The 72089-nt window shown below is 43.5% G+C and overlaps 1 long non-coding RNA gene across 3 annotated transcripts; it reads right to left on the bottom strand.

The window, feature by feature from the left end:
- Positions 1-34241: 34241 nt before the first annotated feature.
- On the bottom strand, positions 34242-37522 carry LOC123331311. 3 transcript variants are annotated; one of them, XR_006547866.2, is made up of 3 exons: positions 37038-37522; positions 36436-36500; positions 34242-35980 (listed from the first exon to the last, which is right to left on the bottom strand). It is a non-coding gene; the product is annotated as an uncharacterized LOC123331311 (long non-coding RNA). The 3 variants fall into 3 exon arrangements; XR_006547865.2 differs by having other exon boundaries at positions 36699-37522; XR_006547864.2 differs by having other exon boundaries at positions 36436-37522.
- Between the last annotated feature and the right edge of the window lie 34567 nt (positions 37523-72089).

Raw genomic sequence — 72089 nt, forward strand, 5'->3', positions numbered from 1 at the left:
AGGAAAGTAAGGAGGTTTTCAAGACCTAATTTTTGCTGTTGAGAGCTTTTTCCAAATATCTCAGCAAAAAAACCAGGTGAACTTTTAAAAAATGTGGACAAAACCACAGGACGATTTTGCCTCAACAAGTAATTTTATTTGAAGTTTTAAAAAGTCAAAAAGAAAATTAAAAGCAATAAAACTGACCAATGTAGGAATTTAAAATGCCTGAAAGAATGGAAAATTACTGAAAGATTGCAAAAGTGTTGAAAGCATTTCACTTCCGTATATGGGGTGCTATCCTGTGAGATGCACAGAAGCAATGTTCCTGCCTGTGGTCCCTGCCACTGACCCTAAATTCAGCAAAGTTGCACACACAGGGCCAGCAGCTGCACTTCCAGGTGTGTTTTCAATGCATTTCAGTACAGCGGGCACCTGATTTTATGTTTCATCAGGGCTATGTGAGGACTTGGAGGGATGGTGAGGGGTTCATGTTGGTGAGATCTCTTCCCTCCTCCCTCAGAAAGGGGGATGGAGCTGGGGATTTATTGGCTTGTGTGTGTGAAAAGACCCAAGGGAAAGAATGAGGCATGGCTAGAAGTAGAGCTGCCGCTGACTGAGTCATTCATGTTATAGCATCGCTCAGCTCTACTCTCTGATATCGTGATGGTTCATTTTATGTGCCATGAGGGGCTCAGATATTGGGTCAAACCTAGTCTTAGTGTGCTGTGAGAGTGTTTTGGGATGAGATGAACATTTGAATTGATAAACTGAGTAAAGCAGATTGCTCACTTTCGTGAAGGGGAGCCTCATCCAATCCACTGAAAGCCTGAGTAGAACAAAAAGGCTGATCCTCCCAAGAGAAGGAGGGAACCACTCCTGCCTGATCCCTTGAGCTGGGACATTGATTTTTCCAGCCTTCAGACTCAGAATGAAACATAAGTTCTTCCTGGGTTCTCCAGCCTGCCAGGGTTTGAACTGGAACTTATATCTTTGGCTCTCCTGGTTCTCAGGCCTGCAGACTCAGACTCAGAATGGAGCTCTACATCAGTTCTCTTGAGTCTCTAGCCTGCCAACCCAGATGTTGGGACTTCTTCACATCTGTAATTGCTTAAGCCAAATCCTTATAATATATATAAGGGTCATGTGCCCATCCCTGGACCAATCCCTGTGTCTGAGGTTCTAGCAGGTGCTTCTTGATTGGCTGAACTTGAAAAAGAGGCCATCCCTGGAGTCAGCAGTGAGAATGAGCCATATGAACTGAGTGTGAGAGATGAGTGATCTCCAAGGGAGAGCTTGGGTGCATGCGTGCTAAGTCACTTTAGTCGTGTTCAACTCTGCGCAACCCTGTGGACTGTAGCCCACCAGTCCTCTATCCATGGGATTCTCCAGGCAAGAATGCTGGAGTGGGTTGCCATGCTCTCCTCCAGGGGATCTTCCTGACCCAGGGATCAAACCCACATCTCTCATGTCTCATGCATTGCAGGTGGGTTGTTAACCCCTAGTGCCACCTGGGAAGCCCAGGTGCTGCCACCCTAAGATAGCAAGAGATGGTGGCAGGCGATCACAGATGTCCATTACAGGGCTTTGCCCCAGTTGTTCAAATTGATAGTGATCTTTTTTATTGAGCTTCGGAGGCCAAAAAGCTAGGATGCAAATCACAGCAGTCCCACTAATAGGTTGTCTTGGACAATATGCTTCACCAAGCCTCTAACTCATCTATGTACGTAAGTACATAGCAAAGTAGCTAATACATACACACACTCAGTAACTGGTACCTAATCTTATCCTAAAGGACAAGAGAGTTAAGTTACAGTGGCCTAGTTCTTTAACTGCAAAATTCATTCAAGTTAGTAATTCTCAACCCATTTATATCCCCAAGATAGCTAAAGAATATTATTCTATCAATTATTGAAAGTGGTTTGTGCTAGCAAGGAGTAGGGGGGAATGAATGGTCTCCTTTCAGCTAGATGCCAGAATCTCCAGGAGGACATTGACATTGAGAAGTTACCCCCCCGCCCTGGGTCTGATATGCAGCTTACCCTCCTGCCCAATTTAGGAACCAGTGATACACCATTAAACTGGCTTCTTAGAGCATTTCACAGCAAAACATATATATCTTCAAACTATGCCTCCAGCCAAAAAATAATTTTAAAAAGGAAAAAATATTTGGAATCGTTATGTACTCTTCCCCTTCCCCTCAAACAGCAGAAGGAGGATAATTCACAGTTACACTTAAGGCTCTAATCATAACCCATCTCCATTATAACCATGGTGGTTAAAGAATGTGCTGCTATTTTAAGTCCATAATTATATTTTAATAGTACTATCATTTCTTTTCATTAAGTCGGTGTCAGTGAACTAGAGCTGGGCCAAAAAGAGTGAAAATACATGTAGTCAAAAGTTGACTGATAGTAGAAGTATGCCTTTTTTCTTAATCTCTGATACCGAAATGAAAGGGATAGGAGAAACCAGGAAACACAACGAATGACAACTATTAATTTAGAGGCAGCGCGATTTGCATAGTAATGCAGGAAATGTGCCGCTGATTATCGCATTTGCTCTATCATTAGAACCCCGAGAAATGCTTCGAACTTGACTGCATTCTCCAGTTAACACTTTTTTGATAACTAAACCATCTTTAGGATATGAATTATTCCATCTGTCCAATTCAGTGATTCTCATTCAGGATATTTCCCTTTTTAAGAAACATCTTTTTCCCCTGTTAATACACATTTCAAAAAAATATATATAGAAATCACATTAAATCATATCACATTCACTTTGATTTTGCCTCATAGATTTTGAAGCACTTTCTTTATCTTTCTGTGCCCCTTTTCACAGAGATAATGGACTCAGTTCACCACCTCAGTCACCCAGAATTTTGATTTCAGGAATTATACTACCTGAGTCCCTCTTCAACCCTTACCCAGGAATAATAAGCCAATAGGCTCCTAATCCATGAGAACTTAAAAGAAGAGAAGCCTTATAGATAATTGAAAAGTCAGAGAGGGTCAGTGGGGGGAAAAAAAGCAGAAATATCAAAGAAAGGGACCAAAAGTCTTAGAAATATAAGATTTTACTTCAATTTAGTTCAACTTTTTGGTTAATTATATACTTTTTCCACTTATGCTCTACTAACATTTTAGTTAACTGGTCCACTCAGAATTCTAGGACCTCATTTCATTGTTTCCTACCCTTATTTGTTCAGCCTTAGTCTCTTTCACATGGTCTTCCCTAGTGGCTCAGCAGTAAAGAATCTGCCTGCAGTGCAGGAGACTGGGGTTCTATCCCTGGGTAGGAAAGATCCCCTGAAGAAGGAAATGGCAGCCCACTCCAGTACTCTTGCCTGGGAAATCCTATGGACAGAGGAGCCTGGTGGACTACAGTCCATGGGACTGCAAAGAGTCCTACACAACTGAGCATCAGATGGACCGATGGACTGTATGGACTGGTTCAAACCTTGGCAGGCTGGAGACCCAGGAAGAGGCTGATGTTTCAGTCTGAGTCTGAAGGCTGGAAAGATCAATGGCCCAGTTCAGTGGACTAATGGCTACATTGAAAGATGAATGTCAAAGTACATCATTCTTCAACACATCACCTCCCTTAGAAACTTCCAGGGGTGAGGTTAAACACAGGAGATTTTTGTCTTAGGGGCCTTGGTTCCCGAACCTATCATCTAAGTATGATGTTCCTCTAGGGGAAGTTCCCTGAGGGAATGGTTTGGGTCATTCCTTCTCTCAAGGCTTAGGCCTGTGAGAGTGTCTCACAGTGGTCATTGCCTAGTAATATCCAGACTCACAGCAGCTTGAAGACAGAGGGGTCAGACCAACAGTTAAGACAAATCTGGAAGGTCTTGAGAATCTACAAGGAGAAGAGTTGGGATCCCAGGGGTCTCTGGATACTTGAACTTGGGGGATCGTTTTGCAAGACAAGGGGAACAGAATCACTGGGCATTTGGCCACTTCCAAGCTCCAAGTTCCCCCCCTTTCTTCCCCCTTGTTCCATAAACAGTGTCTTTCAATAAGAGGAATTCTCACAATCTAACTTTTCTGGAAAACTTTCTTCATGTGATGTAAGTCCATGGCATTTCTCCCAAGGACCCCTGGTCCTGTCAGAGGTGGCACAGACTTGGTGAAAAGAGAGTTGGGTTTAGCGGTAAGACACTCATTTTATAACATGTTTTCCATTTGACTGGCCAGCATCTTATCTTCTCCTTAACTGCATTTTGCTCCAGCATTGGCAAAGGAAGAACAGAAAGTGTGAGCTGCATGCAAATTTCACAGAAGCCTAGCATTCTGAACCTAGATTAAGATCCTCCAAGACCTATTTTTGTGTTTGGGGTAAATTGCCCATCGTATGGCCGTTACCGTATCAGAGAGCCACTGAGTTTATGATCCTGACCCTGGGGGTCCTACTCTGGAGCCAGTGAGGGGAAGACACCTGGAAAATACTTCGGAGATGGAATCCCTGAGAAAACCTTCCAAAAGCACCATCTAATTTAACACTTAATCCATAAAAAGGAAATTCTGAGAACAGTTCTGCTACTTGCAGAAATAAGAGTCAAAATGGATCTATTCTTATGTTACAAAAAAAAATCTTTCAAACAAGATCCCAAAGGCAAAACTCAGCCTTGACCAGAAATCAAGACTTAAACATGAGCTCAGCAAAACAGCATGGCAATAAATCAATCATCTATGCTATGTGTTTCAATAAATATGCCAACAATAATAAAATTTTAGATGTGGTCTTCAAAAGTCAATGCTTTTTATGTTCAATTCTCTGTAGCACTTCTGAATTGAGTGGAATATCAAAATAAAGCAGTTTGTATATTTATGGGATTCTTTTCTTCAGAAACTTTTTAACTCAAGAAAAATGCATCCCATATGTGTGATAACTAAACTGCATTTCCATCAGACATATATTTTTCTTTCACACCATTTTTCAGTTAATGAAAACTGTTTTAAGGGACATTTTTCCAAGTTCTCCTCCCACTTTCCTCAGACAAGATGTTTTAAGGGAAAAAACTAAGAGAAAATATTTCATTGCTATGTATAAACAAGTATAGTTCAGAAGGAAAGTGGGAAGCCCATTCATTTTCTTCCACCACCTCCAATCCGAGTAAATCATTCCAGTGCTTTTCTTTGTCTGATGTTCCAGGGTGATATTCAGAGATCAAGAGGGATCCTTTGTAAAATCAGACCCTGAAGGATATTAAAAAAAAAAACTAAACAGAAATTCTTAAATGATACCACTTTCAGAAAGAATTCTTTTAAAAGGAAACAAAACAAAGAGCTCTCAACTATTTTTTTTTTTTTCTGTCCCTTAGTCCTACCTTTGGAAAGATTGCAAACTATCTTAGATTTATTCAACAAATATCTATTGGGCATTGACCACATGTGGGCCCATTCTGGGCTCCAAGGATGCAGTCCACAGATAGGTTCTTACAGGAGCGTTCAGTTCAGGGAGGGAGTTGGATGAGCTCTGGCCCAGGTTTTCTGGAGGGGAGTGTAGGGAGATCACCAGAGGAGCTGGTATCTGAGTTTAAAGTGGGAGGGTAAGAAGAAGAGAGGGCAGCAAAGGTGCAAGGTGGGATGAGGGTGCTCACCAGAGGAAAGGAGAGGAAATAGCCAGGTAGCTTCTCCATCTGCAGCCCCCAGTGGGAGAGGACATGACAAAGATGAGGCTGAAGAGCCACAGGCCCAGAATGCCAGGGCCTTGTGAGGCATGCACAGGAATTTGGGTTTCATCCTAGAGGAGGTAGGGGAGCCACTGAAAGGCTGTAACTATGCAGTGACAGGTGACATTTGGGATTTCATCAGGGGAGTGACAGAGTCAAGGTTATGTTTCTCCAGAATCAGCTGAGCTGTGGTTCCGAGACAGAATCAAGGGGAGCAGGCCCAGAGGCTGAAAGGGACTTTAGCAAGGCATCTTTGCTTAGAGCTCTTGGTGTGAAAACACATAGCCACCGCGCAGTGCCCCCTTCCTTGTCACCTGGCTTCACTAGCTTTTCGGGGAGTGAGTGGGTCATGTGATAGGGTATCCCCACAAATGGCACAGTCCTCAGACAGAAACCATAAGGGGATTCAGCTGACATCAGAGGATCACCAGCCTCTGCAGGCAACAGTCAACCTGAAAGGCTTTCGAGTCATCAGATATCAGGCAACTTGCATTGGGTTGTCTTAAATCTTTGAGATCCCAATTTCCATATCTCTTAAAAATGCTATTTAACTTCTAAATAAAACCGACTACAAAGGACTAGTTGGAAAACTGTGAGAATTTCACTGTATGCAGTGAGATAGCCTCATTTGTACCTCCTCCTAAGCTTAAGACTCTTTGACACAGATGCCTATTAAAATAATAATTAGTCATTGTTGTTTTTTTCCTTGGCCTCTAGGACAAAAGATAATGTGTCAGTGGGATGTTCTGGAAATATCCCAGAAACATGGGTTAGACAGTTAAGAGCCAAAAGAAAAATCTCTGAAGTTCTCAGACCTGTTCTTAATCCTGAAAGTATTAAACTGAACACTAGCCTCCATACATCAAACTGGGATGAGAGATCTGTGAAACTCCTCAGATGTGGAATTTTATTTAATTTTTCACTTCTAAAGGTTAGATGTGAGAATACCATGATGATAACCTCTTTATCTACCAGGACAGCACAATCCAGACTAAGGATGGAACGATGCTTACACTGATTAAGAGAAACTAACCAGTCTGTGTATTTGCCTTAAAAGTTCCCAGATAACCTGAGAAGTGACAAGAAACAGAGATCATAAATAAAGTTAAGTGTCCCAAAGAAAGAATACACCCCAACTGACTCTGCTCTGTCCTGCAGAATAATTCTTTTTTCGTGCTGTGTAGCAAAGGAGCTCAATCAATTCTTTCTAGTTTCGTCTGGTTTACTCTAAACAAATTCCAGATAGGGGTCTCAGACCCTTTCACCTGGATATTCTCTAAAGATTTAAAGCTTCTCAGAAAGAAGCTGTGCTAGTAGAGTCTCTTATTTTTCAAAACTCAGGGATAATAGGAAGGAATAAACTGAGCCAACAGGAGACATATGTAGCCTTCACTGCAACTTTTTTTTCTTTTAAGAATACATATATATTTTTAAATGGATGTATGATCTTAATGACCACAAGAAATACTTTTAATTTTATTTTTATAAAATGTGAACACTTATTTTACCTTAAAGAAGCCTGAATGGCAGTTGGGGCCTAGGACCATCCAATACTAGATAATCTTGTATCTGATTATCTGCTTGGGAGATTCACGTGGATTCTTCTAGGATGCTTTCTGTAGGTCTTAAGACATACCCTGAAGGTCAAGTGATAAGCAGAAAAATTAATGGCATTCAGGACCTTTGATTTTTATAGTAATACTTGGAACTAACCAACACACTACTCTGAGGTAAAGAATTGTCTGTTGCGCTATGGCCTTCCAGAGTCTGAGAACCTGTCACCCTATACATCATATATTAATGTAGCAAATTCCCTTTTGTGTCTGTTGGGCCCCACAAGAAACAGAAAGTCTGAAATTTTTTAGAAACCATAACCTTAAGATAAGATGTTCAACCCACAAAGTGAGATAAAAATGGAGGTTCAGACCATGAGGACAGTAACAATTTATTATGGGATTAATAGTACACAATAGCTACTATTTAAAATCAAATATGGTGTTTCAATTCCAATCATGTTGAAGAAGCTAATGTTTAACTAACTCTGAACAGGATATAAACCCCCAACAATTTAAAGATGTTTGAGGACAAACAAAATCAGGCAGAACTGGAAGAGATTCAAGCCTTGGAAGATGGAGATCATTGAGGTGAGATCCTTATTTATATGACTTTTTCCTTGAGGGCATTTTCCAGTCTACAGAGTGCTGGGTAGGTAAAGATCAAGCAGAAAAGTATAAAGTTATTGGCCTGAGATGTTAGAAGATGGAATTTAGGGCTACCACAGCATCTGAAAACAAGAGCTTGGGTAGAGAGCCCCCAAATATGCATATGTATTTCCCCAAATCTTTGGCTGACTCCTAAATTGCTCATGGATAGAGACACTCTAAAGATTGGCAAGAAGAAAGAGCTAGAAGCCTGAAAAAGCTGAGCCTTGATTTCAGCTGTTGGCTGGATCATGGGAGACACTGTTGAATTTAAATCCTGCCAAGTTATAGTGTCTTGGTTAATAACTCAGGCTTTTTCACTGAAATACCAGAAGGATTATCCTTAGGGATAAACACTATGTTCTAGAAATAAGGATTAACCTTGAGACAAAAACCAAAACCAAAATGGACACATCTTAAAAATGTATAAAACTAAACCTCCACAAGTTCAAGATGATTAGCTAGTAATTTAACTCCTCACTAAAATGAAAATCCACACTCTTCAGAGGAAGATAACTGTATCCAGGGGCCCTAAAGATATCTGCTGCAATGTTCAGGCTGTAATAAAGACAAAAGAAAGAAAAGTAGATCGAAAGAAATAGGAAGATGTGACCCATACTCAGGAGTCACGGGGTAGTCACTGAAACTGATCCCAAGATGATACAAATATTAGGGTCAGTGGACAAAGACTTAAAAATACCTAGAAAAATGTGTCTGCAAAGTTTTAAAAAATACTGTCATAGTGAAAAGGTGGGGACTCTCAGTAGAGAAATGGAACCAAATGAAAATTGTGTAATAAAAATGTAATATAGTAAATGAAAAATGTATTGGCTGTGCTTAACAACAGATTAAAGATAGCCAAAGGAAGGATCCGTAAATTAAAGACAAAGTAATAGAAATTATTTACTATGAATAAAATTTAAAAATTGGGAAAATTAATCAGTACCCAGTGACCTGTTGGATGATATCTAGTAGTCTAAAGTGTATTTGTGATTGTGGTCCCAAAAGGAAAGTAGAGGGCGAGTAGGGCAGGAAAGCATATTTGAGGAAGTCAAGGTCAAAAACTCCAAATATTTGGTGAAAAACATTATTTTATAGATCCAAGAAGTTTAGCAAAACTGGAGGGTAAATATAATAGAAAAAAAATCAAATCAAGGTGCATCATATTAAATTACTAAATCAAAAATAAAGAGAAAATCTTGAAAGCAGCCAAAGGAGAAAAAAAAAATACACATTATATTCAGAGGAACAATTATTTGAATGGCTGCTGACCCCTTTCCAAGAATAATAAAGGCCAGATTGACACTGAAACATCACCATTAAATTGCTGAAAGGGGAGAAAAACCTATCAATCCAGAATTCTATTAAATCTTCAGAGTTACTACCTTTCAAAAATTAAGACAAGAATGAATACACTTTCAGATAAATATATGCTGGGAAATTTTCTTTCCCGCAGACATGTTCTATTAGAAATGCTAAAAAGAAATGACAATAAAAGGAAATTTGTAACTACAAGATGGAATGAAGGGCACTAGAAATGGTAAATATGAAGTAAAATATAAGTTTGTATAACTGATATCAAGATTTGAAATAATCCATCTAAATACAGAGTTTTAAAAAATTCACAGAGATAAGAAAGCAATGAAAAAAAGCTAATAAAGATAGAAATCAGAAAAAGTGATCCAACATAAAAATAATTGGTAGCTTATAATAGAGGCTACAACTGAAAATACAGATACATTTAGATATAAAGTATATGAAGAAATGAAGAAAGACCCAAATCTATCAACTGAAAGAAACATACAGCATTCCAGGAAAATGTGAAGGAGCATGCAAAACACTGACATACAGTTTTTAGATTATTAAGCTTAAAGGATAAAGAAATAATTTGTCATGCAAAAAAGCAAGTTAAAAAGTATCTATAAGTAGAGCGGGATGGGGTGAGACTCAAGTTGCCCTCTGAATTTTCCTTAGTAAAACATAAAGCCGGAAGACATCAGCATGATGACAAATGCCCAAAGTAAAGAAAATGTGTCCTGGGAGAATTTTACCTAAGACATATTTCAAATATAAAAGCAACATAGAAATAATCTGAAGCTAAAAGAAAGAACATTGGGCATACACTAATAATGAACAATTTTGAAAAAGCTGCTCGACAACAAAATCCAACCAATTACGATAAGTCAAAGTAGAGAATAGAGAACCACATTAAAATGAGTAGTAATGAGCCCTGACTTCATTTTTATGTTAGACCAACACTAAGCAAAACTGCAGGAATCTGGATGATGTAAAGAGAGCAATCATGAAAACCTGGCATCTAGTAGGCAGAGATAAGGAAATATGATGATGTTCCTGTTCCTATCTTTGAGACTAGAAAGTTGATGAATTGAAGCATGTGGTTCATCACAGAAGATGCAACTACTCCAATCTCTTGGCAATTCAGCATCTATATTTTAGGATAATGTAAGTATGGAGTTGACCATAGCAAGGTTTGCCAACACACGTGCATGAACCAAACCAGAAGAAAACAGAGCAAGACACATGGGGGAAGGGAGAGCTATATAGATACTTGATAATCTTGTTGCCATTTTTAGATCCAGCTGCATCTAGAATTAACACCTTCTCCTTGGACTTCCTAGTGACATGAGCCAATAATTTCTTTTTTTCATAAACTAAAACATTAATTTTTTACCCTTAGAGACTTCTTTTAGAAAATAATCTTTCATAACATACAAAAATTTTGTGGCCTAACAAAACCTATTTCAATTCAGATTTTTTTAAAATTCAGAGTTAAATTTAAATCCTTAATAAGAGAATAAGTACAGATTAAATCCATCTTTATCAACTATTTATACCCATCAACTTAAAATGTCTGTCAATATTTTTGCATGTATATGTGGAAGAAACAATATTCCCTTTATTCTAAGAAATTTTGTTTCTGGAGGATGGGATTTCATGTTTGTTATTTTAACTTTCATCTTTGTACTTTTCTGCATTGAGTGTGTAAATTCTCATTTAAAATGAGCAAATATCAAATATCTAATAGTATGATTTTTAAAAGAGGGCAAGAGTAGAGAAAGAGACCTAGATGCATCTATGTCAACTTATTAATTTGAGGTGATATAAAGAAAGTGATTATTGATTTCTTTTTTTATTTTGTTTAAAAGTGGGGGGAAAACCATGAGTAAACCAATAAGGAATAAACAAAGAGCAGCATGAAGCTGGAATTCAGATGCATGATAGATGGAAGGGCTCCACCCCTCCCCCAATCTAAATATCTAATCTAACGTCCTGGGATGTAGATGAGGGAACAGGACCCAGAAGGGCAGCAGCCAGTGCAGTGAGACAGGGGCATCTACAGCCACAGAGCCCTGACCTCTTTGCCACCAGCCTCTTAACCTGTACATTCTCCTAACAAGTTCAGTTCTGTTCAGTCGCTCAGTTGTGTCCGACTCTTTGCGACCCCATGGACTGCAGCACGCCAGGCCTCCCTGTCCATCACCAACTCCCGGAGTTTACCCAAACTCATGTCCATTGAGTTAGTGATACCATCCAACCATCTCATCCTCTGTCGTCCCCTTCTCCTCCTGCCCTCAATCTTTCCCAGCATCAGGGTCTTTTCAAATGAGTCAGCTCTTCGCATCAGGTGGCCAAAGTATTGGAGTTTCAGCTTCAACGTCAGTCCTTCCAAAGCAAGAGTTAATTATATTTTTCTCCAGATTTCTTATGGGTGAGGCCAACTGAAGTGTCCACATTGCACTTGGTCTGCGTGTGTGTGTTATTTTTTGAAGGTGCTTGAAACATGATTGAAATTTCTGTGACAGAGCCCTGATTGTTTAGGGGAAGGCAGAGCTGGCAAAATTAGAAGAATGTGTAACATAGACCCTTCCCAGGTGGCTCAGTGGTAAAGAATCCACCTGCCAATGCAGGAGACGCGGGACACATGGGTTTGATCCCTGGATCGAGAAGATCCCCTGGAGCAGAAAATGGCAACCCACCCTGGTATTGTTGCCTGGGAAATCTCATGGATAGCAGAGCTTGGCAGGCTACAGTCCATGGGGTCATAGAGTCGGACATGACTGAGTGATTGAGCATGAACACATGTAACACAGAAATTAGGTGTAAAGGGGGCTGTTGTTCCTATAACTTATCTTTACGTTGACTCTCTTCTAGTAAAGGACTGGATGTAGCATCAGTTTCAGTTATATCAATAAAAAACCTGACATTTTATGAGGAGGCCAAACAATATGCAGTTACAGAAACCCTCATTTGCAACCTGGTTGCACAGAAAATGACCCCTATGTCCTTAGTCAGTGAAGTGAAAGATGCTCAGTCGTGTCTGACTCTTTGTGGCCCCATGGACTACACAGTCCATGAAATTCTCGAGGCCAGAATACTGCAGTGGGTAGCCTTTCCCTTCTTCAGGGGATCTTCCCAATCCAGGGATTGAACCCAGGTCTCCCACATTGCAGGCAGATTCTTTACCAGCTGAGCCACAAGGGAAGCCCCCACTATGTTGTTAAAAACGAACAAATCTCCTAGAAACCTGTCCTCCTACTGGTATGAAGAGAATGGCTAATAAGAAGAGATAATCTCACACACACACACACACACACACACACACACACACAATTTGTTTACCCAAAACCAAGAATTATAATCTACTACTAACTTCAAAAGAAGTTAGACCACAGACTGTACAATTGCAAGAGAAGGAGAGAGGGAAAAATGCTGAAAGACAAAAATTTTAGATTTAAAATACCAAAAGGAAATAGTTCCTACTTAGCATTTCCAGAGTCTAGGAAAGCTGTATTTATCCCAATCATGCTTCTAGATGGCTGCTTTGCCACATGGGTTTTAGTTCAGAGGGTGTCAGCTTCTGAAATTAAACATGAGTGGGGAATGTCAGAGGGTTCAGAGCAACACCATGCTGTCCACAGGCCTGGAGGTCTCTGGTGGTTGATTGATCAAAAGACAAGGTAAACCCTAACATACCCGCACCCCCCACCCCCCCCGCCCCAGACACATTTGGATGAAATGAAGCTACAAACACCACCACACCAGCTGTTAATAAATCTCCAAGAGTTTCTTCAGCAAAACCAAGAAAGGAAGCATCTTTTCTGGGGCGCGTCCTTCCCCTCCCTTCCTGTGATGTGTGGCTTGTTCATACCAAGAGGCAGTCCTTTCCCCGACAATGCTCCTGTTTTAGATAATGCCTTGTACAGCAGAGTGGTCTGAGAACAAGAAGTGCAGGTTAAAAAACGAAGAGCAGAAGTCACTGGGCTGAAGACTAGCAGAAAATGACAACACGGATGCAGACCCCTTCAAAGGATATGAAGGGCTTAACCATCTGTTGGGCATTGTTGTCAAATGATTTTCATGTGTTATCTTATTAATCCTCATGGAAACCATAAGAGGTAGACTCTGTCACTGTCCCCATTTTGCAGATGAGGAAACTGAGGCTTGGATGATTAGGTAGCTTACTGAAAGTGGCAACATTAGTGTAAAAGACCAGAATTAGAACCCTTGTCTACCTGATTTTGGTTCTTGCTCAGGGAGTGCTATGGATTGTATGCTTGTGTCCCTACAAATTCATATGTTAAAACCTAATCCCTTCCTCCAATTAAAAATAAATAAACAATAAGGGTGGAGGGAGGCTAAAGAGGGAAGGGACATAGGTATAATTAGGGCTGATTTGCATTGTTGAATAACAGAAACCAACACAACATTGTAAAGCAATATTCCTCCAATTACAAAAAAAGCAAAACACCGGACCTCCTTACCTGCCTCCTGAAAACCCTGTATGCAGGTTAGGAAACTACAGTTAGAACTGGACATGGAACAACAGATTGGCTGAAAATTGGGAAAGGAGTACATCAAAGTTGTATATTGTCACCATGCTTGTCTAACTTATATGCAGTACATCATACAAAATGCTGGGCTGGATGAAGCACAAACTGGAATCAAGATTGCAGGGAGAAATATCAATAACCTCCAATGTGCAGTGACACCACCCTTATGGCAGGAAGAGAAGAGGAATTAAAGAGCCTCTTGATGAAGGTGAAAGAGGAGAGTAAAGCTGAACTAAAACTCAACATTCAAAAATGAAGATCATGGCATCTGGTCCCATCACTTCATGACAAATTGATGGGCAAACAATGGAAACAATGAGAAACTTTATTTTCTTGGGCTCCAAAATCACTGTGGATGGTGACTGCAGCCAAGAAATTAAAAGATGTTTGCTCCTTGGAAGAAAAGCTATGACAAATCTAGATAGCATATTAAAAATCGGAGACATTACTTGGCCAGCAAAGGTCCATCTAGTCAAAGCTATGGTTTTTCCAGTAGTCATGTACGGATGTGAGAGCTGGACAATAGAAAAGGCTGAGCACTGAAGAACTGATGACTTTGAACTGTGGTGTTGGAGAAGAACTCTTGAGAGTCCCTTGGACAGCAAGGAGATCAAACCCGTCAATCCTAAAGGAAATCAACCCCAAATATTCACTGGAAGGACTGACGCTGAAGCTGAAGCTCTACTACTTCGGTCACCTCATGGAAGAGCCAGCTCATTGGAAAAGGCCCTGATGCTGGGAAAGATTGAGGGCAAGAGGAGAAGGGGAAGACAGAGGATGAGATGATTGGGTGGCATCACCAACTCAACGGACATGAGTTTGAGCAAGCTCTGAGAGATGGTGAAGGACAGCAAAGCCTGGACTGCTGCAGTTCACAGGGTCACAAAAGTCAGACATGACTGAGAGACTGAACAACAACAATCCCCAGGGTGACGAGTTTTGGAGGCGATTAAGTCATAAGGGTGGAGTCCTCATCAGTGGGATAAGCGCCCATATGAAAGAGACCCCTGAGAGCTCCATCATCTTTTCCACCAGGTGAGAATACAGTGGGAAGATGGTCATTTATGGACCAGGAAGCCAGTTCTCATCAGACACTGAATATGCAAGCCCCTTGACCTTGGATTTCCAAGCTTCCAGAACTGTGAGAAATGAATGTTTATTGGAAACACAGATCATATGTAGGAATAATTTGCCTCCACACATCACTCCAATGACTTGATAGTTGAAATTCCACTAATGGAAGCAGTAAAACATCCTTTTCTACATTATCCCTACATTAGCTCTGCTGTTGGCTCTGCACTGGTGGTGGTGTGGTAGGGGAGGGGGGTTACCGGGGGTGGGGTGGGAATGCTGCATGGCCAGGCAGAGGGCACTTCCCACACTGAGCTTTCTTCCTTAAATGTAAAATCATAAAATGAGAAAATTGGACCAAACGATCTCTAAGGGGTGTTTAAACTCTCCTGTGTTTTAATACTATGAGAAAGCAATAAAGCCTCTGTCAGTAAAAGACCTTAATGTCTAATGTGGCATTTTTCATTCATCAGACTGGCAAAGATTGAAATTCAAAACACATTGGGCTGATGAATGGATAATGAAACAGGTGCTCTTGGCTCACTGGAGGGTGAGTAAACTGGCTTTGGATAACTATAAAAATATAATAATAATAATAACAAATGATGGCAATGACAATCTAGGCCAGAATACTGGAGTAGGTAGCCTTTCCCTTCTCCAGGGGATCTTCCTGACCCAGGAATCAAACGGGGGTCTCCTGCTTTGCAGGCTGATTCTTTGCCAGCTGAGCTGTCAGAGAAGCCCAATAATAAATGATGACAGTGACAATCATAAGTGTGCAATGCATACGCCCACTGACAATGATAAGCCACACCTAGGAGATTCTCCTAGAGATATATTTGCACAAGGAAGATAAATAACTGTGCTATTTGTTGTAACAGAGAGCTGGCAGCGAACCACCTATGCTTTGATAAGAGTTGGTGCAATAACTGTATGACATTGTATCTTGAACACTACACTGTCATTAAAAAGAATAATGTAAGTGAACATGAGCTATTAGAGAATGAACTCCAAAATAAACCATTCAGAGAAAAAAGTGGAGAACAGTATAGTATGTTACCATTTTGTTTGGCTGTATGGTCTGAAGGGCTGTATGTGTGTGTACGCGTGCACGAACACATACCCTCACCCACATGTTCATAGAACTACTCTGGAAGTATTTGCTTGAAAAATAATTACCAGTGGTTGCCACGTGGAGGGGACTTGGGGAAGCAGGATGAAGAGGAGAGTTATTTTTTATTGCAGAGCTTTTTGTACTCTTTGAACTTTTTGCTTTGTACATGTAATTACTTTTTCATTAAAAAAAAAATTGTTCAAAAACTGTTTTCTGTCTATCAGAAGCTATGACAGACTCTATTCAGCAGAGAAATTATGTCAACCAGGTCCCATCAAGTATTACTTATCCACATACGCATATAGCATTATGCATCGTATTACATGGTGTGTGTATGTAATTATTGTCAACTGCATTATATTTATGTGTCTGCATATATAAACACACATACACATAACATTTGGAGATTTTGTTAGCCCAGCTGGTTAGAAGTAGCAAGCTAATGAAATTCCTAGTTACTAGGAGATACTGGGGCTTCCCTGGTGGCTCAGTGGTAAAGAATCCACCTGCCAACGCAGGAGATGAGGGTTCATTCCCTAGGTCAGGAAGATCCCCTGGAGGAGGAAATGGCAACCCCTTCCAGTATTCTTGCCCGAGAAATCCCATGGACAGAGGAGCTTGGCGGGCTGCAGTCCATGGGGTCACAGAGAGTCGGACACAACTGAAGTGACTAAACAGCAAGAACAAGGAAATGCTGGTCCTCTCCCAATCTGGAGACACAGCATCCCCCTTCCATAATCAGAGGGCAAATCCTCAGTCAGCCTTCTTGCACAATGGTCTCTCCAGGATGAAAGATCAAGCTCCTTTTCCCTCTCATCCGGTGCCCAGGCCTCTCCCCCACACCCCTGAGAGTGAGGGCGAACATCCAGCTTCCATCCCTGCCTGTGGTCAGAGGACATGGGCAGAAAGAGGCCTCATTGTAAGCCGCATGGCAGGCAAGTGGGCCAGCACTTGTTGGCCGTGATCTGAAACCTCCGACAGAACACGCGGAACAATAAAGCATCTCCGATTCACGTTTGTTGAATGTTCTCAAGCCCTGAGAGGAAAGAGGCAAAAATAGCTAGGAGTCTTGGAACCCGTTAGGAAAAGGCACTTTTTGGCATACTTGTTTTTTCAGCGTTCAATGAACAAAAAGGTTCACTGTTTTCGACCACCAAGAGAACAGCCAAGTTTTCAGAACTGCAGTCACACTTTTGGCCGACAGAAGAGATTTTCCAACTGGGCTTTTATACGCATACTTACGGGTGGTCTGTCCTACCTACCACAGGCTTTCCTGTGCCAACAACTTTGTTTGTAAATCTAAGTGTAATAACAAAGCTTGTATACTCATTGAAAGCTAGATGTTCAGGACTTGTTGTGAAAGGGTGAATACAAAAGTGCACTTACATGCTTCTGTGGGGAAGAGAAAACCTATCCTTCTTTGAGAGAGGTAAACGTTGCTTTAAACAGATCCTTTACATCTTTATGGAGAAGGGCGGCTGACTTGCAATTCCTTCAACAGAAACTTGAGATTGATTTATTTCTACTGGGCAGATTAAATACACAATGTTTTCATGTGGATGACGGAGCTTCATAAATTTGTCACTGCCGGGCCATGTGCAGTCTTTGATCCTTTCAGTGGGGCCTTGTTTGGAGCCGGGAGCTGCCTGGGTGTGACACATGTGTCTCTGCAGCCATCCCTCCTGCGTGTTGAACTTGGCCGTTCTCATCAGAAGGAAAGATGGGACCAGCTTTTGAGAAAGGGCCGCACTGTAAGGGCGAGCCATTTCCATTTTAAAGTGAATCTGTTCAGAAGCCCTTGAATCTATGCACCCTGCCTTCCCCCATCTGAAAGGCAAAGGCAGTCTGGCTACCACACGTGTGTCTTCCTCTTCATCAGGAGGGCAGATTCTGCTGCTCAGCTTGCAGGGTCATCATTCGTCTCCTCCCGTCCCAATCCTTTAGCACTCATAGAGGATGCCCCAAGAGAGGAACGCTGTTTAATCCAATCCATGCAATTCACTGAAGGGCTGAGAGTGGCCACTGAGCTTTCTAAGGGCCAGGCAGGGTGTGGGTAACCAGGAATAGAAGAGAATAAGACACAGTCCCTGCCTTTGAGATTCCCCTCAGCTAGCAACAAAGTGATCAGTGTATGGAGAGAGATTTGCTCTAGGGACTGTGAGCTATTACCAACCAGGTATCTGTCACAGCCTTAGAGGGCTGTGAGTGCTAGGCAGGGTGTTGGCCAATCACAGAGAGCTTCCTGAGGAGGCGGGTCCTGAGCTGGCTCTTAGAGGATCTATAGGAGTGGGGCCAGGGCAAAATGGTGGGGAGAGGCTTCCAGGCAAATGAGAGAATGAAGAAAGGCACAGGGATGGGGAACAGAGGGCTTTCCTGGTGACTCAGCAGTAAAAGAATCCAAGAGACATGGGTTTGATCCCTGGGTCAGGAAGATCCGCTAGAGTAGGAAATGGCAATCCACTCCAGTGTTTTTGCCTGGAAAATCCCATGGACAGAGGAGCTTGGCATGCTACAATCCAGGGGGTCCCAAACAGTTGGACATGACTTAGTGACTAAACAACAACAAATTGAGGAACAGTACAGAAGAGTCGAAGACACTTGCAAGGCTATAGAGTGTGAAGTATGAGGTGGTGGGAGGCCAGGGCAAGAAGTAATGGTCACGTTTGGCAGCATGAACTGACCTTTTCCTCTTTTAAAAATAATGATGATGCTGTTTGGAGTTTTATTCTACTTTATAGATGAAGAATCTGAGGGACCAACAAAGGTTGGGATTTGTTCAAGGTCTTCCAGCTAGTACGTAGCAACCTGTGCTCAAGTCCAGGTGCATGTGTGTGTGCTAAGGCGCCTCACTTCAGTTCAGTTCAGTCGCTCAGTCGTGTCTGACTCTTTGCAACCCCATGAATTGCAGCACGCCAGGCCTCCCTGTCCATCACCAACTTCCGGAGTTCACCCAAACTCATGTCCATCGAGTAGGTGATGCCATCCAGCCATCTCATCCTCTGTCGTGTCCAGCTCTGCGAACCCATGGACCACAGTCCACCAGACTCCTCTGTTCATGGGATTCTCTAGGCAGGAATACTGGAGTGAGTTGCTATGCCCTCCTCCAAGGGATTTTCCCAACCCAGGGATCAAACCCGTGCCTCTTATGTCTCCTGCATTGGCAGGAAGGTTCTTTACCACTAGTGCCACCTAGGAAGCCCAAGTGCAGGTCCTTGGGATGCTAAAACCCTTGATGGCTGCATATAGGTTCCCAACAAATGAAATGTGATAGAGACCTTGCAGTCACAGGGAGGTCTGAGGAAATAGAGAAAAGTACCATGTTGTAAGATGAAAACCAAAGTGTGATGAAGATTTCAGTTATTTCCCAGTAACTTATATGTGGAACTAAATTTAAAAGACAATGTTAAAGATCTTCTAGAAGAATAAATAGGAAGAATAGCTAAGAAGTATTTTGGAATTTAAAAAACAATGCGTATCTAGTCCTATCAGAATTGAAAGCAATATTTTGCTAGACCAAGGACCAAGAGCAAATCAAAGAGAGCAGATAGCCCTAAAATGGACTCTACAATGTGTGTGTGTGTGTGTGTGTGTGTGTGTGTCTTGATTAGGTTGGCAATAATCAGTGTAACTTACTGGATGAGGAATTACCGTTCAATAAATGACTTTGGAAAATTCAGTCATTAACCCAAATTGTTATCAAACATCAAAATATCTGTAGACTGATTTCAGTGTTAAATGTAAAAGGAAGGGAGGGAGGGGGAACTAACTCAAAAATGTAGGTGAACAACTGAACTCTGGAAAGAGCATTTTCTAACCAGAAATGGTTCATGAGATCACAAATGAAATACTTAAAAGGTCTGACTACATAGCAATTGTATAATTTCCAAAGTAGAATTTTAAAAAGGCAGATGATAACTTAGAAAATTATTTTCAGCTAGTGTTATAATTATTCCTAATGAACCATAAGATGCTTTTAAATCCTAAGGAAAACACTACCTTTTCAAATTGGCAAGTGATATGAGTAAACCACCAAAAAAAAAGGAGGGTCATCCATTCGGCGGGCAGTTGATGCTGGCTCTGGTTTGGGAGCTCGGCTGGGCTGCAGATAGGATAATCTAACATGGATTTTCCAGCACAGAGGTCTCGAGGGCGACAGAATTCTTCCATGGTGGCTGGCTTATAAGCAAGTGTAAAATGACAACCAGTTGGCCACTTCTGATCAAACCTGGGCGGTCACACAGCATCACATCCCTGGCGTTGTACGTCTTTGTATTAGTGGCAAGTGAGTCACTACGATCAGACCTGGTTCATGGAGAGGGAATCAGATCCCACAGCTCCATGGGAGGAGTTAGAGGAGTTACAGACGTGTTTTAAAACTACTGCAGAGACATAGAAAACAGACTTGTGGTTACAGAAGGGAAAGGTGGTAGGGAGGCATAAGTTAGAAGTATGGGATTAACAGATGCATACTACTGTATATAAAATAGATAAGCAACTGTATAGCGCAAGGGACCATATGCAATATCTTGTAATAACATATAGGGGGAAAGGAAAGAGAATCTCTTTCCGATCCTATATATATACACACACACACACACACACACATATATATATATATATATATATATATATATATATTTAAATCAATCACTTTTCTTTACACCTCAAACTAACACAAAATTGCAAATAAACTCCATTTTTAAAAAAATACACTTCAGAATGAGATATTATTCCTATTACATTTTAAATTAAATTAAAATGAAACAGGTTTTAACGATAATACTCCGTGTTGCTAGAACTGTGATCGGTATGTTTTTTCCTAAGGAAACAATGCATTTCCAGAGCTTTGTAAATGCTTGAATCCTGCGCTTCAGTAATTTCCCTTTTTAGTTATTATCCTAGGGTATAATCAAATTTGCAGTCAGACATTCATCAAATATTTATCTACCTGCCATCTTTCATGGTTTTTTTTAAAAAGTGCAATTATGTTGAGCAAGAGGATGATGGTTAAATGGATTGTGTTGAACCCATACTAGAGACTATGATGCAGTGTTTTTAAATCTTGTTTTTGATAAATATGTAATAACATAGGAAAATGTTACAGTGCTGTGGAAAAAGATGAAATAAAATGAAATACAGGGCATATGTATAGAGTTTATTTTTAATGCATATCAATTTTATGTGCACAGAAAATGACTGGAAGAATAAACAGCCAAATATTAACAATGATTATTGCCGTGGTGGAGGGAGAAAAAGGATGATTTTTATTGTCATATGATATAATATATTATACTTTATATATTATACTTCCTTATATTTTCCATATGTTCTATAATGCATATTGTTTTGCCTTTGTATTTAGAAAAATAAATAAGAAGCATTGTTTTTTAAAGTAAAGGGGAGAATATTTCATCTACACTCACTTCTGAGTGGTAAGAAATTTCTCTGTAGGTTCTGTAGCAGGTTATACATAAATGTGCCACAAATCCATTTAAAGATCCTCCTCAAGGTGAGATTTCTCTAGCTGTGTTTCAGAAGCACTCGAAGCTATAATTTTAGATCCTCTAGATATGTCCAATAAGGTTACTCTAGCCACAATTCAATATACTGAAAAGTTAATAAATAAGAGAAAGCAAAACAATAAACTCGAAATCAGAGAAGTTTTCCAGAGGGGGGAATTCTTTAAAGAATAATATGGTCTCAGAAATGCTGCAAGGTGTCCACAGAGATCTGGAAGGACCAAGCAGAGCATCACTTTCCATGGAGATTGAAACTGGCGGCAGCTTCCAGAGATAGCCTGTGGTTAGCGGAGATGAAATGTTGTACCTCTGGTGACAACCGCAGCCCTTTCCCCCTGTTAGAGGTCTTCCGTAACATGAGCTTCATGACCTCCTCTTCAGGGGTGGTAAGCAGAAGGGGTGCTAATGAACAGGAACCATCCCGCCAGGATGTGAACCCCACGAATGCCACACAGCGGCAGAAGGGTAGACACATACACCCAGTGCACTGCCTAGAAGGGGCACAGTGTTACCCAGGATGGCAAAGAAGAGTCACAGTCGCCCACTCCACTCTCTTGGGACTTTGGCAGACAGCAATCGTCAATCAGAACACTTTGCTGCCAAGTGTAGATTCTTCCCGAAAACCCTCCTTTCGATGGTGCCTGGAATTGACCTGTGGATAGAAACCAACTTGACAGATTCCCCCAGAATCAGAATAGACTGGATCCACCTAAAAAAGAGCCCTCACTGATGTCTGCAACCAGTTCCAACCAATGGATTGCAAAGTCTTGCCTAAAATGTCCTTAAATGGACCATAGATCCCACATTTATATTCTAGTCAGTCACAAAGTCTGTTGGGGAACCGAGAAAATTGCACAGTGCCCAGCTTCTTATGGGCATCACACCTCAGGGCCAGGAGGGTCTATTTAAGCCCCTCATCCACCCCTTCATACCCTTCATTTCACAAAAGAGTGGGCTCTGTGTGTCTCACATGTTGCCCTCAGGCTCCTTGGGAGGTTGTGTATTCTCCCTTCTCTTCTTGACACCACTCCACTCAAGAGTCTTTGGGATCTAATTACATTGTCAAGAACACGATGGACACTCAAAAAATGTTAAATCAATTAATTCAATAGTTGGGGGGGAAAAGTGATACCTCCATTACCTCCATTAATTTAAGTGATCAAACTAGAGAAAGATGGGGGTTATTCCATGGAGCCAGCTCATTAGAGAAAAAAACCTGATGCTGGGAAAGATTGAGGGCAGGAGGAGAAGGGGACAACAGAGGACAAGATGGTTGGATGGCATCACTGATTCAATGGATATGAGTCTGAGCAATCTCTGGGAGATGGTAAAGGACAGGGAAGCCTGGCGCTCTGCAGTCCATGGGGTTGCAGAGAGTCAGACATGACTGAGCGACTGAACAACTGTTTCATGGAGGGGGTTTCCCAGGTGGCATTAGTAGCAAAGGAAGTGCCTACCAATGCAGGAGATGTAAGAGACTTGAGTTTGATCCTTGGGTCGGGAAGATTCCTGTAGAGGAGGGCATGGCAACCCACTCCAGTATTCTTTCCCATAGACACAGGAGCCTGGCAGGCTGCAGTCCATAGGGTTGCACAGAGTCAGACAGGACTGAAGCAACTTAGCACGCATGCATATTCCATGGACATTCAAAAATGTTAAATCAATTAATTCAATAGTTGGGGGGAAAAGTGACACCTCCATTAATTTAAGTATAAAACTATATTCCATGGAGCCAACTCATTAGAAAAGACCCGGATGCTGGGAAAGATTGAGGGCAGGAGGAGAAGGGGATGACAGAGGCATGTTCCATTCCACTTATGTCTTTTCCTAGGCTCTATCCAAATATATGGGCCTCATGGGGTAAGTTCCTGGTTTGGGATGCCTTAAACAAGCTTTAGGGTCTCCTTGCCACACAAGAAGTATGGTGACCACTGACACTCAGGGTTATCTGCCCTGACAGCATTCCACTGCACAATCAATCCACACAGGAAATGCCCTACAGCCGGAGATTGAAATGCAGAGCCTTTACAGCTGGGCATGCAGGAGCCATCTGCAACTAGGAAAGGTTAAAATAAATAGTGGCTTGAGCAAGATCCATCTTGATGAGAAGTCTGTGCAGTATCCAAAACCCTGGAATGCTCAGCCACTTCAGAAGGAGACTAATTGCCAGATATCTGCAAATGGGGCAAAAGCCTCAGGCCACTTGCTTTGCACATCTGCATGCAAAGACTGCCTTGGACCTTGGAGCCCACAGGGCAGATGTTTTACCAACCAGATTCCCGGTTCCTCTGGTGAAAGACCAGGCATGCGATCCAGGCCTGGGCCAGGGACCACCCCCCGCAACCAGATGTTCACTAACGAACCTCTAAACCAATCAGCAGTGTCCATGCCTCCTAGAGGGAGAATGCTCTGTTTATTCTGAGCTCTGCTTGCTTGTTGCTGGTGGACAGGGGGAGACCTACTTGCAATTACCAAGCGCTTCTCCACTACACACTCTCCCTTCCACCACAGCTCCTGAACTGTCCTGTTCAGCATATTGAGGCTGGAAATCTCTGGCCTGCCATTGGAGGATTGGATACGACAGTGTAACTTATCCCTGAGCTTCAGCTCTACCATGAGTGTCTTCTAGTTAACTAAGGCTTCATTCCTGATGTTCACAGATCTCTGTTTTCCAGTCACCTCCCACTAGAAACTAAATATGAATTTGTCCTGCTTCACTTACTCGACCAGTGGCAAATTTGAGTCCAACACAGAGTGTCTTGCTCTTTTACACACACACACAGACACATGGGCATGCACACTCCTTCATTCTCTGAGAACAGTTTCTCAGTCTTAACACTGTTCGCATTTTGGGCTGGATAGTTCTCTGTGGCAGGGCCTGGACTGGGCATTGTGAGATGTTTGTCAGCATCCTTGGCCTCCATCACACCACATACCAGGGGCACTGCCCCAGTGGGACAACCAAAAATCACAACAGCCCCTGGGGAGTAAAATCGTTCCTGACTCCATGGCAAACCGTGGTCTCCTTAGACCTAAAAGGGCCATATCATTGCTAGCTTTTTGTGAAGCCAAGAGATATTGGACATTGAGTAAGAAAGTTCCCCTTTTACAATTTATTTCTTGGATTAAACAAATCAAGGCATTTAAGTAGTTGGGAGAACTTCCAAGAATTCATCTGAAGAACAAGGGCTCTTCTGGAGGAGTCAGTCATCATTCCTTGAGGTTGAGCGGATTTAACATACAGGGCATGGGGGCCTCTGTGACCCATGCTTGCACCTTCCTATCTTATGGGGGAAGGACTTATGAGAATAGATGTCATGAGAGGCCCCCAGCATCTCCTCACCATCCTGCCCTCTCCATCAATGCTACCTGTACCCCAGCCAGTCTCCTCTGTTACATCAGAGTAAGAACAGGAAGGGAGAGTTCTCACCAAACAAAGTATGTTTATCAGAAATAAGAGGAATTCAAGGACAGCCCCTGACAGGGGTCTGTTGGTATAGGTCCCCTCCCCTGGGCTCCCTGAGCCCCCTGCAAACTTCACTCTCAGACCACTTAGTATCTTGTACTGGGGCCTCAGGTCTGTCGTCTGTCTCTCCCTAGACTGTGACCTTCCTGAGCGCAGAGGTTGCATTTCATTCAGTGATCACTCCTTGAGCTCAGCACAGAGGTTGACACACACTTTTAAAAATAACTGATATATATTTAGTACTCGCGTGCTGTGCTATGCTAAACCATTTTAGTCATGTCCAACTCTTTGCAACCCCATGGACTCTAGCCCACCAGGCTCCCCTCTCCATGGGACTCTCTAGGCAAGAATACTGGTGTGGGTTGCCATTTCCTGCTCCAGGATTTAGTACCTGTACCAGGTACTAAACACTATCCAGTTCACATACCTCATCTCATTCAAACGTCCCCCAAGCCCCGAGAGGTGAGTACCTGATTATCTCCACTTTGCAGAGTGGAAATGGAGTTTCGGACTTAAAAAGCTCATTCAGAGGGCTCCCAGCCTGTGACAGAGACAGAGCCAAGCGCCCAACCCAGGCTGTTCAGTCAAAGCTCTTAATCCCTGAACACTACCAGGCACTTGATACTTGATTAACTAATGGGTGAAAGAATAAAATGCCCCCCAGTGATCCTGCCAATCAGAGAATGTTCACTAGACTCTGGTGACCGCCAGGTGACCCGATTCTCTCATCAAAGGGAAATCTAGGGACCTGAGATTCTATCTCACCTCTCCTTGTTGTGCTGAACACACCCCGAGGGTAGCTAGAAAACATTTCCTTGGAGCTTGGTGTTTTTTTCTCCTTTAGGAAGGAACAGTCACCCCCTCAGCACTGCCCCCTCTGGGCCTACATCCATGATTGTGCTCACCTGTTCTGGGGCTGGAAACGTTCTGGACTGTGACCTGGGGAAAGTCAGAGCAGAAGCTGGGGAGTAAACAACCCTGGCCAGTACCAAGTCCATTCATTTCAGCAAACATTGATTGATGACGACCTAGCAGCACCTGGGCTGGAAACTGTTCAGATCATAGTTCTTGCCCTCTAGGCTCCCAGGGCAGCAAGGGAGGGGCACACACCCAAGGAAAGCTAAGACAAGCCAAGTCTTGGTAAAAGTCATAATCAAGGTCCAAACAACTCAATGAAGCAGGAGGAAGCGGTTCCTTCTGCTCTGAGAGACCAAGAACTGCTTTGGAGAGGAGGCTGGGTGTGAAATAGATTCGAAGAGAAGATGGAGGATTGGGAAATTCTGGTGGAGGGGATGCCAGGGGGAGGGAGTACCGGGAGCAAAACCGTGGTGGAGGTGGGTGGGCTCTGGGGGAGGGGGAGGCTGAAATCTAGGCTGGGGCCAGACCAAGAGGACACATATTTCTCCAGCCAGTGGAGAATTCTGCCCACTTTGTTCAAAGAACAACTGATGAGTTTATTTAGTTTTAATTTGGATTCCACTAGAAGCGTATCCTGAAAAAAGTATTTGGGTGCAAGTTGTTTATCTGGGAGGTGGTCCAAGGAAGCACTGGGAAGGCTGTGGGGGATGCAGACAGGGGAGGGAAGGCTGCCAGGGCAGGGTGTGTTAATGAGCAGGTTACCAATTGGGGCAACTGGGCCTCCATCCCACTGGCAGGGATGTGTTGGAACAGCTCAGACTGACTCACAACAGCCAATTGTGTACATCTCTCCTCAACTATGAGTTCAGTGGCATCTTGAATTCTGCCACAGTGGGAGTTTCACACCACAGAAATTAGCAAATGCCACAGATTAAGGCTTTATCTGTGCCCATCCTCCCTCAAAGAGCCTGCTTACCAGCTCACCACTGCCTGCTGGGGCCCTGAGAGATGATGGGTAGGGGGCAGAGAGCACTGGGGAGCCAGGGTGTGCAGCCATAAACATTCCTTGGTCACTGGCTAAGAGCTTCTCCAGGAGGGTTACCTGCCCTGCATTCCAGAAATAAGACAAGTACAGTCCCAGCTGAAGAATACCCTCAGGTGGCGTCTGAGTCCAGTAGTGCTGCTCTGACGCATACCATGGGCTTCCAAGGTGGCTTGGTGATAAAGAACACCCCTGCCAATGCAGAAGACTCAGGAGACTTGGGTTCAATCCCTGAGTAGGGAAGTTCCCTTAGGGGAGGAAATGGCAACCCGCTCCAGTATTCTTGCCTGGGAAATTCCAAGGACAGAGGAGCCTGGTGGGCTATGGTCCATGGTGTCACAAAGAGTCAGACATGACTTAGTGACTAAATAACAACAAAAACACATACCATAGGCTGGGTGTTTTTAACACTCAAAATTTATTTCTCACAATTCTGGAGGTCAGAACTTCAAGATAAAAGTGCTGCAAATTTAGGCCTGCTTCCCAGTTCATAAATGACCTGTCTTCTTGCTGTGTCCTCACATGGCAGAAGCAGGGAGGGAGCTAGCTCTCTGGAGACTCTTATGAGGGCACTAATCCCATTCACAGGGGCTGCACCCTTATGACTGAGTCATGACCTCCCAAAGGCCTCGTATCCTCATTCCATAACTTTGGGGGTTAGAATTTCAACACATGAATTCTGTGTGCATGCTAAGTCACTTCCCATGGGATTCCCTGATAGCGCAATGATGAAAGAATCTGCCTGCAATGCAGGAAATACAACAGATGCAGGTTTGATCCCTGGGTCAAGAAGGTTCCCTGGAGGAGGAAATGGCAACCCACTCCAGTATTCTTGCCTGAAAAATTCCATGGACAGAGGAGCCTGGCAGGCTATAGTCCATGGGGTCACAAAGAGGTCAGACATGACTTGGCGACTAAACACACAACACAGACACTCACTCACTCCCAGGTGGTCTCATCCAGCCATATGGGTTTAAACATGAATTCTGGGGGATCATAAACATGTAATGCACAGCAGACGGGGAGCCTCAGAGGCTTGCAGTAGAAAACCATTAGCATATAAGGGCCTAGAGAGGACTGAGGGGCCATGGCTAGGGCCCTGACAGCATCTGCTGTGGGTCTGAACTGCCCAGGGGTTACACTGAATAAAACATCCCCTGCCCCAGGAAAGATTGCTAAGTATGTGGAATGCAACCCACGCACCACCTCCATCAGTTGGCTCCCTTGCCTTTTCCCTGCATACACATCTGTAACCTTCTTCCTGATGGCAGAAAACCAACTGCTACAGATTTAGCAGATTAACAAATTATTCTTCACTCAGGAACTCACTTTTCTTGGGCTCTAAAATCACTGCGGATGGTGACTGCAGCCATGAAATTAAAAGATGCTTGCTTCTTGGAAGAAAGCTATGACAAACCCAAACAATGTATAAAAGCAGAAACATCACTTTACCAACAAAAGTCCATAAGTCAAAGCTATGACATTTCCAGTAGTCACGTATGGATGTGAGAGTTGTACCCTAAAGACTGAGTACTGAAGAACTGATGCTTTCGAATTGTGGTGCTGGAGAAGATTCTTGAGAGTCCTTTGGACAGCAAGGAGATCAAGCCAGTCAGTCCTAAAGAAAACTCTGAATATTTATTGGAAGGACTGATGCTGAAGCTCCAGTACTTCGGCTGCTGCTGCTACTGCTAAGTTGCTTCAGTCATGTCCGACTTTGTGCGACCACATAGACGGCAGCCCACCAGGCTCTCCCGTCCCTGGGATCCTCCAGGCAAGAGTACTGGAATGGGTTGCCATTGCCTTCTCCATACTTTGGCCACATGATGCAAAGAACTGACTCATTGGAAAAGACCCTGATGCTGGGAAGGATTGAGGGCAGGAAGAGAAGGGGGCAACCGAGGATGAGATGGTTGCATGGCATCATTGACTCAATGGACATGAGTTTGAGCAAATTCCGGGAGATAGTGAAGGACAGGGAAGCCTGGCGTGCTGCAACCCCATGGGGTTACAAAGAGTCGGACACGACTTAGCGACTGAACAGCAACAACAGGAACTCACATTACCTAGGGATATTTTCACTGTACTAGGGCTCCAGAAAGATAGAATAGTCTTCAGAATCTCCTAAGGTGCTAAAATGGCATTTGTGGAGTAGATGTTTTAGTCTAACAAACCCCATCCCCACCACACACCCACACATGCCCAATAATTGATATTAGTTTGGTTCCCCACCGAAGTAAAATTCAACACACAGAAAGTTTAGGGACTGGAAGATGACAGCTTCCTTAAATAAGTAAGGACATCTCTTCCCAGTGGCAGATGCTGCACTGCCTGGATCCTGCAGAGAACGAGGTCTTGCTATTAGACTCTCCCTCTCTGTGCCCCAGTTTTGCCCCTCCAGGAAGCTCATAAGAGGAGGCTGTGACAATGGAAAGATTTTGGATTCAGCTCTTATTTTCATCCGGCGAACTCTGACACGCTCTGTTCCCCCACTGCTCTGGGACTTCGTGCGAGTGGAGATATTCTGTCTTCGAAGTGCTGAGAGCTCCTTGGAAAGAAAGCCTTGGAGCAAGATAAGGAAGGTCGGACAGCAAATCTCCTGTTACTGGGCTTTGGAAGGGCCAGAGCGGCAGAACCCTGGGTAAGGGGCAATGAGGATGGGGAAACAGCTGATATATATCCCTTCATAGGGGCTTAAGCAGAAAAGGCAAAACAAAGTTTGGAAAAGAGATGTATGTTAGAAGTCACAGTGTCCAACTTCTCGCATGTCCACCCCAAGAAATGGACGATTACAGGAATATATTCACTGATGTGCCGCCCGCCCCCCCGCCTCCATCATTCCCTGTAAAGTCATCCCTTTCCAGCTTTTGTCCCAAATAACTAATATAATAAACAATGTCTCCTTTACTCGGCACTCCAAAAGCCATCCTTTTGTTTAACCACAATTTGCAAAAACAATTTCTTCGCTGTAAATAAATCCCTGGACTCTACAATATGCCCTGATCCAGGAAAATACAAGAACTTATTTTAAAAGCTCCTTGTATTTTCAAGCAAGGGACATTGTTTCACCATAGAAATGCTATTTTAAAGAATCCTCCTGACAGTAAACTCTAGATAGCATCTTCGGGTGCAAAAATAAAGGCAGCACAGAAGTGAGATGCATGGTGGAAGAAGAGATGGCAAAGGAATTCAGGGTTGTTCCATCTCTTTGGCCCATCACCAAGGGTCTTAGGGCATGACTTGAAACTCTGACGCCAAATTGGAGAGGGCCTTCCTGAGCCAGTCTGCACTGGCTGGACGGGAAGTGTGATCAGCCTGGACAGGCAGTGACAACCTCCAGACTGCCACGGTAGACAGGTTTCCTTCCTAGAGCCAGAAGAGGGGGTGCTGGTCCCTGGTACATGGACACTCAAGTGGGGTTCCTGTAGGGAAGGCAGAGCTGCCTGTATTGTCAGAAATATGTGTGTGCTCAGTTGTATCTGAGTCTCTGCGAACCTGTAGACTGTAGCTGACCAGGTTCTCCTGCCCATAGGATTTTCCAGGCAAGTATACTACAATGGGTTGCCATTTCCTCCTCCAGGGAATCTTCCAGACACAGGGATCGAACCAGTGTCTTCTGGGGCTCTTGCATTGCCAGTGTGTTCTTTACTGCTGAGCCATCTGAGAAGACCCTGTTGTCCAGAAGAATGCACAAAAGTCATGCCTTTTTCCCTCTCTTCTAAGTGGAGGTGGGGGTGGGGTGGGATTTGACTGGATAATGGAGGTGCTTCCTCTGCTCCTTCTCCCCAGCCGAGCCTGTTCACCAGCACCCCACCACCTACTGAGGACCCTTGAGAGATGATGTCCTCTTGAAAGCAGACGGCACTTGGGAGCTGCGGTATTGATCCACCAACACCTGCCAATCATGGGCTGAGGGCTGCTCCTGAAGGTTCCCTGGCCAGCATCCCATGCTGCCCTTTACTAGGAGGTGCACATGCCAAGCCACAGGATGGGAGCCTCAGCTGCTTGCAGTAGTGAACTCTTAGCAGGTGAGGCAATAGGGAGAGTGGAAGGGCGTGGCCAGGGCCCTAACAGCATCTGCTAGGAAACTGAACAACCCGGGGGCTACACTGAATGCAGGGTCCCCTGCTCATGCTCCAGGGTCTTAAGATTACACCTCTTTGCCCCGTAGAGAATCCTCAGGACCTAACCAGTGCCTTGCTTTTGCCCAGTTACTGAGTCCACGCAAGGCATTGGGGCCCAGAGGTGGATGTAGGGTCCGTCCTCAATGTCAAACCACGTGCCCCTCAAGCTGAAGCTCCCCAACCAATTTTCTGCCACTGAAGCTCAGGAGACAAGGTGCCTGGGGGAGGACAGACCTCTCAGCTCTTCAGCAGCAGGGGAAGGACCAAGGACCCCTCCTCTGAGAGGTGCCCAACCCTCATCAGTGCCTAGAGAATATTCTGGGACCCCGACACTCAGGAGTCTCAGACTCTGAATCTATCCTCAGGGTTCAGTCTCCTCCTATCACTTGCTCTACCGCATCTGATTTTCCTGCAGCCCAATATTTCTGTTCACCTGCCCGTTGTGAACAGGAACAGCCATGACTCAGGAAAGAGACAGTCTCAAGGATTTAGCACACTTTACTTTCCACACCGTTCTCAAGTCAGTAAGCCCTACACCAGGGGCTGCACTCACTTGTTCCATGAATCAGTAAGCCCTACGGGGATTGTGCACATGTCGGGGCGGGGGGTGGGGGGTGGGTGGTGCTTCTTGCTGCTCTGGGTCTGTCCGCCTATTTCCAGTAGCATCCCTGACTTCTGTTCAGGCCTGCCTCCCGGCTGCTCTCTCGGGCGACAGCTTAGAATAGATTTCATGACCCAGGCCGAGCTATTCAACTCCTTTCATTTCATATCCTTAGTGAGAGTAGGCGTGGGTGGGGAGGTGAGAGAGGGCTGGGATTGATCTAGGCTGGTCTCATCAGAATTGTCTCCACGGTTTTTCTGGGCATTCTAGGGAAAGGTCATTTACTCTCATCTGCTGGGCGTGGGGCTGCTGGCACGCAGGGCAGGAGAACAGAGCTCCTCAAAGGAAGTGAGGCCAGGAGGTGACGTCCTCAGAGGAGCTGTGGTGAAGCCAGATGTATCCCCTGGACTTTCAACTTAAAATAAACATAAATTCTCTCCAGGCATAAGACACTTGGAACTGGTTTTTCCATCACTCACATCTTCAAATGAAGTCTTGGCCAACGGGCTTGGTAACAGACATTTTCCTTGCTTTTTAGAGGATTTTCCACCATCTTCGGAGATGACAGATGCTTCCCAATGATTAGCTTTGCTGGTGGCAGGTGGGATCCTCTGTGCAGCAGCCACATGGGTGGGGCCCTGCCTGTCTCCTTTCCAGCCTCCCTCCACCTTTGCTCCCAGCCTCTGATCGAGCCAGAAACCTGGGGGGTCACCCCTGATTCCTCTTTGTCCCTTGCTCTTTGAATCCAATCATTCATCACATCTGATTAATTCCATGTCCAGACAGCTCTCCAATCCACCCATGACTTTTCTTCTTCTCTGACATCACCCTGATGTGAACACCTGTCTCCTTCTATGAGGGCTCCTAAAACAGCCCGGCAAGAGTCTGTCCCTCCACACCTGCCCCCTCTAACCTTTTTTCTGCTGAACATCCAAGAGAAATTGCAAAATGTAAATCTCACCCTTAAGTCTCACCCTCTCCTGTTTAAATCACTTACATGTTTGTATGTGTGTCTCACCTACACTGTTCTGGACACAGCAACCCCTTTGTGGTCTCTGGAATATACCAAGCTCTTTTCTGCCTCTAGCATGTATGAGACTCTTATCACTGCTGAAACGAATTATCACAAACCAAATGGCTTAAAACAACACAAATTTATTTCTCATGGTCCTGTAGGTCAGAAATCTCACATGGGTCTCAAGTCCACACGTCACCAGGAGTGTATTCCTTTCTGGGGCTTGGGGCAGTGTGGGAGGGGAGGGGCGGAATCTGTTTCCCTGACTCTGAAACTTCTAGAGGCTGCCTGCATTCCATGGCTCATGGCCCATCCTCGTTCTGCAAGGATTGCATCTCTCTGACTCTTTTCTAATGTCATATCTTCTTCTGCAGTGGGGAAAGGTTTGTGCTTTTAGACTCATATGATAAGACTGGGCCCTCCTGGGTCATCCAGAACATCCTCCCATCTCAAGATCCATAACCTTTATCTGCAAAGTCTCTTTTGCAACATCAGGTAAGATATTCACAGGTACTGATTTTGTACAGATTTTGCTGTGTGCCTGCAAAAATGTCAGTCCTATGGTGGATGCTCTACAAATATCTAATCAATGAATGAATGAAATTGGCTCTGAACTTAAAGCTTAGCCCTGCCTCCTTCTTCAGGACAAATTCTCACCTGAGGTAGAATGGCTTTAGGGAGCTCTGACCTGGCTTTTTGGAATTAAGTACCCAGCCTCCCTTGCTGTGACCCCACCTCTGCCTTATCCCCAGTTAGGATCCCAGGTGTCCTCTCTGACTTTATGAGCCAAGCCTCTGCCTGAGTCATTGCCTTATCCACTCTAGTCCACATGACCCTTGGATTAGAGTCAACTCTTTTTTGTTGCTGTTGTCTTCATTATAAAAGTTTATTGTTAGAGTTTATTCCTATCTACTGAGGGGTACAACTATTAATATGTCTCAACACATGCAATAGTAACTCTAGGGTAATAGTCATTCTGCAAATAATCGTACTGGGGCTCTGTTAGGCATGGATCATACTGAAATCAGAGGAAGAATGAGCCCAGAAAAATCCTGACAGTACAGCCATTACTGTAGGAAAGTTCCAGGGTTATGCAACCTGCAAGGCATCATCTATCAGCTGATGGTGAGACTCAAGTAGGAGTTGGTGGGATGAACCCAGGATCTACTCTTCTTTTTTTTTTTTTAACTTTTTATTTTGTACTGGGGTATAGTGGATTAACAATGTCATGACAGTTTCAGGTGAACAGCAGAGGGACTCAGACATACATATACATGTATCCATTCTCCCCCAAACCCTCCTCCCATCCAGGCTGCCACATAATATTGAACAGAGTTCCATGCACTATACGGAAGGTCCTTGTTGATTATCCATTTTAAACACAGCAGTGTGTGCAAGTCCATCCCAAACTCCATAACTATCCCTCCCCTGGTCCATCCCCCAGGCTACCACAAGGACATTCGCTAAGTCTGTGAGTCTCTTTCTGTTTTGTAAGTTCATTTGTATCATTTCTTTCTAGATTCCACATATAAGGGATGTCATATGACATTTCTCCTTCTCTGTCTGACTTAACTTCACTCGTATAACAATCTCTAGGTCCATCCATGTTGCTGCAAATGGCATTATTTCGTTCATGTTAATGGCTGACTAATACTCCACTATATGACCATATATGTATCACATCTTCTGTATCCATTCCTCTGTTGATGGACATTTAGATTGCTTCCATGTCTTGGCTATTGTAAGCAATGCTGCAATGAGTATTGGGGTGCCCGTATCCTTTATCTAGGGTCTACCCTTGGCTTCGGCTGGGGAGGCGTGCATTTCCTTCCAAGCACTTCTCAGAATTACTATTCTACACACCATCATCTGTCTCCCTCAGCAGACAGCACGTACCTGGAGGACAGTGTTTGCTTCTCTTTTGCCCCCTCTTGGATCTGCAGGACCCTCTAGGGCCTGGTGTCCTGCCCAGACACTCAGTGGCTGCTGTGACTACATGGAGGCCCCAACACTCTTGCTTTGTCTGGATCTCCCAGGACTGCCCATGGATCACTGCCCTTCTCCGTGCTGGAGTGCCACCCCCGCCCCACGCTGACCGCTCTGCTCACTGAGCCCAGGTCCTCCAGAGGCCAGGTCTGGACTTTCTCTTCTCGTTTCCAGTCCAGTCCCCTTGCCTCTATTCCATGCTGTGGGAATTTTATCTCTACTGCATATTCTGGGATGAATACCAATCTCAGGAATAAGCATCAGTTCAGAAAGAATATAGGATTTACTCATGCAATATTTGTTGAGACCCTGACCAATGCCAGATCTTCTGCTGCGAGTTGCTCAAAACTGAGCAACCATAGGAACTCCCCTTGAGAATTCCCTTGAATGGCAAAGAAACAAATAACTACCCTAGAGTGATAAATGTCCCCAGTTCTGCTGCTACAGCTATGGGGGTGGGGCCTGGGGGGAGAAAAGCCAAGTGTCTCCGGTTGTCTTTCCAACTAGACTGTCCTGCTAAGGGGAGCGCTCAGGAATAGGCTGCCCCACCCTGGCTTAGGGTGAGAGCCCACAGAAAGGTTAAGGGGTGAAACCAAGGAGTGTGGACAAAACATTACTTCTCATTTAACTGAAATTCATGTCTAATTCCAGCAAGACAGAGGCTCAGGCTCCGATGTTGTAAAGATTTGAGAAATTGACAGGTCTGTTCTCAGGTGAGGATGTGCGTGTCCGACTTCACGGAAGGCCTACAGGAGGAATGAAGCAGTCTAAGCAGTGTGTCTGGAGCAGGGCCAGACTTGCCAAACTAGGAAAGAGGATACAGTTCCCCTGGGCCCTACTTCTCAGAGTCTCTTCCTCTGATGCCAAAGCGCTCAGTGGGGAAAATCGCAAAACAGTAGTTAAAAAGATTTTCAAGTTGGAAAATGCAGCCCTGAAGTTAATCGCTAGGCACTAGCCAGGTCGAGGAGTTCTCTTATTTGTCAGCTGAGATGGGGCGATCTGGGAGCAGCCAGAGTGCCAACAAGCAGGTGATATAGTGTCATTCGTCCCCTTGGTCTTGCTTGCCCGTGGACCCCCATCAGAGGCTGGATGGGAAGACAGTTGCTGGCCTGGTGCATTTCTCCGACTTGCAAGCTGACATTAGTCGTTTACTCCCAGCTTCAGTTGTGGCTGACACAGAGTTTTACTAATGCAAAGTGATCTGCCAAACCATTTTGGCCGTGTCTTGCTGGAAGCCGGAGAGAAGACAAAGAACGCTATAAAAAATAACAAGCAAAGCAGAATGCCCTGCCTGTCTCCCTGAGGTGACACCAGCTATTTTCCCATGGAAATAAAGAGAGAAAAGGAATAATTAAGAGGGGGGAGGGGTGGAGAGAAGCAGAGAAACCCATCTGTAAAAACAGGAAGGTTTTCCAAGACTTTTCAGGAGCGCAGGAACAATTATTACATTCTTCCGAGGGGATTCAAAATTCCTGAAAATTGAGAGAATGCGAAAGTGAACCGATGCTGTTGTTTTTGTTGTTTAACCAGTCTTCCCAATTGTTACGTGAGCCTCAAAATAAGTTTTAAGAATGGCCACTCTGTTCTCTGATGTGAAGGGGCCTCTGTGGGGCTTCTCCCCTAATCCGGGTAAGTAAAGAGTGGATTAAGCCAGTAATTTTCAGTAGCTAAAAAAGAACTACAAAGGCGCAAGTGCTACCAATTATATCTCAACACAAACCAGTGCCTCCTTAAGCCTGGACGCAGAGAAGGCAAACAATTTCATTGTCAAGCAGGGTGTTCTGGGGCAAGAAATGGCCTGGCAACATGCTGTGTGCATTAAAGGGGAGCTATCTTGCATGTGCAATTACTCAACACATCTTTAAAACTGTAAACACTTGTTCACATGTGGAGAAGTTTAGAAACTGTGAGGGCTTGGAAAACCCACCTGGCAGGCGGGCTCCCTCCTTTTCTCCCCAGTTGAGTAACCCGGCTCAGGCGCCTGCTGTTCCTCTTGGAGCCAAACACAAGTCATCGGAGAAATCATTAAGGATGGGGGGCAGGGTTGGGGGCAGGAGTTCACGCGCGTGCTATTTTTATCCCACGGCTCCCTCTTCCCCTCTCTGGATTGATACTCTCCCATAAACCGTGCCTCCCTCTCCCCCACCAACCCCCCGGCCCATCTCCCTGGCTGCCCCGGGGAGCTGGGACCTCGCCGAGATGCCATCTGGCCTGGACTGGCTGCTCTCTCCACCTCTGAGTGGCACGGAGGGGACTGACGTTTCCAAATAAACCCAGCGGAGGAGGATGTCTGCCCAGCTCTGGTTTTGGAAACATCAGACGGTGTGGCCCCAAAGACTACCCGCCACGCATGGAAAAGTAATCTCCCCCAACACGTTCAACCAAAGAATGTATAGAACCCAAGGACCCCAGCTTATAAAGATGGGAATCAAATGGAAATAAAGCCAGGGTTGTTCTCTGCTGTCCGCCGCCCCCTGACTTGGCTCACTTGACAACCATACTCCTGTATATGTCAGGGATGAATCATACGTCAGATTGGAAAAGATCCATGAGATCACCCTGCTCAGCTGGCTGCCCAACCAAAGGGCACGGCTGTTCCTTCTTTCCGGATCTGATGTTCCATCCCCCACAAGGAGCTGCTCCTTTTGTATTGAATTTGCCCTTGTGAGACCACCAGGGAGGGAGCAAAGGCCAGTCCCTGGCCTCTCAGATCCCCCCACATTCTAGGCTCTGCTCTGGAAGATCCAGCACTTCTAAATTTTCAAAGGAAAATACAACCAGCAGTGGAAAGATGGCAATAAATTCACGAGAAATTAAAATTTCGCTCGAAATGGAAATTTTGCCATCACCAAAATCTGCCAGATTTTGGATCAGGGAGTTGGTAAAGAGGTTTCCAAAATGAAATGATGTCTACAAGTTGTTTGTTTTAAAAGACGTAATATATAGAGTAAAAATGAAATAATCATCCCACCCGAATAAGAGTTATTTCTTTCCCAGCAGACCTTTTCCAGGCTCTATAATTTTACTGTTAATGGGCAGAGGGAACGTAATCAGCTAGGTAATGGGCACCCCTAGCACTGAAGTCATTTAATTAGCACCAGTAAATGAGAGTTACCCAGGTGCTGGAGCGCAATTAGCTGTGCCCAAAACATCTCCCACATCAGCCAGTAATTAGAGCTGAGGATGGGAAGCTGAGTGCGCTGGGAGAAGAATATGACACAGCCGAGGACTGGTCCATGCCAGAGGTCCAGCTCTGCAACTGGCTGAGCAATGCTAGCGCCCCACATCCTTGAGGAAAGGCAAAGAATTAAGTTAAAGAATCACATAATAAGTGATCACAATATAGTGGTCTCTGAGTGCTAATAGAAGTTATCTGGGCTCTGAAGCCATTATCATCTAGGTTTGAATCCTAACCAGAGGCTTTCAGTAAGTGAGTAAGATCTTTTTGTCTCAGTTTACTCATCTGCAAAGTGGGTATAATAATAAAATCTATTCTGTGGAGATTCCTTAAAAAACTGGAAATAGACCTGCCTTATGAGCCAGCAATCCCACTGCTGGGCATACACACTGAGAAAACCAGAAGGGAAAGAGACACGAGTACCCCAATGTTCATCGCAGCACTGTTTATAATAGCCAGGACATGGAAGCAACCTAGATGTCCATCAGCAGATGAATGGATAAGAAAGCTGTGGTACATATACACAATGGAGTATTATTCAGCCATTAAAAAGAATACATTTGAATCAGTTCTAATGAGGTGGATGAAACTGGAGCCTATTATCCAGAGTGAAGTAAGCCAGAAAGAAAAACACCAATACAGTATACTAACGCATATATATGGAATTTAGAAAGATGGTAACAATAACCCTGTGTACGAGACAGCAAAAGAGACACCGATGTATAGAACAGTCTTATGGACTCTGTGGGAGAGGGAGAGGGTGGGAAGATTTGGGAGAATGGCATTGAAACATGTAAAATATCATGTATGAAATGAGTTGCCAGTCCAGGTTCGATGCACGATACTGGATGCTTGGGGCTGGTGCACTGGGACGACCCAGAGGGATGGAATGGGGAGGGAGGAGGGAGGAGGGTTCAGGATGGGGAACACATGTATACCTGTGGCGGATTCATTTTGATATTTGGCAAATCTAATACAGTTATGTTAAGTTTAAAAATAAAATAAAATTAAAAAAAATAAAATAAAATAAAATCTACCTGCCACTTAAATGAGTTAATATATGTAAAGTGCTTAAAAGAGTGACTGGGAAGGGACATGGTAAGCCTTTCATAATGTTGTTATTCTTAATATATTATTTTTATTATTACTCTTGTTATCATTATATATTAATCTCATTTTCTTTTGACACAGCCAGTGCATCATGGCTACCCCTGGTCATCCCGCCATGGTGGTGGAATAAGCAGGGTAATAGTTTTAACACATATATGTGGACTGTAGAAAAATGATACAGATGAACCTATTTGTAAAGCAGGAATAGAGACACAGACATAGAGAGCAAAGTTTGGACACCAAGTGGAGGAAAAGAGGGGTTCGATGAGTTGGGAGATTGGGAATGACATATATACATTACTATGTATAAAATAGATAACTAATGAAAACCTACTCAGGGAACTCTACTCAATGCTTTATGGTTACCTAAATGGGAAGGAAATTCAAAGAAGAGGAGATACGTGTACACTTACGATCGAATCACTTTGCTCTACTGGAGAAAATAACACAACATTGTAAAGCAACGATACTCCAATAAAAACTTAAAAAAAAAAACTAAACAAAACATTAATAAAGTAAGTCATATTGCTTATATGTAAAAAATAATAATAGGTTCTATTTTATGCCTACCATGTGTCAGATTTTCACCTAGATTCTCTACCAGAGTTGGGGCCCACAGATGAACTCCAGCCTGCCACCTGTTTTTGTAAATGAGATTTTATTGGAAGCCAACCATGCCCGTTTGTTTACATATCATCTGTGGTTGCTTTGGGCCTTGACAATAGGCTTGAGTAGTCTCTAGAGACCATATAGACTGCGAACCTAAATATTCCTATCTCGCCCTTTCAGTCTACCAGTTCAGTCGTTCAGTTGTGTCCAAACTCTTTGTGATCCCATGGACTGCAGCAGGCCAGGCTTCCCTGTCCATCACCAACTCTGGAGCTTGCTCAAACTCATGTCCATGGGGTCAGTGATGCCATCCAACCATCTCATCCTCTGTCATCCCCTTCTCCTCCTGCCTTCAGTCTTACCCAGCATTAGAGTCTTTTCTAATGAGTCAGTTCACATCACGTGGCCAAAGTATTGGAGTTTCAGCCTCAGCATCAGTCCTTCCAATGAACATTCAGGACCGATTTCCTTTAGGATGGACTGGTTGGATCTCCTTGCTGTCCAAGGGACTCTCAAGAGTCTTCTCCAACAGCACAGTTCAAGAGCATCAATTCTTCAGCGCTCAGCTTTCTTTACAGTCCAACTCTCACATTCATACATGACCACTGGAAAAACCATAGCTTTGACTAGACGGACATTTGTTGACAAAGTAATGTCTCTGCTTTTAATAAGCTGTCTAGGTTGGTCATAGATTTTCTTCCAAGGAGCAAGTGTCTTTTAATTTCATGGCTGCAGTCACATCTGCAGTGATTTGGGAGCCTTTAGTTAGCCTAAGGAGAAGACACTGGCAACCCACTCCAGTACTCTTGCCTGGAAAATCCCATGGACGGGGGAGCCTGGTAGGCTGCAGTCCATGCGGTCGGTAGGAGTCAGACACGACTGAGCGACTTCAATTTCACTTTTCACTTTTATGCACTGGAGAAGGAAATGGCAACCCACTCCAGTGTTCTTGCCTGGAGAATCCCAGGGACGGCGGAGCCTGGTGGGATGCCGTCTCTGGGGTCGCACAGAGTCGGACACGACTGAAGAGACTTAGCAGCAGCAGCAGCAGCAGTTAGCCTAAATTCATCCTCATAATAACCTGTGAGGTAGGTTTTCTTTGTTTCCTCTTTTCAGATAAAGAGACCAGGACTCAAAGTAGGTAAGGGATGTGCCTAAAATCTCTCCTCCAGGAGCTAGACCTCACTTGACTCTAACACCTGCCCCTTCTGGCCATGAACTGCTAGATCCAGGAGCCCAGAGTGTGTTCTCAGCTCTGGATCCAACACTGTCCGCCAAGGTGGTAGAGATGTGAGCTGGACACAGACAGGCAGGCGGCTGCTGGTCAAGGTGCTCTCTGTCCCCTGGAACAATCGATCATTTGCAAAGTGAAGTCCTTCAGGGCAGGGACCATCTGAGTCAAGCATCCTCCCCTGCTACATGCCAGTAGCTTATTCACACTCCCTGCCCTGGCTCCATTATTGAGGCACGAGGTAGGCAGAGCACGTGCTCAGCTGGGGACAGTTTCAGGGCTGTGACAAGGAATTGGCATTGAGTTACTCCTTAGATAACGGTAGGTAACACTCGCTTACCAAATGATGTGGTAATTACCCAGAGATCTGTCAAATTTCTGATGTGTTCAGAAAGCGTAGGTTATTGCTACCACATGTGGTGGGTGTGAAGAAGCATTTTCCTTGTTGGAAAAGTGCCTCATATTTCAAAGTCTTGGAAGATAAAAGGTTCATCTCAGCTCCCTTTAGATGGATGCTCATGTCAGAAACGCCAGCCATCACACACAGCAGCTGAGTGGGAGGGCTTCCAGGGCGGGGCTTGGAAGGTAGGACATGGCCTGGGTTGGCTATGTGCACTTGAGCAAGCCACAGCCCCTATCTTCAGTGATAAAGTGATCCTAACTGCGGACTACAAGGTAGTGGCAAAGAACCCACCTGCCAGTGCAGGAGACGCAAGAGAGGTGGGTGTGATCCCTGAGTCAGGAAGATCTCCTGGAGGAGGAAATGGAAACCCATTCCAGTATTCTTGCCAGGAGAATCCTATGGAGAGTGGAGCCTGACAGGCTATGGTCCACAGGGCCGCAAAGAATCGGACACAACTGAAGCAACTTATCACGCGTGTTGACTAAAAGGATGCACAATGTGAGAGCTGTGAGTTAAGTTTTATTTGGGGCAAAACGAGGACTGGAGCCCTGGAGACAGCACCTCAGATATCTCTGGGGAACTGTTCCAAAGAGGTAGTGGGGACAGGTCGATATATAAGATTTTGGTGAAGGGGGAGTTCAATGCAAGCAAGTACTTACTTTACAAAAGGTTTTCTATTAGTCGCAAGGAGCTGATGTCACTATGAAGGGATTTATTGCTTTTCTAGATATGAGGAGGCTTCCCTAGTAGCTCAGTTGGTAAAGAATTCTCCTGCAGTGCAGGAGACCACGATTGGATGCCTGGGACGGGAAGAGCCAGTGGAGAAGGGATGAACTACCCACTCCAGTATTCTTGGGCTTCTCTGGTGGCTCAGCTGGTAAAGAATCTGCCTGCAATGCGGGAGACCTGGGTTCAATCCCTGGGTTGGCAAGATCCCCACTCCAGTATTCTGGCCTGGAGGATTCCATGGACTGTATAGTCCTTGGGGTTGCAAAGAGTCGGGCACGACTGATCAGCTTTCATTTTCACTAAATATGAGGAGGATTGGGATCGTGAAATGAGTTCCTGAAAATATCTATCTAAAGACATGTTTCACAAGGTTCCCTGGAGCACAGAGTGCCTCACTCTCCACCCTGTTGAAGTTCAACTGTTGTAGCAACACAGGATTCAGTCTCCGCAGAGGCAGATGGCAAATGCTCTTCTTGCTGTTCAGTGACTGGCTAATGCTCTGGGCAAGACCCAGTTTGTAGTTGGCAACACAAATCTGCAGTTCCCATGCTGTAAAATCAGACTCCATTCGCTGCAAGGGAGGCCGTCCTAGGCATCCTAGTCAGTTTAATGAGCGCGTGGCTGTTGAAATGATATCATTCAGATTCATACCCTTGTCTGCTGTGTGACCTTGGGCAAGTTAGTTAGCTACTCTGTGCCTCTTTTCCTCGCTTATAAAATGGTGAGCATGGAGGTACCACCTCTGCTATTTTTATCCTACTTTGAGTAAAGAAACAAGCCCAGTATCTGGTCCACGATGAACACCACACATGCCATACAGGTACACACCTTATTTTTTTTACCATTACAAGCAATTTTTCCCAGTCAGGATAAGCTCTGAGATTCTTTTATGAGGAAGTCAATTGCAAGCCTGACTTGTCCGGATGAAGGTCACTAAAGGACCCTGATTTTGCTGTGGAATCTTTCTTCCACTTTCTGATCTCAACCTCCATATCTGAATTGTGAAGTTGGGTTGAAAAGTCTGGGGCCTCTGGGGGAAAGGGTGGAAGACTTGTGTGTCTTTGTTTGTCCCTCCCCTCCTCTTACTTTGTCTCTGCCACCTCTGGGACCTGCCACTTGGTTTTGGGGCTTCCTGTCAGGTCAGTTTAAGGAGCTGACCTCAGAGCCCTCAAAGGTGGTAGAAGTTAGAAGCACTCAGTGTAGGCACTGAGTTTGTGTTCCAATGTGCTTTTCTTATTGCCTGGAACATCCCTGCCTCCCCTGTCCTCCTCCATTTACTCCTTCCTTCCATAGCTGATTGAGTGCCTCCTACGGTCCACGGTCTGCTCTAGTGAATAACGATCCCTTCACTGGCACCCGTGTTCTATTGGAGAGTGTGAAGGAGATATATAAAAATTTAGGTAAAGAGATATTCTAATACAGAGGTTCCCAACCCCCAGGCCACAGATAGGTACCCGTGTGCACCTTGTTAGGAACTGGGATGCACAGCAGGAGGTGAGCAGCCAGGAGAGGAGCAGTGAGGTTTCATCTGCTGGTCTCATCACTCCCCACCCCTCAGATTACTGCCTGAATAGCCTCCCCCCATCATTTTCGGAAAAATTGTCTTCCATGAAACCAGAGTCTTGTCCCTAAAAGCTTGGGGATCGCTGCTGTAATACATGATGGCAAGTGATGAAAAGAATAATTAAACACCAGCAGAGGTACTGATGAGGCTTCCTCCTCATTTCAGATACTTGGAGAGGACCTTCTTGATCAACAGAGACCAGATGGAAGCAAGGACAGGAGGCCAGTAAATATCAGGGGAAAGAGAACTCTAGGAAAAGACATGAACAAAGGCAAGGAGTTGGGAACACACTTGGGGGTTAGAGAGACATTAAGGGGCCAGAGAGGTGTGGGGGGAGGGGAGAGAATCAGGGAGCTCGTGGGGAGCTCGTGGGGAGCCAGGTCGGAAAGGGCCTGTGAGTCCACCATGAGGACTCGGGCCCTGTGCTTTGAGCCTCTGGAGGCTCTTGGGCAAACCTCTGAAATCCAACTCAAGTTCAAAACCCAGTTCTGGCCCTCACTAGCTACTTGACCCTGGGTACTTCACCTGTTTTGTACCTCGGTTTTCTAATCTGTTAAATGGGGCTGGGAGCCCAGTCAGTAAAGTGATAATGCTTGTTTTGAAAATATAAATTTACTCTAATGCAATTTATCATGTGCCAGGGAACAATTTGAGCATATTTGAGCAATTTCATGCTTGGCTATCCATGATTTCAACTGCAAAACTCACAAAGTGAGCAGAAAACTGCACCCAGTTGAGTTCCTTCCACTAAAGACACACACATGCACACACCTCAAACCTCTCCCAGCTGCCCCAGTGTACTGCCCGTGTGGGGGCACACCCTCTTCCGGAGTGTCATCCCTGTTTCAGAAAACCCTCCTCTTACCGAGTCACAGTAACTCACAAGCTGACCCTGTCTGACTCTTCTGACACCCATGTCAACAAATACACTTTGTCTTTTCCAAGGTAAAGGGTCATATCTAGAGTACTTGTTATGTATTTTGCACAGCACATTGATTTTTAGGAATGCATATGCCACAATGCAGCAGAACTAACTGCTGTACTCACCTCCCAGAATTACTGTGAATGTTGAAAGTAGTTGGGCTTCCCAGGTGGCGCTAGTGGTAAAGAGCCCGGCTGCCAATGCAGGAGATGTAAGAGATGTGGGTTCCATCCCTGGGCCAGGAAGATGCCCTGGTGGAGGGCATGGAAACCCACTCCAGTATTCTTGCCTGGAGAATCCCATGGATAGAGGAACCTGGTGGGCTACAGTCCATAGGGTTACAAAGAGTCGGACACAGCTAAAGTGACTTAGCATGCGGACACATTGAAAGTAGTTAGTACTTACAAAGCAGTTACATGTCTAGCCAGCACATACTTAGGGCTATAAGGACTTATCATGCTTGTCGTTGTTGCTGTTGTTATTATTACTGTAAGTGCCATGCCCTCCCAAATGGCCATTCTGGCAGCCACTCTGGGTTGAGAACAGGCTGTAAGGGAACAAGAATGGAAACCCAGGGACCACTTAAGAGAATGCTGCAAAACTCCAGATGGCTGTAACAGGAAAGTGGGGAGATGTGCTTGGATTCTATTGGGAAGGTTTATCCCACCAAATTTACTGATGGACTAGGTATGGGTGAGGGATGGGAGAGAAAGGATGACTCCAAAGATGTTGACCTGAGCCAGAGAAGCATGGTAGTGCTCTCCTCTTCAGTGGGGAAGATTGTAAAAAGAGCGCTGTTTTGGATCTATTCACTGGGAGGCCTGTTAGCTACCCAAGGGGAGGTACCACGGGGCAGCCCTTTCCCCTACTCCTTTCTTTGCTGTCCCTGGATGAGGGGAGATGTCTTGCCTCAGGTTCCTCATCACCCTGGGGTTTCTTTCCTCCCAGCAGTCCTCAATTTTTTGGTACATATTTACTAGCTAGACTGTAAACATCATGAAGATGGAACCATGTCTTATTCGCTCACTTGATTCATAGAGCAATAGTAAGTCCTCAAAAAATAGTTCCTGAAATAAACAAATGGGTGAGTAGCATGGAGGCACCACAGCTCTTTACAGAGCAGCTTCCCCAGCACTGCCAGGAATGGCTCTGTTCTGCCAATGGGCTGGACCACCAACCCATCAAGGAGTCAGACCGGGAAGTAGACAGGAACCTTGCCAGATCCAGGGCTCCTCATTGGAGATGCTACTGGCATTTTGGATGAAAGTACTCTTCTTACAGGACACTTGGCATCTCAGGGCCCAGACAGCCATGTCTGATTCCGTCCCTGGGTGCTGTGAGAACAAAACTCCCCTGAGAGAGACCCACATTTGCAATATCTTATTAAAGTAGTCACCAGCATTTCTACTGAATACACCCTAACCCTAACCAACAAAGCACAGAGTTTTTACTAATGAAAAAGCAAATGTTATATAAGTCCTCTGGTTTTTACTAATACAAGTATTTAGAAAGACAGGATAAAATTTTAGTGATAATGTGACCAACTGTCCAGATTTGCCCCTGATTTTCCCAGTGTCAGTATCCCTCAAACCCAGGCAAACCTGGATGGTTGGTCAGCCTGGAACCACCCTGGACCTCACAAGGTTCATGCATTTTTCCAAAAGTTGATCTCTGGTCCTAGTGTGCAGACTCCCTTCCCGATTGATTAGAGGATCGATCTCAGAGAGGCATGTGACTCTGCCAAGGTCACCCTGTGACAGTTTTCTATGAGGGCCAATCCCCACTGGCAATATGAACATACAAACTAAAATGCACATTCGGTAGAGTCCATCCATCCTTCCATCCATCTCCTTAAGGAATGAATACACTGCCCATTCAGCTCTGGCTAGCTCCTGGCTGTTTCTAGGAGTCTCATGGCAGGGACCACACAATGGGATGATAAGGAGGCTCCTGCGACCTGCACCCCATGGCTGATTGGATCAGCAGTGAAGCTATACCCAGACATGACGAAGTGACTCTGGGAAAATATGACATAAGCAAATTATATTTCAGGGGCTTTTGTTTCTTGCTAACTGCAAAGTAAACTCAGCTGCTTGTTAAACTGCACATTGAGATAGTTAAGAAAGCAGGAGGAAATTAGCAACGACAGCCATCTTATTTAAAATTTTAAAAGCAGATATATAGGTGTATAAGCCCTATTCCCAGGCTCTGAGCATATCTGTGTGTCAGGCTACCTTTAACTTGGTTATTAAAATGCAAAGGGGAGCGCCTGGACGCGGCCACCTTAGAGGCTATCTCACAGTCGGCCGTACTCCGCAGAACAAGAAGGGCCTTTCATGCAGGGTTGTGGGTGCCCAGGGAGTGCAGTGGGGCTTGGCCAACTCGGCGTTCCAAAGTGGGCCTTCATATCACAGCCACTCAGGTGGAAAGGGCGCAGCTGGCCTGTCCCTCCTCTGCTGCTGCCTAAGGTCACAGATGAATAGAGCCTGATTGAGGAGTCGAGCTGGCCTCACAGGCAGCTCAGTGATGTGCAGAGGAGGGTGTCCTGTTCAGAGATAAGGCTGGAGTCGGGGAGGCTGTGGGCTTCCTGGGGCAGTTGGTTGATAGCGGCAGAGACAACGCAGCATTGTCGAGAATGGCCAGCTCACTCTCGGGCAAAATGAAGCTGGGAGGACAGCATGGCTCACGTGAGTGCTGATGGGGACGATGCCTGAGACTCCTTCCAGGAGGCTTAGCTTCCAAGAAGTCTTAGTTTTAAATGACACCCACACCCACACTTGTCTTGTGTCTTCCAATCATTTTCTATTCTATGCAACTCAAAAAAATACAAACCCCTGTTTGTGTAGTGCCTGGGCCAAACACAGTGGTTAAGAGCACAGGCTCTGGAGGCAGATGCCAGCTCCTGTATGTAGTAGATGCTCAACTAATAGATGTTCAGTCATTTAGTCATGTCCAACTCTTTATGACCCCATGGACTGCAGTCCACCAGGCTCCTTTGTCCATGGGATTTTCCAGGCAAGAATACTAGAGTAGGTTGCCGTTTCCTTCTCCAAGGAGTCTTCTTGACCCAGGGATCAAACCTGCATCTCTCGCATTGGCAGGAAGATTCTTTACCACTGAACCACCAAGAAAACAGTCAACTATCAATAGCTATTCCTTATTATTTTGGCCAAACTCGGATGGTAGCAGCATCTGGTAGCAAATGCCCTCTAAAAGAAACAAGCAAATTAGTGCAGTCCTGGAGTAAGGGTCAACACAGATGACTGCAGAATCTTTGCCCACAATGCTGGATGTCCTTGCAGGAGGGAGCATCACACAGAGAGAGAGTGCTTAGCCCCTAATCATCTCAGTCATGGGGCTAGCAGCTTCCAGCCGGGAATACCAGGAAATGAGGGCTTCCTCTGTATCCAGTAAGAGGAAACGCTGGGGAAAGGCAGAGCAGCACTCTCTGCCACAGGGGTTTCATCTGCACTGGATCCTGCCTCTGACCACTGACTCAGGGCCCTTTAGATCTGGTCTTCATCTAATGATGCCTACCCACAAGACTGGCAGAATGTCACAGACATAGTACACGATAAATAACCATTTCTTATTAATAAAGATTAGTTGGGGAAATTATATTCATTTAAATGCCTAGGTTAAAATTCTGTAATTAGAAAAATGTAATTAAGCAAAAATATTTTGCTTAAAATATTAAGCAAAATATTCTTGAACCTATAGAATAAAATTTATACCAACAGGACAGTTGGATACAATGGCGCTATTCAACAGAAGCCATCCATCAACAATTGAATGGCAGTGTAATTCTTTTCTACTCTGTTTTCACACATGGCCCTTCTCCTTTTCCTCTGCCTCCAGGAAATTAGTTCTTTTCTCTTTGTGAAGTCAGAAAAATATGAGAAATGATTTGCAAATTTTTCCAATTGTAATTAACATACTTTTCTATTAGAAGAAGACGCAAATTAGGCAATATATTATGGAGGAAATCTCTTAATAAGCCCACGAGGTTTAGAGTAGATAATTAAGAATTGAAGAATCACTTATAAAAATTTCCATAGGGATTAACTGTACTAGAAAATGCAGTAGATAAAAGTCAGGAGTGAGAATTTCTTGATTAATTACGAAGAAACTTTTTTTTTAATCCCCCAAAATGACAGATGACAGTGGAAGGGGAAACCACAAAGAAACTGAGAAGAACCCACAGACATGAGGGAACAACTCTGAGAGTAGTTTTCCACCAGCCAGAGGAATGTTCGAGAAGGCAATGACCAGTAGCATCCAGTGACTTACCATCCAGGGTAAGGATGGAAGAGAATTTGGCATCTAGAAGCCTAAAGCTGTCCTTCCTCATAACATTCTCAGCGACATGATGGGGCAAAAGGTGAGTTACAGCATGGGGAGGGAAGAAATTTTAGGAGAAAACAGAGAATCACAGAGTCATTATTAGTCAGATCTGGAAACTTCTCTATCAAGACCAGCGGAGCTTGGCTTAGAAAGAAGAGGGAAGGCAGAGAATTTGATTCAGGCTAGATTGGAGATTGGTGTTTGGGGTGGGGAAATCAAAGATGCTTCATAGAAGTCAGTAATGATGGGTCCATGCCAGGTAAGAAAGGATGCTGCTACACAGAGAGGGTGTGGGACTGTACAGAGAGTGAGGCTTGCAAAGATCAAGAGGCATGTTTACTGGAAGCCAAGGACAGAGTGGAGCCAAATAGGAGCTTGTTAGCCAAGAGTAAACTGTTCAAACTTATATTTACGGAAGCAAAGAAGACATGGACCTGCCTATTCCCATAAGTTTGAAATCTAAAGACAGTGTTCAAGGATGAGAGAGCCTTCAGTCTTAGAGGGATTATCCTCAGGGACATTCAATCTGACTAGACTGTCTACACCTCTAATTTGGGAAGGATGTGAACCAGACATCAAAGACGAGGAAATTATGTACATCTTCAGGTACCAAGAGAGTACCCCACAGGCAGTGGCTTCATCAATCTCAGTGAAGTTGAATCAGAAAATTTGTAGAGTTGTTCCAGGCACAATGCCCAGGTTCGGTGAATGGCTTTACCAGTCAATAGGCCACAGATTGAGAGTCTTGGCACTAACTATGGCTCCTCTCTTGTACCCTAAATAGGTCAGTTGTATCTTCAAAATAAATCCTGAGTCTCACTGCTACCCTTAGTCTATGCTACCATCCCCTGCGCTCTGAAATCTATAAAGGAGCACTTGAACTTGTCCCTGAATTTCCAACATTTTCTCTTTGTCTATTGTTGATTCCACAGCCAGAAGGTTCTTATGAAATGCAAATCAGATCATACCACACACCTGCTCATTATTCTCCTGGGACTCCCCACCTCACCAGGGAAGAACTAAACTCCTTTCCGTGGACTCACAGACCTGGCATGGCTGGTCCCCTTTAATGCCATGTCCTCTCTACTGTGTCAGTTCTTCCTTCAATGCATCAAGCATGTATCTGCCTCAGGGCCTTTGCACTTATGAGCTGTCTGCCTGAACATGATCTACCGGGACAGTTGGCTTTCTCACCTCATTCAGCTTAACTTCTTAAAGAGTCTTCCTGACCCCACTTCTAAGAGAACAGCCCTGTGACCTGTCCCTCACTGAGCTGAACCTGTCATCAGAGCTCTTCCTACCAACTGATGTCTTATCATACTCTGGCTCCTCCATTAGAAGGTAAAGCTCATGACAACAGGGTCTACATCTGTATTGTTGAGCGTCATGTATCCCCGGCTCCTAGGAAAGTTTCTGATGGTAGCAAAGACTCAACAACTATTTGCTGTTGGACTGACTTAATGAACAGAAAGACAGAACCTAACAGTTACTAATTTATTCCCCATTTTACAGGGGAAGACAATCAGGGCAGTGCATCTAGACGGTCTGGAGTCCAAATATAGTGCAGAAATAACATAATATTCTACATTAATTATATTTCAAGTGAATTTTTTTTTTTCAGAGAATCTACCTCCTGGCTTTAACTGCTTCCAAGGCTCAAGGACCTTTAGCTTTTTGGCTCACTGTCTGCTCGCTCATTTGTTTGTTTAGATACTCTGCCATGCTGTTTTGCAATGCACAAAAAATGGAAGCAGAGACAGTAATGTTTATTTCCCGAAAGAGAAACTTCTGGTATCTTAAAGGTTAAAAAAGTTGATTATTTAGTGTTTATTTATTTAGTCCAGGTTTTCAAGAACCTGAGTACCAAGTACTCACGCAACGTCATCTGCTGATGGAATTACTTCTCCTGCCTAAATTCTCAACAGTCTTTGGGGAACAACTTGGGGTGATGAAAACAGTCCCCTGATCTTGAGTTTCCAAAGTCTTCATTGACAGAGACACACCATCAGTCTTTACAGTGAAATGAAATCACCAGTGCTCTACCTTCCTGCCCAGCCTGATTGCCTTCATGGCTGAAAACAATGCCTGGCTGTTGGGTCAGAGAGCTGCAAATGGACTGCTGGGGCTGAATCAGCAAACTCTGCTCCGTGTGTACACACTGCTGCTGAGGGGATGACAAACAGATCCCAGGAACAATGAGCTCCAGGCACGTGATTCTGGATGCATGTGAATGTTCAATTCTGACTTACACTCTGGTAATGAAAAGGAGGCAGAGAAATGCCAAGAACACACAAAGCATTTACTATCAATGCATTTTTTGCTGCAATTTTTAGGTACTCTTTTAATCAAGCTGTAATTGCTGTTGATAAATTAACACAGGGGCACCTCTCTACGATCATGCAAACTCTAATTACCCTCACAGTCTCCAAAGAGCACCACGTGGTACTGAAACAAAACTTCAAAATTGAAAATATGCTTCCCCAAAGAGATTTTTCAGCTTCAACACCACATTATTTCAGCAAGGCGGTCCTATGTTGAAATGCAAGTATCCACAGAACTGAGGTCAGTCTCCCCATGAATTGTTTGAATCCCTATCTTCAGACACTTCATCAAGCATGCATTCACCTTGGTTGGTGTACCTCTGGGGATGGTGAACTTACTACCTATTAAGGAAGTCCTCTAGCAAACTGAACTCTGCCTCCTGGTAAATTCCATCCAAGATCTAAGATCTGTCTTTCAGAGCTACACATTCAACATGTAACTTTTCTCCCACTTGACAGGTTTTCAGATGCTTAGAGAGGCCCTAGAGAAGTATGTTAGGCATGGATACCGTATTGAAAATGGGATGTCTTAGATGGAGTTCCCAGAAAAGTTTGTGAGATGAAGGCAAGTGATATAGTAAGAGTTCAGGGGACACAAGTAAGGAAGTGCAGGACAAGGAAGGAGGAAGGAATCTAAACAAATGGGAATTCTCAGGCAAAATCCACAGAACCCTCAAGGTAAGAAAAGCTTCAGAGCTGCTCATCCTGAGTCAGGACTGCTGGGCTTTCACACTGCCATCCTGAGAGTCATCGGTCAAGGACAGCCCTAGGCTGGGGGAGGGTCAGTATAAACTCTCAGGCATTGCAATGCTGCACGGGTCAGCAGAGCATTCCAGCATCTCGTGGGATACTCTTCAAAGGAAAGCTACAGTGCCCATTCTCAGAGGCAACCGCACCTGATACCTGGAGACATTTGCACACAATGGGAAAACCAGATCTGAGGTGGGTCTTCTTGGAGCGGTAATGTTTTGGGCTACAAAAATAATGACTGGAAGTCACCTAGCCGACTGTAAAAACTCCAGCAGCTTTCTCTCACTCAGCCATGAGAAAACTTGAAGCAAAGCTCTCATCTCCCAAGTAGAAGATGGAAAGGCACCTCCCTGATCAGCTCGACAGAAAAATCCAGAAGTGCCTAAGGTTTGGGACTTGCTGAATGAAGAAGCTGGATCAACCTACAGTGAGTGCACAAATAAGCAGCCCACAAGTACACACACACGCTTAAACGTAAAACTCTTAAACAATCAAGGAGTACCATTAACTTAAAGAAAGCTTGTAAGCCAGAGATCAAAGGCTACAAAAGTAAAAAATAAATAAATAAACTTGTGGGAAATCAAAGCAATGTTTAAAAAAAAGAGCACTGTAATTGCCATTCTCAGAAAGCCAAGAGAAATTATTTTACCCATGAAATAAGAATCAGAGGCTATAAAAAGGGAGTAGTCATAAAACAGGAACAATAAAAAAATCTTAAAGTTAAAAAGCAGAGAGCAGAAATGAAAGATTCCATAACAATTTTGGAAGATTAAATAGAGGAAGAAAAGACCAGAGAGGTAGGAAATAAAGAGACAAGAAAATTAAAGCACAATTCCAAGAGGTCCAACCTTCTAGAAGAGAGATGTTCCAGAATAGAGGACTGAGACAACCTCGGGAGGAAAATCATCTTTAAAATCTCAAGCATCAGATTTCTTAACCTGTTAGACTGTAGAGCAAAGCTTTCAAAATTCAAAAGAAAGATGGCTTCCAAACTAGAATTCCATTTCCAACCAGACCATCCATTAAGCCTGAAGGTAGAATAAAGACATTCTTAGCTATACAAGTTCTCCAAACTGTAATTTCATGCATTATTTTATCTGCACACTTCAGAGCATGTGCTCCACATATACAGACAAAATATTTATATTTTTATTTATATAGCAAAGCAGGAAGAAGACAAAATGAGATTCAAGATACAGAGGCTCCAACATGGGAAAAAGAGAATACTAAATGGCGATTAATGAAATACAGGATTAGTGCCAAGAAGTAAACCTGGAAGGCAGACAAATCTGGTGGGAGTGAAAGAGTAAAGAACAACAAAAGGGATGAAGGATGTCTCCAGAAAAAGGATAAAAGAGAGAGATCAATTGATGGGTTAGAATATATTGAGAGAAGATTTATACTTCTGGTGAATTGTTTGGGGATATATACATAAGCACTAGAAAACTAAGCAGACACATAAAGCAAAGTTCCAGTGGAAAGAAAAAGATGTACAAGAAAAGACATGTGGTCATAGTACACTAGCTGGCTCAGTCCAAAATACACCACCTTGATGAGGTCAATGTTACATATTGAATATGCTAACTGAAAAATGATGATGTAAGTGTTGGGGAGGATGTGAGAAGCGAGGAAAGTGTAGGAGGAGGGCATGGGCAAGACAGTTTAGGGTCTTCACCTTCAACAACAGTAGGTCAACAGACAACCTCTAGAACTAACAAGAAAAAAAAAATCAAGACATCAAAGTATGTATTAGCTTTCTATCACTGCTGTAACAAATTACCAAGAATGTAGTAGCTTAAAACAACATAAATTTATCATGTTACAGTTCTGAAGGTTAAAAGTTTGAATCGGGTCTCTGGCCTAGAGTCAAGGTATCAGCAGGGCTGTGTTCCCTCTGGAGGATCCAGGGGAGAATCTATTTTCTTGCTTCTCACACTCCTAGTGGTTGCCTACCTTCTTTGACCTGTGGCTTTCTTGTCTCATTTTCAAAGCCTGAAATGATGAGTCAAGTCTGACATAACTTTTGCCTCCTTCTTATACTTTTAAGGTCCCTTGTGCTTACCTCGGACCCATCCGGATAATCCTGGGTTATCTCCCTATTTTGAAGTGAACGGATTAGGAATCAATTCTGCTGTCAATTTTAACTCCCCTTCATTGCATAATCTAACATATTCACAGTTTCCAGGAATTCGGACTTGGACATCTTTGGGGGCCATTATCTGCCAACCACAGAGTGAAAATGTATTACTGGGAAAAGTGATACGAAACCACTGAAGAGTGGAAAATATCTCCTCTTAGAGAGACGAATTGAGGTTAGGGAGGGGTAGGGTGGAGGGCAGCTGCTTTTCCTTATAAACTAGTACTGCTGTTTGTCTTTAAAGAAAACCCTAAGTTAATGTATAACTTTAATAAAAACAATAATTCAATTACAAAACAAAACTGTCATAGCTGGGAAGGAATTTTAAAGCAGTCAGAGACATGATCAAATTTACCTTTAAGCAAGCTCCCACTTAAAGATGATTCAGAGGTGACGGTTAAAAACTAAACGCGCCCATCAGTGATAGGCCTGGAGAAACAGCGCAACAAGATAAAAGAAATGTCTCTACTGATGTCTGGACAGTGTGATCAAAACTCTGGCAAGGAAATCTGAAAAGAAAAGAGAACTGAAAGATGGCATGTTTATATCAGCCATCCGGAGACTTCAGAATCTGTACGTGGGCTCAACTCCCCAGTCACGTCTGCCTGACCTCTTAGCATAGACCAGAGCTCCCTGGGGAAGGGGCCAGGTCTCCCTTATGGCCAGGTATAAGCAAGCACCTGCTATTCCCTTGCACAAAGAGTGACCCACAGTTTGTAACTACAAAGTCATCTCTATCAGGTCTCCTGAACTTCTCATAACAGCCATGGCACTAACAGAGCATTTTTTTGTTCTTTTGGCTACTGCCTTCCAAATATTTCCTTAATGTAAAATTAATGCAGACTTCAGCAGCAAGACAAGGAAAATCAGACCTGAAGAGGTAATGGTCCATTGAAACAAACACTGACTCCTTTCACTGGCTTTTTACATTATTGTATCGTAAAGATAATGGGCAGTGAATCATTCGACCAAGAAGGAAATAGTTCAAAGTTAAAATTCTTTCAGTTCAATTCCCAACATTAAATATGTTTGTGTGTTGGATGTTACAGTAACAGCTAACAAAGGAGAGCGTTCACGAGGTTGAAGTAAACATATTCTCACCCTTGTTTTATAAATGAAGAAACTGAGTCTTGAAAAGATTACAGAACTTGTGAAGGACAATCAGCTAGTGGGGGTTTCAACCGCTCGCCTCTCAGATCCTCAAATGTGTACTCCTTGTCTGCATCGTGCTGCCTTTGGGGCAATGTGGCTCAAACCCTTTCACAGGCAGGGGTTCAAAACCACCAATCAGAGCAGAGCCCAGCTTACAAGTCAGGGACAACATTACTAGCAGAGAATGTGGCACCATTGTGTGGGTGTCATGAAAACCAGCATCATCCACAAAAGAACCAGACATCTCAGAATGATGAGCCACCCTGTAGAGCCCCACCTTCCGTTTGCCGCCTCTGATCCCTCCAAGTATCCTTTGGCAAAGAAGAGATCCCAAGAGGCAGGGGCTTAAGAGAAATTTGAGAGACAAATATCTAACCTTGATTTTTTTCAAAATCCAGTGCATGTTATGAGAAGGGTAGCCATGCGTGCGTCTTAGTGACCAGACGCCTAGGTCCATCCAGGTTAAGGCTCGGCAGCATCCATGGAAATCAGGGTCCAAGATGGTGACCTGGTGCAGGATGAACACACAGAATTCCCTGGCACTGCCTAGTGGCATCGTCAGCAATGTATTTACTGATGCCACCTTCACTTTCCTTAAAATATTACAAAGTGAATTGAGAGTGTGTGGGTATTATTTAGTCAAATTTCTGCAGATAGGCTGCTCCCAAGAGCAGGAGTTAGCTGATTTTTCTGTAAAGGGACAGACAGTAAATATTTTAGGCTTTGCAAGCAGTACAGTCTGTGACACAACTATGAAACTCTGTGTAGTGTGAAGCCGGTATGGACGATATATAAATGAATGAATATGGCTGTATTTTGATAAAGCTTTATTTATGGACACTGAAGTTGGACTTGAATTTTCGTATGTCACAGAATATTATTCTTTGTTGTTTTTCCCAACCATTTAAAAATGTAAACTTTTTTTTTTTTTTTTCACTCACAGGATGTAGAGAAACAGGCAGCAGGGCCAATATGCCAACCCCTGCCCTAGATAAGTCCAGCTTCCTTTCAGGCAGGGGCAGCCTCCTGTTTTTTTTTTTTTCCCTTGGATCATGACACATCATGAAAAACTTCAAACCACTTTTAGGCTCCTGTCCTTTTAGGAAACAGTATTCATGACTCCCACTTCTTTGATCAAGTCACAATGGCAAGAGCAACTCTATTACTGCCAAAGACAAGAGCAGCAGTCCATCAGGAAAGAACAAGGTGGTGGAAGAAAAGAATAAATCAATTATTTATCCTCTAAAAGGAAGAAGAAGATGAAAACAGAAATGAGGAAATACACAAGTAAATACAAATCTATGGCAGGTTATACTTTCCGCCTAGTTGTTCCACCCTGAGGCTAGAGATGGATATTCTTCCGTGTGTCTGTCCTCTTCTCACAATTTCAGTGTGCCATGTTTGGCAGGGCCTTAGATAAGTCATTTTTGCTTTTAAAGTCCCATTCTCCACTAGGTAAACTGAGGACATTAGCATAGGTCTCTTCTTATCCCCAAAGACCCTATCGGTCTATCCTTCCTCTACAGAAAAATAGTCTCCAGATTCTCCCTGAGCATCCTCTCCCAAACTGCTCAGACCATGAAATCTGGAGGGAGCTCTACATAGACTGGGGGTGGACGGGACGTACCATCCAGGCCCAGGCCCATCAGCATGTGTATTTCCCCAGCCACCATGGTTGGTTCAGGAGGAGGCTGAGACCCAGTCAGTGAGATTCAGCACCGCTTCTAAGGAAACTCTTGGGGCAGCAGCAGGCGCTTTAAATCTGAACACGAAGATGTTAGATTTAGACTTGTCACCTTCAATAGAGAACCTGGAATCGCTGAGGACAACCAGATAAAACGAAGTTAACATCATGAAAGGCAGAACCAAGAAATGGGGGAAACCAAAACTTTGCAGCATTACTGGTACCCTGAATTTAACCAGCATCCTGAACTTTTCAGGGATATAAATAAACAAAAATCTTTTATGGCTTAAGCCAATTGAAACTGGGTTTTCTGTCACTTTCATCCAAAAGAATCCTGACACCAGAGCTGAGAGTGTTTTTGAGACTGTCTTTACTAGGAGCCAAGCTAAAATTTGAGACTGCCTCCCCCAAATGATAGACGATATAAATTACAGCATTATCCCCTCCCCCTACTGTCTACTTCAGCACTGACTGGCAGTCTGTTACACAACTGGAACATGATGTGGAACCTCTACCCACCCTTGTTCTTTCTTCCATTTCTGTGTATGAATAAAGAAAATAAGAATTATTTCAAAAGCAATTCTTCTGAACTTTTCTATTTATCCAGTACACACAGATCATTTCACATTTAGCAGGCACTCAATAAACACTTATTGAATGACTGCATAAAGAAAAGAACATTGCTTGTGCAGACTAATACGTAGTTTCTTTTCTTTTCTTTAATGCTTCTAACAGAACAAACAGCAGACAAAAGCGTAAGAAGAAAGGAGATGATTGATTTTATTGAGTTACCCTTACTACAGGACACATCTGTTGGAGCTGGTTCTGGCCTTTCTGATGTAAGAGGGACACAGGGTACTTGGAGAGGGTACAGAGATTAAGCTAATGATGGATTGGAAAGCATAATACATTTAGCCAGCGTAAGAGAACTGATACCAGCAAAGAACAACTAGAGAGACACTTGTGTGGTTGTGCTGTGCTCAGTCACTCACCTGTCTGACTCTGTGACCTCATGGATGGTAGCCCACCAGGATCCTATGTCCGTGGAATTTTCTAGGCAAGAATACTGGAATGGGTTGCTATTTCCTCCTCCAGGGGATCTTCCCAACTCAGAGATTGAACCCGAGTCTCAGGTGTCTCCTGCGTTGGCAGGTGGATTCTTTACCACTGTGCTACTTGGGAAGCCCACAAAGAAATCCTTACTACCTAACGAATATACAGAACCCAAGAGTTTAGAGTGGATCTCATCTAAAACTCTTCTCACTTTACAGAAGGGGAAATTGAGGCTTCCAGAAATGTAGTAATAGGGGAAAATGTCAAGACTTCTGAGATGCATTCTAGGATTTTAGTTTTCAAACTGTGGGTTTTAAACCTATTAGTTGATTGTGAAATTAATTAGTGGGTTTTGATCATTGTTTTTTTGTTAATGAATTAAAATAGAATAGAATAGAAAAAAATCCAAGCATTTTTTTTGTAATAAGAGCAGGTATTTTTGCATACAATTTTGTTTTAGTTTATACACACACACACACAAATGTCAGATTTTGTACTGAGTCAGGATGTAAAATGTATCTCACACTCTAAATCAAGTTTTTGTAAAGTTTGTAAACCATGGATCTAGGCAGATGACATCATTGACTGATCATCCACTATGTCCAGATTCAGCAGAGAAAACCTGTCCTGTGCTCAAACCTCATGTTCGTAACAGTGAGTACAAATCTGACCAATCATCATAATCACCTGGGGAGATTTATTTAATATAGATTCCTGAGTGCCACTTCCAGAGATTCTTGAAGTCTGGAATGATTTTTGAATTTTTTGAAAGTTTCTCAGGCAGTACTCATGCACTGACTAGTTTTGGGATCAGACATCCCTTTGAAGGAGAAAAGTCAGCAAAGGACCACTCTTTGTTGGATCCATCTACAAAGTGCTGTGAGAGATTACCAGAGAGAGTAATCTCAGTGTGTCGTTTGGGGCACTGACACATGCGGTTCCCGTGGATTGCAACGTTTGCATCAAGTACCATCCAAGGCTGTTTATAAACAGAGATTTGTTTCCTGGATACGCAGAGACGGCAATGGGAGAGGCTAGCGTTATTCTGATGCCAAAGCCAGACAAATGCATCAAAAGAAAAACAAAAGCAAAAACTAAAGACAAATATGTCTAATTAATACAGGTGCAAAAATCCTCAACAAAATACTACTAAGTCAAATCCAGCAACATATAAAAAGTGTTGTACACCACAAGTGAGTGGAATTTATTCCAAAGAATACAAGGTTGGTTTAATGCTCCCCACATCAATGAATGTAATATACCATATCAATAGAATAAAAAAAATCTACATGATTAGTTCAATTTATACAGAAAAAGTATTTGATAAAGCCTAACAACCTTTCCCGGAGAAGGCAATGGCACCCCACTCCAGTACTCTTGCCTGGAAAATCCCATGGGCGGAGGAGCCTGGTGGGCTGCAGTCCATGGGGTCGCGAAGAGTCAGACACGACCGAGCGACTTGACTTTCACTTTTCATTTTCACGCACTGGAGCATGAAATGGCAACCCACTCCAGTGTTCTTGCCTGGAGAATCCCAGGGATGCAGGAGCCTGGTGGGCTGCCGTCTATGGGGTCGCACAGAGTCGGACATGACTGAAGCGACTTAGCAGCAGCAGCAGCAACAACCTTTCCTCATAAAGATTCTCAACCAACTAGTAATAGGAGGGAATTTCCTCAACTGAATAAGGGGATCTTTGAAAAGCCCACAGGTAACATAAAACGTAAGAGTGAAAGCAAGATGCTTTCCCCCAAAAGTCAGAAATAAGACAAGAATATTTGTTCTTGTCACTTGTAGTCAACACTGTTGGAAATAATAACCAGAGATAATAGGCAAGAAAAAGAAGTAAAGAAAACCGTATTAAAAGTAAAACTCTCTCTTTTCACAGGTGACATGATCTTCTATGTAGAAACTGCTAACAAATCCACCAGAAAAAAAGTATTAGAACAAATAAATGAGTTCAGCAAGGTTATAGGCTACAAAGTCAATACACAAAAAGTGAAAGTATTCCTATACACTGACGATGATAAATCTAAAAATGAAATTAAGAAAACAATTCCACTTACAAGAGCATCTAAAAGAATAAAATACTTGCAAATATATCTACCAGAAGAAGTATAAAACTTTTACTCTAAAAATGATAAAGCATTGTTGAAAAATTCAAATAAGATCTAAATAAATGGGGAAACATCCCTTGGTCATGGAGCAAAAGAATTAATATTGTTAAAATAACAATACTTCTTAAAGTGATCTACATATTCAGAGTAATTCCTATCAGAAACCCAACTGGATTCTTTTTAGAAATTGACTAATCCTAAAATTCATACAGAATTCCAAAGGACCCAGAACAGTGTCAAAACAATCTCAAAAAAGAACAAAGTTGAAGGAATCACACTTGTGTCTTCAAAACTTACTACAAAACAAGAGTAGCAGTGTGTTATTGGCATATGATAGATTGGCAGCAGCGTGATACTGGTAACAGTGTGACCCAAAGCACCAGCGTGGTACCGGCGCAATGACAGATGTAAGAATGGAACCGAGAGGCCATAAATAACCCTATGTATCTATGGTTAACTGATGTCTGCAAGAGCACCAGGACCATTCAGTGGAGAAAGAGGAATCTTCCAACAAATGGTACTGGGAAAACTGGATAGTTATAAGAAGAGAATGAAGTTGTATTCTTACCTTACATCACATTAAAAAAAAAAAAAGAAAAACTCAAAATGAATAAAAGACCTAAATGTAAGAACTCAAACCATAAAACTTTCAAAGCAGGAGTAAGCCATGGTCTCAGATTTGGCAATGGATTCTTTTTTAATATAAATAGGATATTGTTAATTAATCAATTAATTTTATTTGGCTGCAGCAGGTCCTAGATGCAGCGCACAGGATTCTTTGTTGCATCACGTGGGATCTTTGGATGTGGTGTGTGGACTCGCTAGTTGTGGTGCGTGGGCTCAGTAGTTGGGGCACACAGGCTTAGTCGCTTTGTGGAAAGTGGGATGTTAGTTCCCTGACCAAGGATTGAACCTGCATCCTCTGCATTGCAAGGCAGTTCTTTAACATTGGGCCACCAGGGAACTCCCTGGTTTCTTAACTATGTCATCAAAAGCACATGTAACAAAATAAGAAACAGATAAATTAGATTTCATTGAAATGAAAACCTTTTGTGTTCCAAAAGACACTATCCAAAAAGTAAAAAGACAACCCACAGAATGGGAGAAACTGCCTTCAAATCATATACATATCTAATATAAGACTTGTATACATTAATAGGACATACAAAGAACTCTTACAACTCAACAACAGAAAGACAAGAAAAATTACAAATGGGCCAAAAATCTGAATAGGTATTTCTCCAAAGAAGATATACAAATGGACAAAAAGCACATGAAAAGATGCTCAACATCATTAGTCATCAGATGAATGAAAATCAAACCCACAATGAAATACCACTTCACCCAGAGAATGGCTATAATCTAAAAGACACATAGCAAGTGTTTGTGAGGATATGAAAAAAATCAGAAATCTCATACATTGCTGGTGAGAATGTAAAATGATACAGCTACTTCTGGAAAGGGCTTCCCAGGTAGCTCAGTGGTAAAGAATCCACCTGCCAATGCAGTAGACTCGGGTTTGATCCCTGTGTTAGGAAGATCCCCTGGAAAAAGAAATGGCAACCCACTCCAGTATTCTTGCCTGGGAAATCCCAGACATTGGAGCCTGGTGGGCTACCGCCCATGGGGTCACAAAAGAGTCAGACACGCCTTAGTCACACACCACCACCACCACTTTCAGAAAACAGTCTGAAAAGAGAAGTCCTGATACATGCTACAGCAAAAATGAACCTTAAAAACCTGACGCTAAGTGAGAGAAGCCATTCAGAAAAGATCACATAGTATGTTATTCCATTTACGCTAAATCTCTTGAATAAGCTAATCTACAGAAACAAAAAGTGCATGGTGGTTTCCAGGGGCTGCGGTCTTGGGGGAAATGAGGACTGACAAATAATGAATATAGGATTTCTTTTAGAAGTTGGAAAGTATTGAAATTAATTCTAATGATAGTTGCACCTATCTGTGAATATAATAAAAACCACTGAATTACACAGTTTCTGTAGGTACACAAATTATACCTCAACAAAGCTATTAAAACAAGCAAACAAAAAAGAACTCTCTAGACTGGGGAGAGCAGACTGTGCCAAGGGAAACTGCATCTTACAGAAAGCTTGCTTCATGGCAAACAGGTCTGTACAGAGACCGTGTCTAGGAACTCAAGGAGGCTGGACAGAAAGGTGACAGGCAGAGGCAGGAAGGGCGGGCGGTAGAAATTGCTGAGTCCCCATTACAAAACAATCAGGCGTCTGGATTCCACAGAGTTTTTGACAGATACTTTTTGATATGTAGTTTCTATGCAAGATGACTTGGGGTTTGGAGCCATTTAATACTAGAGTGGCTTACGCACATGTCATAATCCTTCAGGACAATCTTTGAGATCAGAGCCCCCACTGTCTCCAGAGGGTCCCCACATCTCCAATGGCACATATTAGGTGCTCAACAAAGATTTGTGGAACAATAGGAGAAGGCAATGGCACCCCACTCCAGTGTTCTTGCCTGGAGAATCCCAGGGACAGGGGAGCCTGGTGGGCTGCCGTCTATGGGGTCACACAGCGTTGGACATGACTGAAGAGACGCAGCAGCAGCAGCAGAGTTTGCTTAAAAGTGACACCTCTGTCCAAGTAGGTTGTATGACACCCATATGTCCAATGTGCTTTGCCATCACTTCCTTTTTCAGTGGGATGGAGATTAGGGTAGTGTGCTATGCGGATTAAATAAAATAATACATGTCTAGCACTTAGCCATCTGCCTGAAATGAAGAAAGCACTGAGGATCAGGACATCATTGTACTATCATAATTATTGCTGCTATTATTTTTGTTGCTGCATGTAGTGACTACTCAGTAAATCTTGATTCATTCAATAAAGAGGTGAAGCATAAAAAAGAAATCACTTGTCAGGGAAGATGTTTAAGCTCTGGGCCCACAAAGCTGGAGGCCTTCTCTGCAGGTCTTAAAAATCTATAATGATAGTCTGTCTGCACTGTAATGAAGGGACATTCAAGGATCCTCCCAGCACACAAGTTATACATGGCATCTACACACAGCATGGGTGAAAATAGCTCACTGGCATCAAACAGGGAGGCAGAACATTTCCCAGGTTTTTTTTTTTTTTTTTGAGGAAGAAACAATAGTTCAGATGAAACTGGCTCTGGTTTCCAAAACACTGACCAAATGCATTGCTCATCAGCACCTCTGGAATATCTGACTCCCTAACAAGATTTTCCTAGGATGCATCATGCTGACATGTATACTGGATGCTCCTTTTGTTTTATTCCATTCTGGCAAGTACGGGCTCCAGACATCAACATGAGGATTTGAGGAGCCAACTCTTCCTCGATCACACCTTGTTGTTGTTCAGCTACTAGGTTGTGTCTGACTCTTTGCAGCCCCATGAACTGAAGCACACCAGATTCCCTGTCCTTTACCATCTTTGGAGTTTGCTCAGACTCATGTCCACTGAGTCAGTGATGCCATCCAACCATCTCATCCTTTGCCGCCCCTTCTCCTCTTGCCCTTAAGCTTTCCCAGCATCAGGGTCTTTCCCAATGAGCTGGCTCTTTGCATCAGGTGGCCAACTCTATTGCACAATTTTTAGACCCAAAGCCTGCATCAGGCATCAGCCTTGGTAAAACCATGGAAAGTTCTTTATCGGGCTTTTCCCAGTGAGTGTGAGGCACTCCCCTCCCACCCTCCATCACATACTCTGTGGGATTGGAGTGATCAACGTGGCGCTTGAATGATCCAGTCTTGAACTAGTGCCTTCTCCCAGGTACCTGGTCACAGATGTGGTATCTGTCTTGACAGAGGTAGCACATTATTTGGCATTTATTCATATTTTCATTGCTGATAGGATGGAAAGTGGGAAGTAAAATTTTTTTATAAGCCCAGAACAGCTCACCCATGACAATGTGTGAAGCACAAAACTGCTATTGTAGAGAGGGTGCTTGCTGGATTCTTGTGGGTGAAATTAGAGACTTGTCAATGAACAGGATTGGCACCTGCTCATTCTGGAAGCTGTATCAGTGAAGCACTGGCAGCACTTTGCTACTGTTTCATGCAAACCAACAAAAAGTAATCAAAATCAATGTATAAGCTTGTGTTACCCTTCTTTCTTTATATAGCCTTTTCAGGGAATTTCACATTAGGAAGCAAATAAAGCAAGAAGACTGGTTTACAATCCATTGCCATGCTACACCTTCATGCATCTTGGAATACTGGGCACAAGAAATTCATCCTGGCTGAGGATCTGCTGTAACACAGCTTGTCCCTTCTCCTAAACAGCCAACGACTGCCTTTTCTGCTTGAAAGATGTAAAGATGATCTGAATTTTGCCTCTGACATTTTCATAAAAATCACAAACATTTCCTCAGCAAATTCTGATACATATCCATACACGTGACAACCCCAAATCTAGTGCAAAGATAAAAAGATCCAAGCTTGACCTCAAAGACCTGGGTTTGAGCCCCAGCTCTGCCCTGTAATAGCCAAGAGTTTACGGGTGTTTCTCACCTCTTTGAACGTCAGGTCCCTCCTTATCAAATGAGGATATCTTCATTTAAAATCCCCATGGCAGGATGCTTGTAAGGATTAAGTGAGAGGAGGGAGATAAGCGATGGCTTCAAGCTGTTGCTTCCAACATCTCACGTGCTTTCTGTGTTCATTTCATAATCATCATAAAAATGCAGTTCTCTTGGCTTAGTGCCAATCAACACAAGGTGATAATAACTATTGTCCAAGGTAGAAGAGTTCCAGCTTCACTTACTGGACATTCTTAAGTTTTGCATTTGGATGCTCTGAATCAGCAGGGACTAGTAACAGATCCAGCACCTAGGCTGTATCTGTGGCCTTTGTAACTCAAGTGGTCCCAATGGAGATCCTTTACTTTATAGGAAAATCCGGCGGAGGGTCGAAAATGTGTAATCTCAGTATAACTCAGGGGACTCAAATGTCCGTTAGGCCGTCCCACAGGGGTCTGGACCTCAGTCCAGGATGTGACCTTCCCCTTTGTTGCTCCAGGAACTTCGTTTCAGTAGATTTGGTTAGTTCCTGGAGCTGGGAAAACCCTGGATAATGAACTCTCAGTAACTAAACTCATAAAAGACTAGTATATAACCAGAATGCCAATGTATGGATTTTTAATGAGAAACAATAAACTGTTAACAGACTGGAATGATCCCATTGGTAGGTCAATACATTCCTTCCCTGAAATGAAGGGAAACCACATTTGAATTGGGTGACGATTGAGTCAGAAAGAGGAATATCACGTTGTTAAGGCATCTTCTTCACAGAAGATATTTTGAGGCATTCTCCCCCATTCTAGAGTAGATAGAGAATTCTGGAGAATGCCATTGCTCAAACTGTTTAGTTAAGTCTCCCAGACAATATTAGGTACACGGAGAACATGTCCTTTTTCTGTCTCTCAAATGTGTGCTTGGCCTCCTTACTAGGCATTGTGCCAAGTGCTTTAGTGACATGTCTATTCAACCCTTCCACCGATGGTGTGAGGAAAGGTGTGTCATTATCATGGGGTCACATAAACAGAAGTTTAAGAGGAGACATTTGCTCAAAGACACATTGCATGCTAAGTCACTTCAGTCGTGTCTGACTCTGTGCAACCCTATGGACTGTAACCTAACAGGATCCTCTGTCCATGGGATTCTCCAGGCAAGAATAATGGAGTGGGTTGCTATGCCCTCCTCCAGGGGATGTTCCTGACCCAAGGATCGAACCCAAGGTCTCTTATGTTTCCTGCATTGGCAACCAGGTTCTTTACCACTAATGCCACCTGAGAAGCCCCATAAAGACATGCTGGTAGATGGAAAAACCAGGATCCAGACTCAGTCTGAGTAGTCTGATCCACATTCCCAACTATGAAATTCTACCATCCATGTGTGTACTAAGTTGCTTCAGTCATGTTTGACTCTTTGTGACCTTATGGAACGTAGCCCATCAGCCTCCTCTGTCCATGGGATTTGCCAGGCAAGAATACTGGAGTGGGTTACTATGCCCTCCTCCAGAGGATCTTCCTAACCCAGGGATTGAACCAGAGTCTCCTGTGTCTCCTGCTCTGGCAGCAGATTCTTTACCACTAGCGCCACCATCCCTATTGGACTAAATTACTACAGCCGACCTCTGACCACACTGACCTCTGAATTTCTTGTTGGTGTCTCTGACACTCCCCAGGCACCTGTCAACTCACCATTTATAAACTGTCTGATTAAAAGGATGCCTTAAAGTCTGATCTCATCTAAGATATGCTGACTTAATTGAACTCTGCTTAATTAAATCTCTCCTCCTTCAGCGTGGAAGGAAAAAAAGGAAAAAAATATAGCTACAGATCGTCAAAACTTAGAAAGACCATCAAATCATGTGATCCAGATTTACTCTTTTATGGATACAGAAAATGAGATCCAGAGAGGTTAAGTACTTAGCCCAAGGTTTTTCCTTATGTAATCCTCATCAAATATGTATTGAGTGCCTACTAAGCACAAGGTAAAAATACAAACCATTGCTTTGATTCTTCAAAACATAGCCCTTAATTCTTCCTCCAGCAACTGTTCTCCATCCTATACTACAGCAGTTCCAAAAAAAGATAAAGTTTTGGGTATTTTTAAAACCAAAATGTAACCTCTCCCCCGATAATGCAATGTAAAGTGTGCTTTGGGTCCAATTGCTTGTCACCCCTTGTCATCAAGTTAGGATTTCTGTCCCTTGAGATATCTTGAGCTGTAACTGATTACTCTTGCCCAATGCTTGCTGCTGCATGGATGTCCCGAGGTCAGGTCCTAGTGGACCACACTGACGCCATGTTGGGGTGAGGCCTGGGAGGATCTCGATGTTACAAGTCACTCCTCACTGTATTTCTTAACCCATTCAACAGCTCTGTATGAATAGCTGCCAACTGGTTAAGGAACGAAACACTAAAAGACAGATATACCACCCCAGGGGCTGCTTGTGGGATCCCAGCTGAAAGCCCTCTAGACTAAAAAGCAGGTGTGGCCTACGTAAAAGGGTGGAAGGACGATGGATAGCCCCATTCCTCCTATCTGCACCATGCAGCCACCACAGTGGTCATCAGCGAGCCAAGACTCAGCAATGCCTCCAAGCCCCACCACCCGCATCCACCAGCCTTTGTGCCCAGTTCAGAGCAGAGCGGTGCCATGGTGACAGCGGAACAAGCAGGAAAAACCAGGCAATTCCACTTGCCGTGAAACCAGTTAAAATCCTCATTGTTTCCCTGGAACTTTGTTCTCCGGCTTTTCACCTCAGAGTGGAATTTTACGGCATTGGCAAGTCCATCTTGAGTCACTCTGCCATGATCAGGTTTCACCAGGATGCACCCAAAGATACAACAGGCTCCTGAAGCAGCCTTCCTGAACCATGTAGGCACACTGCCGTGCTCATCTGAGCTCTCACATTTCCAAAAAGTCAAAATAAATGTCAAATCCTTTCTGGCACTACCCTGTACAGCCTGACAATTGAGCCACAAGGGAAATGAGGTCATCTGAGTTATAGGCAGTGGATATTTATTTATTGAGTAGCCGTCCTAGGAGAGGCATAAGGATATGAAGATGAACACAGCACCACCCTTCCACTCCAAGAATTCCGCATCCAGATTAAGCCCCAGGTCCCCGGAGGAGTGAGCCTACTGTATTAGAAATGCTCTTCTGGGTGTTGCAATGTAATGACTCCAGGAAAGCAAGAGTTAAATCACACTACAGGAGGAGGTGGGATAGTGTGGTAGTTACATCCGGGGGCTTTGGAGTCAGCCCACTGGGGTTTAGTTCTCAGGCCCACCATTTATGAACTCTGACAGGGCGAAAGTGTGCACATCTACTGTGGCCTCCTTAAAAAGTCTCCGTTCTCTTGAGACCTCTCCAGTGGTTCAGCAGTTAAGACTCCATGCTTTCGGTGCAGGGGACGTGGGTTCGATCCCTGGTCGGGGAACTAAGATCCCACATGCTGCACAGTGCAGCCAAGAAATTTTTTAAAAATAAAGAAAATTTTAAGAAGTCTCTGTTCTCTCATTTGCAAAATGGGGTTCACTGTAGCACCACACAGAGGGGCATTGTCAGCTGCAAGTAGCTGAGCCGTTTTAGTGTTTAGGACAATACCTAGCTCATAGTAAAAGCTCAATACATCTTAGCCATTGCTATTTTTTAATTGCTAACCTGTAATCCACATAAATATATGAAATAGTCTACCAAACGAAACAGGGGCACAGAAGGAGGGAGGAAGGAAACTAGATTATATACTTTTTCAATTGTTCCTTCAGAAAAAAATAAAATAAAATAAAACCCCAAAAGAAGTGATAATGGATGCATAATGGATGATGCTCAAAAACATAAGCACCTCTGTCCTCATTAAGAGCCCCACCCCCACCCCCACCGCCCTTCCTAGACCTGCTCAGGGGCCCCCACACTACTTGCTTGCGGTCAGGCCAGTGGCCATTTGGGTACCACACACCTACATCTCATTTCCTCCTCGGCTCATCTTCCATAGCCAGGAAAACGCTCGGAAAAAAATAAATAAATAACGGTTGTTTTGCAAATGAGAGCTCTTCCAAACTGTACAGTGCCCGGGGCATGAACACTAAGCCCTGCCACCCTTCCAGGGGATCTCTCCCACAATACAAACGCAGCCCAGGAAGGCTTCAGAACAAGCATAATTGATGTTCACGGGCAAGTCCCAAGTTGAGCACGTTTAAAAGATTTATTGAGCTCCTCCTACATGTCAGAGTTGGTTCCGGGCTGGAAAGCGATCGACAGTGTCTGCCTTTATGTCCAAGTGAGAAAGACTGATAATAACGCAAGTCAACAACTGTCTGAGAGCAGTCCTGACTCAAGGGCTCCACGAGCCTCTATTCTCAGCAGACAAGCAGACAAATCAGCTTTTGCTATTAAACTGATTTTTCTCTATTCAAATTCTGAAAAAATAAACCATGTATTTAGGGCACATCTTTATTAACCACAACACACATCCCATCACGGTACTGAATAACCAAATATGTCCCATAAAGTCACAGGGCACATGTAACCGAATATTAAAAAAAAAAAAAAAGCATCAAAAATGCTATCAAAAGCACCAGGTCTGTCCACATGGGCTGCACCAACCCCTGGTTAAGTTTTCATCTCACAACTGTGGAGCCCCTAGGGTACTGCACTCGTCTCCTAACTAGTCTCCTTGCTCTGTTTCTGCCCCTCTCCAATTCATTCTGCACAAGCCACATTTCTAAAATGCACCTCTTGGGACTTCCCTCGTGGTTCCGTGGTTAAGACTCCATTCTTCCAATGCAGGGGGTTTGAGTTTGATCCCTGGTTGGGGAACAAAGATCCCATATGCCACGTCACTGAAAACAAATCAATAACTAAATAAAATGCATCTCTGATCATGTCCTCCCTCTGCTTAAAAGTCATCAATGGCTTTCATTACACATAATCTAAAGGCTGAAGCTAGCCTGGTGGGCTTCCATCTATGGGGTTGCACAGAGTCGGACACGACTGAAGTGACTTAGCAGCAGCAGCTCACAACCTAGTCTGAAGTTCAAAATATATAATGACACCCTAGGTGCTCATCAGTCAGAATGCAAGCCAGCCAAAACAACCTTTGTGAACACACAGCCCTGATACATGTATATTTATTTTAAAATTATCTACGTGCACTTCATCAGTCCTATCAAGTATCAGTATGATTCAGTTTTTCCTCATAAAAACAAATGCAAATGTAAGTTCCAATACTTCCTTTACCCGGGGACCAGCACGTGCATTCCTGGACACCAAACGGGGAGACCACTGATTCAGGCTATGCACCAAGACCTTGCCTTGTGAATGCACAATGTAAGGATTAACTAATGGAGACAAAAATGTATTGTTCACATCCATGTTGCTAGTACACACCATACACTTGGATCTGGAAATTTGATGTAAACCAAATTGTAGCAAAAAAACTAAACTGTGAACATGATGGGAATCGGCTATTGATGGGAATCTCCTTCAGGCATCCTTTTTATTAGGTAAATAAGTATTTTGTAATTAAATTAGTTCAATATAAATTCATCAGGTCTTTTAACTCCTACAATGAATTTTCTTAAAGCAATCTATCACTGCTCAAAGAAAGCCAACAACCAAGAGACTCAGAAAAACAAATTACATGCCTTGATCATCTGCCAGCTACTCATTTCACTATTGCCGGAGAAGTAGAATTGACAGAAATTATCTTCATAAACATTTGAAAGAACTTTTTTTCATTACAACAGATATAATTGGTGCACTCCTTGGAAGAAACGTTGCACACCCAGGCAGGTCTAGTATAGGCAAGGACAGTGATCCAAAAATCCAAAGAATGGATAAAGCCACGTGTAAACGTGATTGCAGTCATGAAATTAAAAGATGCTTGCTCCTTGGAAGGAAAGCTATGACACACCTAGACAGTGTATTCAAAGGCAGAGACATCACTTTGCCAACAAAAGTTCATATGCTCAAAACTATGGTTTTTCCAGTAGTCAGGTATGGATGTGAGAATTGGACCATAAAGGAGGCTGAGCACAGAAGAACTGATGCTTTCGAACTGTGGTGCTCTAGAAGACTCCTGGGAGTCCCTTGGAGAGCAACAAGATCAAACCAGTTAATCCCAAAGGAAATCAACTCTGAATAGTCATTGGAAGGCCTGTAGCTGAAGCTGAAGCTCCAATTACTTTGGTCACTTGATGCAAAAAGCTGACTTCTTGGAAAAGACCCTGATACTGGGAAAGATTGAAGGCAAAAGGAGAAGCGGGTGGCAGAGGATGAGATGGTTAGATAGTATCAACCACTCAATGGACATGAGTTTAAGCAAACTCCAGGAGATAGTGGAGGACGGAGGAACCTGGTGGGCTACAGTCCATGGGGTTGCCAAGAGATATGACTTAGCGACTGAACAAAGCCAGGCAAGATCCTAGCCATCAAACTTTTAAACAACCAAGGACTTCTCTGGTGGTCCAGTGGTTAAGAATCCACCTGCCAAAACAGGGGACATTCTGCTCTGCGAGGGTGTCACGTGCAGCAACTACTGAAGCCTACGCACGTTGGAGCTCTGCCACGAGAAGACACTGCAATGAGATAAGCCGTGCACGGCAACTAGAGAATGCCTGCCTGAAGCGACAAGGAACCAGCGCATCCAAAAATAAGTAAAAAAAAAAAAACAACTTACAAAAGCTTAAGCTGTTTACCACAAATAATGCACTTCTATTTAGAGGGTAATAGGATCTATGTGTAAGCCTTAATTTTCAAATGAGTTCAACCCAAGGAACATTTAATAATAAATCCATTATTATGCTATGCATCCCTCAAAACTCTGATACTGACAATTATCACAGTCTTATCAAGGGCAATTTGTAAATTGAAAACATATTACTTGCTCGCCCTCAAAAACTGAAACAGATGGGACAAGACAGAAGGGACGAGGGAAGAGTTTTCATTATCCGAGATCAGTCTTTGTGTGGTGGTTGGTTAGCTGCCTCTTTTTAGCACTGATAGTTCCAAGTCATTTGTAAAAAGAAAATTTTAAGAATAGGCTGAAATCACCCTTTTATAATCAATCCCCAGATAACTTGGATTTAATTTGGCTTTTTTTTAAAAAATCATTATGATGGTAATAAACTTGAGGTGAACTGAAATAAAGATCACTGAATATTTTTTAAAGGTTCAAATGAGCTGTTCATAGGGAACTTGAAAGTCCAGATTCATTTTTTTGTGTGTGTGGACTATGAATTATAACTTGATAAAGCTATTCTGAAATGAAAGAAAGGCTGCTCTATATTTTCCTTATTCTCTACTTTTTATTCAAATTTTTATTATGGACACTTCAATGTCTACAAAAGTAGAGCGGCTAGTTGAATGAAATAGCCTGGAAGTACCATCACCAGATTCAAAAATAATCAGTTCGTGGCCAGTCTCATTTTATCTATACCTCATATATCTCCCCCCTCAAACTATAATTTATTTTTATTTAAATCTCTAATATCACAGTTCATTTATAAATATCTCAATAGGTACATCTAAGAGAATGTTCTGTAAAGTACCACCTCTAAATAATGTTATCACCTTTAAAAAGAGTGAATAATACTCTGCATTATTACCAAGTTATCTAGTCAATATCCCAGCTTTCACATTTCCTAGATTTTCTTAAACATTTTAAAATTATTTGTTGGAAGAAATATGCAAACTAGGTCTATCCTATGTGATTGATTTTTAGTCTCTAAAGTTTTTTTTATAATGTATAGGCTTTTCCTCATCCCTGTT

This window comes from Bubalus bubalis, chromosome 23 (genome assembly GCF_019923935.1).
Source record: "Bubalus bubalis isolate 160015118507 breed Murrah chromosome 23, NDDB_SH_1, whole genome shotgun sequence".
NCBI classification, from domain to species: Eukaryota; Metazoa; Chordata; class Mammalia; order Artiodactyla; family Bovidae; genus Bubalus; species Bubalus bubalis.